This window comes from Lepidochelys kempii, chromosome 4 (genome assembly GCF_965140285.1).
Source record: "Lepidochelys kempii isolate rLepKem1 chromosome 4, rLepKem1.hap1, whole genome shotgun sequence".
NCBI lineage: Eukaryota > Metazoa > Chordata > Testudines > Cheloniidae > Lepidochelys > Lepidochelys kempii.
The window spans coordinates 20111202-20183290 of NC_136383.1; the positions used below are offsets into that span (position 1 = coordinate 20111202).

Genomic DNA, 72089 nt, shown 5'->3' on the forward strand with positions numbered 1-72089 from the left:
ACATGAATTACACTGCACTATGACAAGAGCAGAGCTGTCACCTTGAGTCACCATTGTATTTCGGATAGCAGCCCCGTATTTTGTGGAAAGTACTTGCTACCTTTGAGTTTTGGTATTCAGTTCACTAAGGTCTTGGTTCTGCACTGGTTTGCCACTGCTTATGATGGATGCGGGATCAGGCCACAACAGTGGTATAAATCATACATTCATAAACAGAATGGGAGTTTTGCTTGAACAGGACTGCAGCACTGGGCCCAGTACCAGATTTTAGTTACAGTCTGTTCTACCTTGAACCATAGCAGAGGATGACTAGAAACATTCCTATCTAGTTCCAATAATGCTGCATGCACAGTATATTGTGTCTATATATTAAACTAGACACATCTGTTTGAAAGAAACATGGGGCCAAAGCCTTAGAGGGTGTAAGACTGGCATACATCCATTAACTTGGATGAAGTTATGCCAATTTCCACCTGCTGTGAATCTGGCTCATGAAGATTGGAGCTGAAATAATTCCAAGTGAATACTTTACTCAACTAATTTAGCCTCCAATGGTATGTCTACACTGCAATTAAAAACCTGCAGCTGGCCTGTGCCTGCTGATTCGGTCCCATGGGGCTCGGGCTAAGGAGTTGTTTAATGGCAGTGTAGATGTTTGGGCTTGGGCTGGAGCCCGGGCTCCAGGACTTGGTGAGGTGGGAGGGTCCCAGAGCTTGGCCTGCAGCCTGAGCCCAAACATCGACACTGTCATTAAACAGTCCCTTAGCCCGAGCCAGTTGGTACGGGCCAACCGCAGTTGTCTAAGTGCACTGTAGACATGCAGCAAGTAGATCAGGATTTTCTCAGGTTTATTCCAATTGTTTGAATTTGTTCAGCATATAGTTATCTCTTTACTTTATTAATTGATTGCTAACAGTTGGCTGTGAATATTTATTTGGGGCTGTGATGGCTAATTGGGGCTCTTCTCTCTGACCAGTTGAGCAGCACTTTTAGGATCAAGAGGAAGTGTCTGAAAACGTTACTGAGGCTTTGACTCTCTCAAGGACAGGTAACAGTTTAGGGAGAGGTAACCGGTAAGCGGCAATACCTGGGAAATTTTAGATCAATTTTTTAAACTTTTTTTGTCCTGGATCTCTCAGAGGCCTTTCTGGAGGCATTGTTCCTATACAAGTTAGACCTCTGTAAAATTTACTACCTGGGTGAGGATTTTAAATATATTTTTTTCTCATCGCTACTATAAAAAGTAATGTATGACTTTGCTTGGTCCTACTAGCCAAGGTGCAGCCAGATCTGCATGGCTGGCTGATTTAACTCCTTCCATACCTCGCTTAGTTTTGTCTGGTGGTACCCTCTCCCCTGCAGTGACAAGCCATGTCCAACTGCATATCAAGTTTACTACTTCCGAGTACTCATGCATGTAATTTTAAGATTTGTTACTTACGAGCACTTAGGTGTTCAAGCGTGGAATTCATTTTCCATGAGCATCTGTGTAAAACTCAACTGCATTAATGTTAGTGCAATACAATTAAATTACTTGGAATCTGCAAGTTCATGGCTAAGGGCCCAATGCTGCGAGCCCTCCACAAGAGGCGCTCCCATAGATTCGCAGGACTGGGCAATAATTTATCTGTACATTTGTGGTGAATTCTTCAAGCTCTCCCAGTTTGGAATTCCTACCAACTTGCAGGCTTGAGAGACAATATGGGCTCAAGTCAGTTTTCACATGTTCAGAATCTGAGCCAGTTCTCTCCCCCTGGAGTTTGGAATGAAGATTTACCATCACACAAAAGGTGACTTGCCACCAGATGCAAGTAATTGTAAGTAGAGAATCTCACATGTTTCAGTGGATGCTAGAATGATCTGAGAGCTCGTATTTGATTTGCTCACCACTCTTCTCTTTGGAAAGAATATGCCTGAAAGCTCTTTTCTTTTAAAATAAACAGAATTCTAAAAGGACTACAGAGCATTCCTCATAATTACTTCTCTACTTCTGAATTTTAATGGCTAGCTCTAGTGATTCCCCTCATCAACAGTTACATCTTTTATTAGTTAATGCTGGGATTTCCTAAGAAGCCTAATGGTGCTAGGAAACCAAATGTTGTTATATTTCAAGGGGAGATGAACACTTACCTACTTTGGTGTCTTTTGAAAATTCCCCTTTTCTATGTTACCACTCAAAGCTTTTAACCCCTTATTCCTTTCATGCACTTAACTCAATGCAGATTTTTTTTAAAGGAATTTGTATTTGTTAGTATTGGAGAGTATGTGTGTGTTTACAGCTATTTAAGGTTAGTTTAATTAAAAAGAACAATCACCACCACACCTTATGCTAGTCCTTGTGATACAACAAAAAATGACTTTTTATAAACACTTATACGATTCTTCTCTCTGCCTCATGTCTTGTCAGGAGATCCCATTCTCACTGCAGTCAGTTGGCAATTTAAAATTGTGCTTTTGCAAAGTGCCTCGCTTTTCATTTGACCGTAGACTGGGTGAGGGTCTACTATGGAAACAACAAAGGGGTGATACCTCATCAAGGGACAATGGAGTGACTATTCTGAAAATTTCCGGTAAGAATTTCCACGGTCACTGCATTATAATCCCAGATAATACAACTGAGCAGTGGGGTTTATTTCCACCTTTGGGGAGAGGGGGTTGTACCTGTGGACACACAAACCCCTATCAGTCTAACACAGAAGAAGGAGCAGGTCGGACACAGCAGTTAGGTCGCCTAAAGTTCTGCAACATGGACTGGAACACATTATGCTGCCTCCCTTTAAGTTTCTTATTTGAAGATGTATCCGAGGAAATCGATTTCCGGTTCTGGGTGCTTTGTGCCTTGATCAGTTTCTCATGTTCTCGTATTTGTCTTTGTAAGTGATTTTGGATAGCGATCCCCAGTGACTCTGGGTCTAGCGAAGCACCATATACCTCCCATGTCATGCCTTGTTCATCCCACACAACATCTCTGACGTGCTTGGATTGCTGCACCTGTACTTTGGCCTCCGTGGCCACAGTGGGCTTTTTCTTCTTTTCCCCAAGATGTGGCAGTCGTGGAGCAGAGGCAGGAACAGCTGTTGGTTCCTTCCTGGTTTCACTGGCCTTGCTAATTTGACATGGTGGAGCTGTTGGGGTGCCCAGCCTATGGGTGTCATGGGTAGAATTCATATTCAACTCAGGTGTCAATCCAGCTTGCAGACTCGGGCTGCTGGACTTCTTTGCCTGATTAGTTTTTTCCAACATCTTGTCCGGCTCCGTTTTAACCGTACGTGGTGCATATACCTTCGCAGAGCCAGCAGCAGCTCCAGTGCCCATGTTAACTCCTCCTTTAGCCTCAAGCAACATGAACTTTTCTTCCTTCTTTGGCTTTCTCTCGGTTTTGACATTAACCGGACTGATTTGCATTTCATCAACACGCGGGAACTGCCAAGGCTTCCTACCAGTGCTGCTACCAGCTGCGCTGCACAGGGTCTCTGTCTGCTCAGTTCCATGGAGTACACTACCGTGTCCAGGTGACTGGTTACTTTCTGAATCACTGACTTGGTGCAGAAAGTTGTTGCTTGTTTCAGGGATGGCTGTAAATGGAGATGGGTGGGGTTCACCATCTCCAGACTGCTGAGGTGCTGCAGGTTGATTACTGGTGTTAACCGTAATCTGGTACACAGGTTTTGCCTTCAGTGAGACTGCAGCGTCTGATGGCAGTGGAGGAATGTCCGTGCTGTCTCTGGCCAAGCAGGCTCCTTGGGTTTCTGCCCTATCAGCCGGCGTTCCTTGGGTGTTCCCGGCTCCTTGGGGGCATGGACAGGCAGGTGTTATGCTACCTGCCAGCACTGGACAGATGGTGTCAGGTGGGTCTCCTTGATGCTTTTGCAATTGGGCAGGCTGAGCTTTCACTGGATCCACTGCAGCTGTCAGAGCGTACCCTTCTGGCATGATATCAGGACACCAGGCTGGCTTTTGGAGTGATGCAAAGTTGTCAACAAGTTCTGACTGGTTCTGCCCACCACCACTCTGATAACTGACGTGCAACTGCTCCTTTGCCTCTGAAGGAGGATTCCCCTTGAGGAATGCAGCAAGGATACTTGGGCTGGTGGAAGCGGATTTGCTCTCCATACTGGCCACTGCCTGAACCTCAGCATCACGCCATGTCCTGATTACTGCCTCCCGAGTTAAAGATGTGCTCTCAGGCTGGACTGTCATTGTACCTACTTCTCTGAACCTGGAGAGCTGGGGCAGCACTGGTCCTGTTTTCTCTGCCTCGCACAAGGGCTGTGTCCCCTCAAGGCTGGATTGTGGCAAAGCCTTATTGCTCTGTGCAAGTGCAGTCCTAAAAGTGGGACAGGATTTCACATCACTTGCATCCCTTATCTCTGCTTCTGAATAAACCTGCGGCCTGATCCCCAGAAAAGGAATAGCTTTGAAGTCCCTCACTGCAGTGGCTGCCGGAGAGAAGCCAGGGTCAGTTATTTCCACTGCTTTCTCTTTTTCCATGTCTATTCTTTGCAGGGTATTTGCCTGAGAAGAATGGTGACAGGACTCACTACCCTTGATAGTGTTGTCTAGGGATGGATAATTTAACTCCTGAAGTTCCGCTGGATCATTCATCCCACAGACCTTCACTGCACAGTCATCAACGTGTGCCAGTGACCTTATCCTTGGTAGGTCGCTTTGTATAAGCTGGTTGGAATTGTGGGTAGCTGGCATCATATCTGTTGCATGTCCAGCTGCAGAGGTTTTTGCTACAACCTGTGCTTGCACTGTGGCGTCACGGCTGCCCGTTTGCTCCGAGTTACTGGCCGACTTGGTACATGCAGGAGGCACTTCTTCAGCTTGGCTGAAGGACCCAGGCAAAAACATGTCTTGCTGGCTAGTATCATCCCCGTAGAGGTGCTCATCCCTTTGGATGTTGGAAACTACAGTACAGTTCAGGTCAAACAAGCAAACTCCAGCAGATTCAGCCTTGGTATAAGAAATGCCATTACTGCTCCTCTCTATGCTTGCTTGTTTGTGCTGGTGCTTAGTGGATTGCGGATCTCCCAGGCACTCTCTCTCTTCAGAAGTGGCAACCAACAAAAGTTGGGCAGACCTCAGAGGATCTGGTACCGTCCCCATGGAATTTCTCTGAGCTGTAGCTTGCAGTCAGCTTCTTCCAGCAATACTCTTGCAGAGCAGTGTTTGTATCAAGGGGAATGTGGTCAGGAACAACTTTCCCTTAGAGCCAATCTGTTAAAGAAGGAAACACAGCGTTAACAGCAATCGGATTTAAGCAGGGAAAATACTTTTTAATATTTAAGGGAGATGTTCAAAGGCACAAAGGGCTGACAGGCGCTTGACTCGCACTGAGTCAATGGGAGTTGGGCTCCTAACTCCCCTTTGTGCCTCGGAAAATCTCCCCCTAAGTAATTTTTCACTTGCAGAATAAAAAGTATTTGAATTTCAAATATTTTTCCATACAATTATTTCCAAGGTAGGATCGAGAAGCAGAGGTAGCCGTTAGCTACAAATGCATCAAAATCTGCCCTGGTTGTTGACTATTTTATGGAAAAGAATAAGAATGTTGTGCACTGATTTAGTCATGTGATTGACCTGGCACCTAAAGCTATTAAAAAAAAGGGGGAAGTGGGATCTGGGTGGATGGTTTGTGGAAAATATTCTGCCGTCAGAATTGAATAAATAACGTTAAGTAATGCAAAGCTAGAGATACAAGAACCTGCAGAAAGGAAGTTTGATCCCATGGCGAGGAGACTAGCCTGGGACATGGGAAATCCAGGTTCAAATTCCTGTTATGCGTCACACTTCCCATGTGACCCTGAGCAAGTCATTAAGTCTCTCTGTGTGCCTTGGTTCCCCATCTGTAAAATGGGGTTAATACTTCTCTAACTTCACCGACTTGTGGAGGACCAATACACTAAAGATTGTGAGGTGCTTTATATTGCAATAGAATTATTGAAGATAGACAGGTCTCTGTGTCAAGTTTCTAGTACCTTCAGACATAGGCGCTGGAGCGCCCACGGAGAAAAATTGGTGGGTGCTCTGCACCCACCGGCAGCTCCCTGCCCTGCCCCAGCTCACCTGTGCCTCCACCTCCTCCGTGAGTGTGCCTGCTTTTTTCCCCCTCCCTCCCAGTGCTTGCCGCCGTGGAACAGCTGTTTCGCGTGGCAATTGCTGGGAGGGAGCGGGGAGGAGGGGAAACGCGGCATGCTCAGGGGAGGCGGCAGAGTTTGGGTGGGGATTTTGGGGGAAGGGATTGGAATGGGGGTGGAGCTGGGGGGCACAAGCACCCACCGGCGCCATGAGAAGTTGGCGCCTATGCCTTCAGACTAATACTTGTGAAGTAAAACCTGGTTGCTAAAATGAACTGCTGAATGAAATACTGTGGACTAATGTTAAGAAAAACACCAGAACTGATTCTGGCTGTGCTACTGGAAGTACTATGTATACTTATGTTCATAAAGGAAAACAATTCTGCATTTATAATCTTCTAGAAGCATTCTTGACAAAATGTATTAACTGATTTACGAACTACAGGTAGATCCTGTATACACATCTGTTTGCCCACTGCTGAAGAGTAACCATTTGTCCAGTGAAACATAGCTAAACTCAGTACCACCACGGAACAGGATATCAAGAAGAATACCCTTTCCAGATGAAACAGCAGGGGGGAATTTTAAACAGAGGGAGCAGAATTATCTGAATCTCAGGGTAACTCTCATTTTGAACTCGGAATACATTTTAAAATGTGCTTTTAGAGTGGAATTCTCAAAAGAGCTCAGTGTTGGTCAAAACTTTGCTCTCACTGAATTCACTGGTAACATTCCTATTGACGACAATGGAAGCAGAGCTAGATCAATGGTAGCACTTGGGAAAATCCCTGCCTTGTTCTTTTACGTTGTAGGTTGTCTGTCTCCCCCAGAAGGCTTTCATTTCAAAGCCCCTCCCACATCTCCATTGCCAGTGGAGTGCTAGACTGGGACTCAGGAAACTGGGTTCTGTATTTCCATCTCTGTCACTGGCCTGCTAGGTGACCTTGGGCAAGTCATACCACCACTCTGGGACTCAATTTTGCCATCTGTAAAGTGGGGATACTGATACCAGCAGTGCCCTTTTCAACAAAAGGTCTCATTCTCCCCTCATTGTACACCAGACTTGCGTTAGTGAAACTCTGCCACTGACTTCAGTAAAACTCCCCCTGAGATGCAGTGCATTGAGAGTGAGAGGAGAAGCAGGCCCCAGGGGTTTAATGGAAACAAAATCAAAATGAATACAGCAAACCTAGTTTTGCACACAGGAAAACATGGTGACGCATTACGAATTCATTAACTTGATGTCCTCCAGATATTCATAATTTATCATTTTAACTCTGTATCTCTAATTTGGCGTGCCTTTGGGCTCTACCCAACCAAAAATGTCCAGGGCTAAGCCAGCCCTAAAATACCATGGCTATTGGTCCCACTGGCTATTGAACTTCTTAACAGGAATCTTGCTGCGGTATCCCATACAAATTCACAAACCAAATTGCTCCAAGTACAACTTCTGATGAGCTGAGCAGGAAGTGGGGAGTTTATATAAAATAAGCCAAAAAAAACTCCTTGCGTGAGGCCACAAGTCCTCATTTCTCAGTTGATGTAAAGCCAGTAGCCATCACTGTGCACACAATGAAAGTTATCCCACCTTTAGACACCAGTAATCGTCCTTCGTGGCTGTGCACTGGGGAATGGGCAGGTTTGGTGGCTCCTGTTCCAATTTTCTTGTTTCCCTCCTCCTTCCCCTTCCAAATATGATCAATATCAAGGGAGTCAGTGGCAGATAAAACTGACATCAACATGGTCCCTGATCTCACGATGGTTGCAGGGGATCTCCAAAACCTTTGTAAAAATCTACATCTCATGACAATAAGTTTCAGCATAAATATAGGATGCAGGTCTGTGTGGGCAACATGGAAATTCCAGGTTTATCTGCATGCAATATTCCCTGGCTGACCTCAGGAACAGATCTGTATGAGACGGAAAGAGCACAGCAAAACTACAACCCAGGACCTTTTACAGGTCTTCTCCAGCTGAGCAGGTGAAGAACCTGCCCTCACATTACACTGATGAGGGCTGGGAGAACTCCTTAGTCTTGCTAAAGGGGAGTCCCCCTGGTGGTGTTCAATGCCTTGATTGCTACAGAGTGTATGCGAGTCTGGCTAGGAGAGTTAGAGACTCTGGAGAGCAGGATTGTGCTCCCTAGGTCTATCAATTGATCTATGAAGCAAGCAAATGTACTTGCTAGCTCCTCTCACAGACCCAGTGAAAATTAACGAAGAAATGGCTGGATTTAAGCAGTCCTCCCTCATGATTTGATCATTAGCGCACCAGACAGGCTTCACCCATTGGGCTTGATTCTCCTTTGACACTAGAGTAATGGAGTCACAACAGAGTAAAGCTGGTGGAGTCCGATCAGAATCAGGACCACTCCTTTCTGGTCGTCAGAGATTTTGTTAGGTGACTTGCTGGTGGAAGGAAGGAAAGAGAGAAAACTCTTTTCAGTGACAGGCAATGCTTAGATACAAAACTTTGGGGACATGGCATGTTATCGAAAACTAACCTGCTGAGATTTGGATCCCTACTTTTTAAACCCGCCCACTGGAGGCGCTGGGGTCGGGAGGGCCATTCTTTTAGGAACTGCTTTAACCCACACCTTCTTGGGAAAAACTGAGCAAGTCTCACAGCCTGTAAAGCCAGAAGGGACCATCACGATCATCTAGTCTGACCTCATGTACATTTTGTCTATTCCAAAGGAGTTACACTTGGATGTAATATCTCATTTTTTTGACACAGGGCTTCAAAACGTACCCATCACCTACCAGCTGAAGCAATAAAAGTCTCACTAGTGAGACATGATCCCACAGCCATGGCTTCCAAGAGTCAGGATAAGTTATTTTTTAAAATTGATATAGTATCTAAAAACGGCAACCAGATGTATTACATATACTCCGTTGTTTTCTCTTATCAGGACACGCATTAGGACGCTTGAGTGGAGCACAAGCTCTGAAATAGGAATCCAGAGAAGAGCAGTGGATGATCAGGGATTCACAAGGAGTTCCCTGTCCCCTGTGTTGTGGAGAGAATAATCTGGTCCCTGGTGTGTTCATATGACTGAATTATTCACTTATTTTTCCTAAACAATTTTCTGAGGGTTTGGTCCATCCTGCCAAATGCTACTGGCAATTCACGCTTCTGTTGGTACTGATCGTAAAATGGCCATAGAAACTGCCCCTTAGTTAATGAGGGATGGACCACACATATGCAGATGCGTACTTCTGGACACTGGAAAGTAAACTCTGTAGAATATTACGTAAAATAAAATGTTGGCAGCTTGTATAAATATTTTTGCTTGTTGGGTATACCTCACTTGTAGCTCTTCTGCAGACTTCCACGTGAATTTGAGCTCTTTCTTAACTTGTATAAATATTTCTCATCTCCTAACCCTTATGTATTTGCCTACTGGATGTTCACATACACACACGAGAGGAAACTTGGCAGAAGGATCAGTTTGGTCTACCCCTGTTTTGATGGGTATGTTTGATTCATCCCTGCCAAGAAAGCAGCTTCTAACAAGCTTCTTCATGCCAAGGCAGGTCTATAAGGTTATTTATAATTGGCTTTGTCTGGCCCTCCCACAAGTGTCTTCAGCTACAAACTCCCTTCAAAAAGGTGAGATTCCTTCCTATCTTTGAAAACATCAAAGAAATTGCTTCTGAATGAAGCATATAAGCAAGTTCCCAGGGATCTGCAAAAGTGAAGTGCAAATGCATTAGCATCTATAGAAAATGGCATTGGAAAGTTGTTTTTATTCTATTCATTCAAATGACCTGTCAAGTCGTGATCACTAAAACTATACTCCACTGCCTATCCAAGGGATAGCCACTGCAGAGGGACAAGATCCTGCCCTCAGTTACCCCCAGGACGCCTTGTTGACTTCAGTGGGGTAAGAGAACTTAACACAGATGTTTCACTTAACCTCAGAACATTAAATACATTTAATTAGGCTCAGGTTGTGGAGACTTGATTCATGTTTGTGAGCACTTGTTCATGAGAAGTCAATGACAATACTGCTGTGAGGAAGTGCCCCCCGAAATGAGTGATGGCTCCACAATCTGGCCCTTTTCTAATAGGCAAGGTTGTCGAACAATACCTTACCCCTCAAGTAGCTCTCTAGACATCTGTGGAACTCCTGGAGGAGTAAGTGAGGTACAGAAGCAGAATCTGGCCCTCTGTGATCTGTCCAACAGGCTGCTCTCCACCTATTGTGACAAAGGCTGTACAGGAACACCTACTCTAGTTACAGCGTACCCGGAGTGATGATCACTTCGCTGCTCCAGCTGTATACGGCAGGCAAGGGTATTTCCATCTACAGTACAACACTGTCTTTTCTGTTTCTGGGCACACGAGCAGAATGAAAGATCTTGAAAGGGAGCTACAATCATCTGCTAGAATGACAACAGATATCAATGACCTAATTTATAAGGAATGGCTAATTAAAACAATGGGGAAAAACTGACTCTGCTATCACCAAATGGGAACTATTCTGCTATCTAATTTAGGCAAGGGTCAAATTCTCCACTCAAGGTATGTCTATACTGTGATACATGACACAGCTGCGGCTGGTCCAGGTCAGCGGACTCAGGCTCATGGCTTTATAGCTGCGGGACTATAAAATTGCACTGCAGACATTCGGGCTGGGGCTGGAGCCCAGGCTCCGAGACCCTAACCCTTGTGGCGTCTCAGAGCCCAGGCTCCAGCCTGAACCTGTCTACATTGCAATTTTTAGCCCCGTAGGCCAAGTCCTGCAAGCCCCTGTCATCTGACTTGGGCTCTGAGACTCAGCACCATGGGTTTTTTATTGCAGAGAGTCGACATACTCTCAGTGACTCCGGTGAAACCCCACTGAATCCAATGGGCATGCACAAGTGTAAACGAAAGCAGAACTTGAACCAAGCTATTTATATTGTCAGAGAACAACCAACCAACGGGAACTAGAGTATGACAGTTCAAAATCAGAAGCCAATAGAAACTTTATGTAAAGGAGACCAAATGAACTGACTACAGCATGTGGAAGTTATCTTTGTTACTGCTTGCAAGCACACGTTGATCCTGGGCTCCTTGAATAAACTATGCAAAGACTGTCCGACAGACACTGCAGTGAAAAATGCATAGGAACAAAAAAAACCTATGGCAGGCGAACAGCCACTGGAGGAAATATGAAAATAAAACCCAATATTAGGAAGGAAAACATGCCAAGACAAACCGAAATCTCTGTGGAATTGCTCAGGTGAAATGTGTTCAGTGTTTCACCTGGAGAAATCATCTGAAATTTAATTTTATGAGGAAGAGGTGTTAGTGTCACCATAAAGATGGAAAGCAGTTCCCAGTAATAACCATGGATTTTCAATACCAAAATCATTTGTTTCAAACAAAAATCAATCCACCTGAAAATTTCACGTCATATCTTATTCCAGGGTGGAATTTTCCTGGACATCTTGAGACAAGTAACACAAAAAAGTTTTGAAAGCCTGCCAGAGTCCATACATGACTTGTATAGGCAGACAGAATCCCTGTGTGGTTTGCGCATCTTTTTTAAAATCTAAGGCATTTCCCAGGCAAACAACTTTGTTAACTTCAAGTCAAGGTGGAAAGAATCTACCACTTATTTCAGCATATCCCCCTTTTAAAACAATGTTATAGTTTCCTCTATTGTCAAAAAACAAAAATCCTGCAAATGTTAAAAAAGCCTGAGAATTGCAATCTAAAGCTCTACTTTACAAATAATCTGCAAACATGTGGAAGTATGCCAATGATTAGTTAACATTGTCAATACTGCCAAATCCCAAGGTTCAAAAGTCATGAGTCTGGCCTCCAAAAAATAATGAAATTGACCTAAAAGTCACAAGATTTTTTATTTGCTGTCTGGTTTTTGAGTCTTTAGGGTTCACATTTTCAAGCCTTGCTTTGTAAACATGAGGGTTAGAAACTTTTCAAATGAAAGCTGAGAGTCTGATCTCATCACATGGCTCCAGGAGCTGGGGCTTTAAGAAAAAGCACAAAATATAACAAGAATCACAATGAAACTGCAAGAATTGACAACACTCTGACAACATGTATTCTGCAACAGTAGCAACATCAGCCTTCCCTCTGGGCTTTTAATTTTGGAGAAGACATGGATGTTCTACAATTTGCTGTGGAGTACCGAAAATGTGAATCACAGAGCACCAGTTTTGATATTTAGCTTCATACACACGTCTCTGATACCAAGACTTATTTCCACTTCAGTCTTTCCAGGGGAGTGCTGTAATTTCATGGTCTTAGCATAGGAAGGTTTGTTTTGTTTTCTCCAGGGGCTTCTATTAATAGGTTGTAGTTTATTTTCTCATGGTATCTGAGGGACCTAGATCTGTCATTATGAATGAGAGACAGAGAAGTAGAGACAAATGACAGCTGAGAAAGTAAAGCAGTTTGAAAGGAATTATCTTAACTCAAGACACTCTGGACTTATATCATCCTGCCTGGTTTGGGATACATAGTTGAAAGAAAGGAATTAAGATGCTCAAAGTAAGATACCATCCTATGCTAGCATCATGTGAAGGTGATGGATGATATTATGGGATGCACCTGGATTCCCTGTGTTTCATGTGCGTTGTAGGGAAAGTGGGTATAGCTTTCCAAAAAGCCACATCTCTCACTTAGCAGGCTCCAGTCCAAAAGCAAAGCCAAACTGTAAGCAAGAATTATTTAAAGCTCCATTCCCTTATGCACATGGGAACACAACTGTTATTAGTGCTGATGTGTAGACATTACTCCTTGAAGGGACAATGTGCACTGGCAGGATGGGCTGGTGACACACTCACTGGGACTTATTTGTGATAGGTCATACTGATTTGGTAGCTACAGTACAGGTCTGTTGGAACCCGTACGCATCGAGATGTGTGCCATTTGTCGTTCACGTTTGCTTTCGTGAGTGCAGGGGAATTGTGTCTGAGACAAATTGGTCTCTGAAAGAGTTACAAGTCCATTACAGACATGATCTCTTTCTTTTGCTGTGCTGCTGACATTTCTGATGATAATCAGAGTCTGCATTTCCAAAACCAGGAAGAACACTGTTTCAAAGCTGACAGAGGCATGCACAGATTTGATGTTAGAACACGGCACCAACAATTTCTGTAAGAATTTACATGAAACCCATGTGACTATCTGTTGGTTGCTTCTGATTAACAATGGAAATCGAAGGTTATCCACTAGGCTGCAGTTCAGCAAATTTTACATGTAAACTTAACCAACCCTTGCACAGAATTTATTGGCTCACCCTTGATCATGAGGACTAATACCGAAAAAATTGTTTTACTCAGCCCAGGTGAGAGGATGGGTTGAATATTTCAAGGTTGCTCTTCTGCCGAGGTACATTCCCATTATCCACTCGGCTACGCTCATTCTGTCTGTCTGATTGTCTGCTGTATTATCTCCTGCCTTACCCGAGTCACAACTGTACAATACGGCCGGGAGGGACCACCGGAGCATCTACTCTGACTGCCTGTATATCACAGGCCACCAGCCCCACCCAGTGCCCGCACACTAAATCCAACAACCAAAATTAGATCAAAAAATTACAGCCCAGAAGACACTAGGCCATTCTTTGCCACAGACAGAGAACAGGATGGACCAAGGTGCACCACTGCCTAAAGTTCTCCACAATGGCAGGGAAATGATTCAGTAAGATATCCCCAGAGAATCCAAAACCTTCCAGGGACCACGAGTATGCACTCTGGTTACTAGCCCGTGATGAAGCCTGTGCCATCATGTCTACACTGCTATGGTCATTCATGCTACCTCGATTAAAACAAACACAGGTGTGCCTACCCGTGCTACAATCACCCTTTCACTTTGCAATGTAGACACACCCTTAGGCATAGTCCTAAGCAGGAAGCAATAAGGAGCCATGCTGCCACAGGAGCAGTTTGGGTGACTGTTCTTCATGGAGCTCTCCTATGTGCACGGAGAGAGCAGAGGCTGCACCATCCTTCGCCTGTTTGTACGGATCAGATGATACGGAGCAATACTGAAGCACTTCTTCTCATGAGTGCTTTCCCCACCCCGGAATTTCGATACTACAGATCACGGATCGTTCGTGGATTCTTTTCTAGCCTTTATTATAGACCACGTTATTTTTGCAAACAGGGAAACTTATTTCAGCATCATTTGTTAAATGTATTAAAAGGGCTTGTATGTAGCACAGGACAAAGACAGGCTACACCCTGAACCCTTCTGAGTCTGGAAAAATAATGCTGTTCAGAGTTTAGAGCATGCTTTCTGTGCATCGTGAAAACTTGCTTTTAGCTAGAAGAGGGTTAAATCTGAGATCTATACAATTCTAATGGTCAGGCGATACAGTAACCGTTACAAAAGGAGTGTATTATGATCAGAGGTGAGCACTGCGATCAGAGAAAATGTGAATGTCCTGCCTATTGTTGCTTTCTAGGGACCAGATCCTTATCTGGTGTAAATTGGGATAGCTCCATGGAGGTTAATGGAGCTCTGCCAAGTTACACCGAGAATCTGGCCCAATAATTTGTAGTATATGAAAGAACCATCCTCACCAACCCCCTGCCCACAAACATCCAGCTAAAAACAACAACAAAAACAAAACACGGAGCACCAGTCTAACACTTTAAGTGCCTTTGACATAAATTACAAAAAAAACAACCCCATCAACAGCCCCCCTCACAAAACCTCTCATGCTCCTCCTTCCCCGAAGTCTGAATAAAAAGATGCACTTTGTAGCATCTCACAATTGGCTGATGCCACTGTCATGATAGGATACTCAGACGTGATAAAGGAGAGAAAAGGAATAGGTTATGAACCTGAGAGGAATAACTGGGGAAAATTGCTTCAGAAAAACATCTGCTTGTACTCATGCTTTCTTTGTAATGGTAGTTAGCAGGTGAAAAAATAGGTGAGAAACCAAGGGCAAAATGCTGGGAACAAAGCATGTGATAACACAGTACTCCCATTTTGACTGAAAGGGAGCAGCTACCAATCACTCTGAAGGAATTTTTTCTGGAGTAGCTTTAGCGTAAGTGGAAGAAACATGTTTTTGTGACAGCTGAGTCCTCTCCCTAACTCCCACTGCCCAGGGAGACCTTAATTCTGTAACGTGCTGAGCACTCTAGCCCCAAACCAGCAACGCACTTATGCACATGCTTAACTTTAATGCATGGGAGTAGTCCCTTTGAAGTCTATTCCCCTATTTCCTCAGGCTCTTTCCTGTACCCCACTACACCCCCCTATAGCTATACCCCATTTCCACATGCCTGCTTTTTACATTCATCTGTACCCACATCCCATTCCCTCCCCCCATCGCCCCGGCCATAGCGCTCGCCGCCTTCCTCTGGACCCCTCAACTACGTATATTAAGAATAAGACAGCTGAAACTTGACAGATTTTAGTCAGAAGCCAATTTAAAATATTTTCTATTAAAAATCTATTACACAAAACCGAAACAAAAAAACACCATAAAAAATTCAAACATACAAAAACTAACGTGAAATTTCACATCAAGAAAAAACATGAATTTATGCCCCCACCCCCAAGCCCATTTCAGAACACAACCTGAATTACAGAGCTGCGACCAGTAGCTCCCTAATACACACAAATTATGAAATTGTGTCTATGTGTATAAATATCATGGGAGAAAACTCACTTTATTCTGCCATCCTCAATGCTAAAGAAAGAATGGCTTAAGTGATCCCTGGAAAATAGCACAATATGCTATGGGCCTGATCCAAAGCACAGTGAAATGAACAGAAAGACATTCTTTCAGAGTAACAGTCGTGTTAGTCTGTATTCGCAAAAAGAAAAGGAGTACGGTATGCATCCAATGAAGTGAGCTGTAGCTCACGAAAGCTTATGCTCAAATAAATTGGTTAGTCTCTAAGGTGCCACAAGTACTCCTTTTCTTTTTGAGAAAGACATTCTGTAACTGATTAACCCCAGCGGACCAGACGCAATACAACTTCGTTTATTTCAAATTCCAATTTTTCCACAGTTGTAGCAGTTCCTACAGACCATATGCTGAGTGCTCGGAGTTTGTTTAGGTGTTAGCTACCCTAGCCGCTGTACTATGGCCTCCTGCTGCAAAATGCGTAGTGTTTCCTGTGTGACATTAAGTGCCCTTGATCCCACTGAATTCAATGGGCATTTAAGGTGCTCAGCACCCCACAGGAGCACTCAACAGTTTATGGATTGAGCCCTTGAATGTAGAGCTATTAAATACATGGCACTGAGCGAAAGGGCTGGTCTAGACAGGTTTGTACTGCGATGGCTATATCGGTTTAGAAATCGATACAGTCAAAACAGTACAACCCCTAGTCAGATAACCTGTACAATCAGTACAGATATAAGCACCTTTATATCGGTATAACTGCATTCACATTAGAGGGTTGTACCTCTTTAACTAGATCAGTTCCTAAACTGATATAGTCATAGAAGTTCAAAAACTGTGTGTAAGACAGTGGCCAGTGCCAGATGCTTCAGAAGGAATGAACAGGGCAATTGATTGAGTGATCCATCCACTGTCATCCAGCCTCACCTTCTGGCAGTCAGAGATTGATGGACATCCAGAGCATGGCACTGCATACCTGACCATCTTGGCTAATAGCCATTGTGGACCTATCCTCCATGGATGTATCTAACTCTTTTCTGAACCCAGTTATACTTTAGCTTTCACAACATCCCCTGGCAATGAGTTCCACTGGTTGACTGTACATTGTGTGTAGAAGTACTTCCTTTGGTTTGTCTTAAATCTGTGTATTAATTTCATTGGGTGACCCCTGGTTCTTGTGTTATGAGAAAGGGGTAAATACCACTTCCTTATTCACTTTCTCCACATCATTCATGATTTTATAGACTTTGATCATATCCCCATTAGTGGTCTCTTTTCTAACCTGAACGGTTTCAGTCTTTCAAATCTCTCCTCATATGGAAGCTGTTCCATACCCCTAATCATCTGTTGCCCTTTTATGTACCTTTTCCAATTCTAATATATCATTTTTGATACGGGGTGACCAAAACTGGACGCAGTATTCAGAGTGTGGGTGTTCCAGGACTTTACATAGTGGCATGATGATATTTTCTGTCTTATGATCTCTCTCTTTCCTCACGGTTACTAACATTGTTAGCTTTTTTGACTGCAAATTGAGAGGATATTTTCAGAGAACTATCCACAATGACTCTAAGATCTCTTTCTTGAGTGGCAACAGCTAATTTAGACCCCATCATTTTGTATGTATAGTTGGGATTATATCTTCCAATGTGCATTACTTTGCATTTATCAACACTGAATTTCATCTTCCATTTTGTTGCCTCGTCGCTCTGTTTTGCGAGATCCTTTTGTAACTCTTCACAGTCAGCTTTGGATTCAACTATCTTGAGTAATTTTGTTTCATCTGAAAACTTTCCCACCTATTTACCCCCCTTCCAGAAGGGGTAAATGAAGTCTTCTTAATTGATTGTAATTTAAAAGGAAGTGTAACTTCTGCCTTAATACTGTATCTTCCAGTCTGTTCACTGTGTGCTATACCAATTTTCCTTATGCCAGTGGAATACAAACAACAGTCCCTTGCAGCTCTAGCTCATATTCTCACAGTCCTCCTGAGAACTTGCTTGCTATTCAGCAATTCTCTGATATATACCCTTTGGGTGCAGGTAATTTGGGCCAAAGTTCACTCTTAGGTTGTTTTTTTTTTTTTTTTTACACACTCTGGCAGCCAGTATTATACCATAACAAATAAAATTCTCCAGGGGTTAAAATCAGCTTCTCTTCACTTCGCTGCATCTTCATATATTGCACTTGATTACAGATGACTGTACCAGTTGCACACTCAGGTTTCTGTGTATCAGGCTACAAACTTGTGCTCCATCTTGCAAAACGACCCATCTTTGCAGATCTTTATACCCATGAAGTCTCCCCCATTGAAGTCAAGGGGATTCCATGTGCTGGTGAAGGTCCATGTCAGCAGACTCCTTTGCAGGATTGGGGCCTAGGGCTGTGAAATGTTTGCAATGAAATCTGAAACCTGAAATTAGAGGAGTTTGTATTTCATTTTAAGTTTACAAAAAATGTTCTGATTTTGCGGATGTTTAACGTTTTCCTTTGAAAACATGGTCCATTTTTCACTCAAAACCCCTGCATTCCCTCATCTCTGTTTCACCCCTGTGTGCTCCCATGCTGGCAGGAGGTAATGTCAGAAAATGCAATACCTTGCTAGTAAAGCTCTGCCTATAGTCCCCTAAGTTGGTAAAGCTGTGACTTCTGCCTTTCAGTCAACAGGTCTTGACTGGAAAGCCTCATTCCTGATGCTCTCTGTCCAAGGTTACAGTGCTTGTTAAAACAACAATTCCTTTTGCAAGGTACTTAAAATTCCTTGCCAGAAAACAAGCTCATTACAGAACACTGCTAAAAGCTCAACAGTCATTTTCTTTCAAGGTGAAAGGAAAGGATAAATGGTTTACAAGTATATAGAAATAGCCAAATCAAACAATGACTAGACAAATTGCCAGTCAGCTACAACAGTTATATCAGCTAAGGTTACACTTACATTCGTATCATTGCCAGCCTAGCAGGGACATGATTGGTTGGCAAAACCCTATTTGGTTTCTTTTTATTGCACATTGTTACATTTATCCTACTACTTATCTGCATGTTCTATTCAATTTAATAATTTCACATATGAGATTTCTCAAAGGCAGCATGGGATCATTCTGTTTATGGCTGATTTCTGGGGTAGATACGGTTTTGAAGGAGCGAACATGTGCGCGCACAACAAGCCACCTATTATACAAGCAGTGACTGCACTGCCTCGTCCCCCCCCCCCCCCGCTTTCTTTTAAAGATGAAAATGGTGATGAAATCTAAAAGCACCACCCAACACCTTTTTAAAAAAAAAATGCATTAAATTTGGTGCAGTTGAAAGGTGACGGCACTGAAAACTGACGTTCTATAGCTCCACAGAGCAGCTACAATAATATCAAGTAGCCATACAAGTTTCCCCACACTGCAACGACAATGTGCCTTAATCTGAATGCAGAGTGATCACCTCAGAGGTGAAGTGACTGTACAAATCTTGTTCTCTCTGCTAATGCTGTGCCAATTAGGATGGTGGCTTTTATGATGTGGGCACATGTCTACTGGGTTCTGGACTGAGACCAACACCACATTCCGTATTGATGTGAGAAGATAATTACTCTTGGTCACTACTGATCAGGGCCGGATTTGAACTGATGCCCTAAAAGATAAAAGGTGCCATCCATCTCTAAAACACTTTTCAGTTCTTAAATGTAAATTGCCAACATTTACATTTTTCCAATGGCATTTATTAAAAAAAAAATAAAAAAAATAAAATAAAAAAATCCAATAGCAAGTCACAAGTAAAACACCCAACAAACTGTGGAGAAAGAAAACCAGAAATGATGGTAGCATCCTATTCAATCTGGACTATTTGCTACTGCACCAAGAAAAGTACCATAGCAGCACCTGCCTGCCACTGTGTAACTCTAACCTGTAAGGAGATTCTGCCATTGGAAGAACCTACAGTAGGAGAAAAGCTGCTCATTTTTTATCCTACACTGGACCTAAGACTTGCCTATAGTCTTTTGTTTTGAGGCCTGGTCTACACTACAAAATTAGGTCAATGTAAGCTGCCTTGTGTCGACCCGTCTGTGCATGGGTCTACACTTAAATTTGTCTCCCCTCAATGTACAGTTATGATAATGCAACACCGCCACCTCCCCAAGCGGTGCTCAGCCATGGATGCGTACTGAGGTCGATGCAGCGCGAATATAAACACTTCAGGACTTATGTCGATGCGAACAGTCCTCCAGCAGATGACCCACAACCCCTGACACTGACCACTCCGGTCACAGTTGTGAACTCCACTGCCTAGGGGTCACGGAGACCAGAAGTCCCACCCACTCCCCCTTAAAAACCCTGTGAATTTATGAAATGCCTTTTCCTGATTGCCCAGCTTGGCAAGCACACCTAGCACCTCTCCGTTGTTGTGCGCAACTGCCCAACTGACTGTGCTGGCTACATGCTCCAGCCTGGAGTAGATAAGAGGTATTGGATTTCCTGGGCCCGTGGGGAGAAGAGGCTGGGAAAGCAGAGCTATGAAATACTGACATCTGCAAGCAGACTGCATGGGGAATGCAGGCAAAGGTGTACGACAGGGACCAGCAGCAGTGCTGCGTAAAAGTGAACGAACTGCGACAGGGAGGCCAACAGTCAATCTGGTGCCGAGCCGCAGACTTGCTGCTGTTACAACAAGCTGTATGCCTGGCGGAAACCCCACCAGCACTACACAGACCACGAATGATATATCCAAGGAGCCCAAGACACAGACCCCGGCCATGAACAGGGAGGAGGATGAGGAGGGGGACATGCGACCAGGAGGTCCAGTTATGCCACGAGCCAGGACCTGGTTGAGACTCCACCACAGTGAATCCCGGTGGCTGACCACCAGTGAACCTGATTCAAGGGAAGAAACCTTGGGTAAGCATATGAATGCACCTCCCATTACAATGCGTAAACGTACTGATGGCGCCCAACACCAGTATGAAGCTTTCATGGAGGTACTCTGCTATCCTCTTCTGAAAATTTCTATGGATGGCGGCCTTATTTCCTCCTCCATGGTAGGACACTTTCCCACGCCACTTGGCAATAACTTCAGCAGGCACCACTGCAGTACACGGGCTAGTAGCATGTGGGCCCAAGTGGCTTTGGGATGTCAGCAGCTGCTGTGTGCTCAGTGCCTCTGTTACCCTCAGAATTGAGGTATCAGCTACAATCATCATCGCCTGTAAAAAACGGGGCCAGTATTCAGTGCCATTTCCTTAGACTCATATTGTTTCATGCAACAAAATAAATCTCTCATTTCCCTCCAGCCCCTGACTCTCGTTCCCTGATGGGCCATACTCACCATGGCTAGGCCTGGAGAACAGTGCCATGTGCAGATGCTCTGAAGTGTCAATTACCATGCTTTGTTTAAAACTTCAGGGGAGCAAGGGAAAGGCGCTCTGAATCTTAGCGTCCGCTGTCCATTGCGACTAGACTGACAACGGTACCTCTGTGTGTTTTATCTGTACTGCTGCCATTGCAGGTTTGCGGGGTGTCCCCCCCACACCTGCGGAATGCCTGAGCACGACAAGGAGGAGAGAAAAATGCGACTTGGGACGACATATTCAGTGAGATCCCGCAAGGCGGTGCTGTATCAGACTTGAACAGAGGCCCTGGAGGGTGAATATATCCGACTGTAAGGAGAAGGAAAGAGCAGCTAGGAGTCCCTAGCCCAACAGTCCCTCTCCTTTTCCTGCTGGGAGATACACCAGGACATAGTGGACCTTCTCCGGCGGAAAATACAGATCTTGCCAATTCCTATGGATCTAGAGGTTCAACAAGCATGGACTTGCCTCCCTTTGCAGTCAGTGGAGAACTCTGTTTTAGCATTCCCCCCTCCCCATTCCATGCGGCGTCAGGGGCCGCACCCCTACCCCTCCATGCTGGGGGACAGTATGAACACAGCTTCACATACACTGACCTGAGAGCGCCGCAGTTGCTGTATGTGTAGCCAAAATGGACATGAATGCTCCTTCCGTGTTTAGTGTTGTTCCTTTCATTTATTTCAGAAGTTTTTATTAGATTTGTTTTTTAATTGCACATAGTTTCTATGCACTGATTTTGGTACACAATCAAAATCTATTTTGGGGAACATAATTTATCGTTATTATTTCACAACATATGATCCAGAATACTTAGCACCTCCTGAAAGCACCCATTACGTATTACTGTGCAGGGCAACAGAACTCATTGAAGGTTCGAAACAAAATGAGACAGTGTAAAGTTCTTCCTGTCTGCGAGGCCCCCGACTGTGCCAGTGGAAATGGTATATGTCTGTTGCAATGATAAATGAATGCATAACAGTTACCAAGCTATACGTTCACCAGAGCATCTTTCACCCCAGCATGGCACCAAAGCACTTGGTCCTGAACCAAAGCCAATGGGAGTCTTCTCATTCATTCCAGTGGGCTTTGGGTCAGGGCCTAACAATATACAATGTAGCAGAGCCCTGTCTGAGCCTGAAGGCAACAGCGAATCTACCACTGACTCCCAAAGAGAGAACACTTTAGACAAGGGCACCCAGGAAAATCCCTACCCTTACAAAACGTATCATTGCATCTTCAGTATCCACACATGGCTGACAGGGTTCTGGTTTCAAAGGTCTCCTCTGAAAGACCTTACACTGACTTTGCCCCCATGGCAGCCCTGAGAAAATAAGACTGATTGGATGAAACTAACTGGTCAGATCCCTCTCAAACCAAAAAATAGAAGGGAACTGAGTGCTGTACCGGTAAAAGATGCTGTATTGGCAGCCCTGGGGGCTGGAATCCAGAGAACAATTACCCTATAGGCAGTGGCAATGAAACTTCCCCCACCCTGCCCCACCCATATGCCTCACTGCGTGGCTGGTGGGGCCATCCAGAAGGACCAGACGATAGTTCTTTCTCTGTGCACATTCAATTATTGGCCTCTCTGCTGACGAACACAGGTACTAATGATTGTGCCTGTCTGTGCTGTGAGTGTATGTACACTAGCAACTGGGCCTACAATTCATGACATATACTCCACCCAAAAGGCATCCGATGGTAATGAACTTCAGTCACCGCCTGTAATGGATTTGGACCGGTGACCTAGGGCTAGAAGACTATATGTCCCATTAACAACCTTATGAACCAACCCCTCTCCTTCTGATTACATTCTTCTTCTTCTAATTATCTGTTTATTTCAAAGTAATGTGTTCATTTTTTATACTAAATTTGCCCCCATTTTTTCCATCCTCAGTGAAGCGAGTACGATGATGGCTGACCGGGTCATGCTACAGTTTATTCAGGTCAATTTACTCGTGTATTAGATCAAAGCGATTGTAAATGTGCAAGTGTTTTGGATGCTTCACTTCATAAAATTAATGGAAGGTTACTTGTATTGTTTTAGCTTGTTTATTCCTGTCACAATGTAATAGCAAACATTTACATGGTAAATGCCCTTGCTATTAAAATTATCCATCAAAGAAATTGTGTGAAATGCTAACGAAGGACTTAAGGACTTTAATGAAAAACGCTCATTTCATACCAAAAAGAAAAGGAGTACTTGTGGCACCTTAGAGACTAACCAATTTATTTGAGCATAAGCTTTCGTGAGCTACAGCTCACTTCATCGGATGCATACTGTGGAAAGTATAGAAGATCTTTTTATACACACAAAGCATGAAAAAATGGGCGTTTACCATTACAGAAGATTTTCTCTTCCCCCTACCCCACTCTCCTGCTCGTAATAGCTTATCTAAAGTGACCACTCTCCTTACAATGTGTATGATAATCAAGGTGGGCCATTTCCAGCACAAATCCAGGGTTTAACAAGAACGTCTGGGGTGGGGGTGGGGGGTAGGAAAAAAAAAGGGGAAATAGGTTACCTTGCATAATGACTTAGCCACTCCCAGTCTCTATTCAAGCCTAAGTTGATTGTATCCAATTTGCAAATGAATTCCAATTCAACAGTCTCTCATTGGAGTCTGGTTTTGAAGTTTGTTTGTTGTAATATCGCAACTTTCATGTCTGGAATCATGTGACCAGAGAGATTGAAGTGTTCTCCGACTGGTTTATGAATGTTATAATTCTTGACATCTGATTTGTGTCCATTTATTCTTTTACGTAGAGACTGTCCAGTTTGACCAATGTACATGGCAGAGGGGCATTGCTGGCACATGATGGCATATATCACACTGGTGGATGTGCAGGTGAACGAGCCTCTGACAGTGTGGCTAATGTTATTAGGCCCTGTGATGGTGTCCCCTGAATAGATATGTGGGCACAGTTGGCAACGGGCTTTGTTGCAAGGATAGGTTCCTGGGTTAGTGGTTCTGTTGTGTGGTATGTGGTTGCTGGTGAGTATTTGCTTCAGGTTGGGGGGCTGTCTGTAGACAAGGACTGGCCTGTCTTTTTGTGAGATTTATTTTAGATGTTCAGTTACATTATTTGGCCATCATTACCCTGGATTGCATTTCAAACTGGTGACCTACAGATGAAAAGCTGTATACTATCATCAGTCCACTGAGGCAGCAACACAACTAGCCCATCTCCAGATGGATTCTCAAACTACCATGCAATTCTTTCATCCTCTGAGGGCCAAATGAGCCCCAAAATGTCCAAAAAGCGAGACTAATATGGCCTTAAAGTTGTATTTAGTTTGTCAGCTAACATCCAACAATTGCTTGTCAATCTAGATGACCCTGTCTTCCCCCCGCCCCCGCTTTCAAGTAGTTTTAGCTATCCCCACTCAAATAGCTCTTCCACTTAGTCTGTAAATCTTAAGAGTGACCTGAGGTCATGCTGCATCTTGCTAGAGAACAGCTGCGAATAAGCAAGGTTGTGTGAAATTTCTTTTCCTTGTTTCCAAGTCTGCTGGAACAGAACCTAGCAGAGAGTGAAAGCAGACCATTCACAGCTTAGAGCTCAATTACTGGCCTCAAATGAAAAGCAGATGACATACAGACAAATGCTTACCTGAGGCAGTGAGAAAAATATATGGCAACTATACAGCCATTATGAATAGCCAGATACTGTGATTTATTTTCATAGAGTAACGTCCTTGCAGACTATCACCAAATGCTTCACACGTCCCTTGCCAGTTACAGAGAAAAGGAAGAGTTTAAAATGAGGTTTAGAGAGGAGAACACTCAAGGGCCCAAAGAGAGAAGGGCAGCACCGAGTGACCGAATGATCCCTCACTCGGTCAGGATCAGGAAGAGGTTGGTAACACCAGTAAAAAGAAATGGTGTGCTTTTTAAAATGGGCAACTTTTTATTACCACAAAAGTCTGTCTGTTCCTAGAAAAGGGCAACAAAGGTGTGACAAGATTATGACTGTCAACAGATGGTTTAGGCAGTGGTGCTATAAGGAGGGCTTTGGGATGTATGGCCACTGGGAGGCATTCATGGAGAGAGGACAGTTCTCTCGGGATGGACTTCATCTGAGTAGGGAAGGAAATAGACTTCTAGGATGGAGGCTGGCACAACGGATTAAGAGAGCTTTAAACTAGGAATTTGAGGGAGATGGTTGGGAGATGTCCAGGTAATCTCTAAGCCGGATTTTAGCATTGAGAGGGAAGAAAACGAAGAAAGAAAGGATACAGCCGTGGGTAAGAAAATGGACATAAGGAGGAAGGGCAGTGTGGATACCAGTCTAATAGGGTATACTGGCTGTAGAATGACCGTGCCTAATCGGGTACAGAATGTGAGCGAGGCCAAACAGCAAAAATTAAGATGTTTGTACACCAGTGCGAGGAGCCCAGGTAACAAAATGGAGGAACTAGAGCTACTGGTGCAGGAAGTGAAACCAGATATTCTAGGGATACAGAAACATGGTGGAATAGTCGTCATGACTGGGCTACAGGTATTGACGGGCATGTGCTGTTTAGGAAAGACAGAAATAAAGGTAAAGGTGGTGGAGTTGCTTTGTATATCAATGATGAGGTAGAATGTAAAGAAATAAGAAGCAATGGAATGGATAAGACAGTCTGTCTGGGCAAAAATTACACTGGGCAAGAAAACTACTAGAGCCTGCGTGGGGTGTGCTATAGACCGCCGGGATCTAAAATCTGGATATGGATAGAGCCCTCTTTAAATGTTTCTAATGAAGTAAATACCAATGGAAACTGCGTGATCATGGGAGACTAACTTCGAGCGCTAGTAATAATAATAGGGCTCAGATTTTCCTAGATGCGATACCTGATGGATCCCTTCATCAAGTAGTTCCTGAACCGACTAGAGGGGATGCCATTTTAGATTTGGTTTTGGTGAGTAGTGAGGACCTCACAGAAGAAATGGTTGTAGGGGACAATCTTGGTTCAAGTGATCATGAGCTAATTCAGGTCAAACTGAATGGAAGGATTAACAAAAATAAATCTGCAACTAGGGTTTTTGATTTCAAAAGGGCTGACTTTCAAAAATTAAGGAAGTTAGTTAGGGAAGTGGATTGGACTGAAGAACTTATGGATCTAAAGGCAGAGGAGGCCTGGGATTACTTTAAATCAAAGCTGCAGAAGCTATCGGAAGCCTGCATCCCAAGAAAGGGGAAAAAATTCATAGGCAGGAGTTGTAGACCAAGCTGGATAAGCAAGCCTCTCAGAGCGGTGATTAAGGAAAAGCAGAAAGCATACAGGGAGTGGACGATGGGAGGGATCAGCAAGGAAAGCTACCTTATTGAGGTCAGAACATGTCGGGATAAAGTGAGACAGGCTAAAAGTCAAGTAGAGTTGGACCTTGCAAAGGGAATTAAAACCAATAGCAAAAGGTTCTACAGCCATATAAAGAAGAAAACAAAGAAAGAAGTGGGACTGCTAAACACTGAGGATGGAGTGGAGGTCAAGGATAATCTAGGCATGGCCCAATATCTAAACAAATACTTTGCCTCAGTCTTTAATGAGTATCTGAGGGATAATGGTAGCATAACAAATGGGAATGAGGATATGGAGGTAGATATTACCACATCTGAGGTAGAAGCGAAACTCAAACAGCTTAATGGGACTAAATCGGGGGGCCCAGATAACCTTCATCCAAGAATATTAAAGGAATTGGCACATGAAATTGCAAGCCCGTTAGCAAGAATTTTTAATGAATCTGTAAACTCAGGGGTTGTACCGTATGACTCGAGAATTGCTAACATAGTTCCTATTTTTAAGAAAGGAAAAAAAAAAAGTGATCTGGGTAACTACTGGCTTGTTAGTTTGACATCTGTAGTACGCAAGATCTTGGAAAAAATTCTGAAGGAGAAAGTAGTTCAGGACATTGAGGTCAATGGTAAATGGGACAAAATACAACATGGTTTTACAAAAGGTAGATCGTGCCAAACCAACCTGATCTCCTTCTCTGAGAAAGTAACAGATTTTTTAGACAAAGGAAACGCAGTGGATCTAATTTACCTATATTTCAGTGAGGCATTTGATACCATGTCACATGGGGAATTATTAAATTGGAAAAGATGGGGATCAATAGGAAAATTGAAAGGTGGATAAGGAAATGGTTAACAGTGAGACTACAGCGAGTCATACTGAAAGGTGAACAGTCAGCCTGGAGGGAGGTTACCAGTGGAGTTCCTCAGGGATCGGTTTTGGGACCAATCTTATTTAATCTTTTTATTACTGACCTTGGCACAAAAAGTGGGAGTGTGCTAATGAAGTTTGCAGATGATACAAAGCTGGGAGGTATTGCCAATTTAGAGAGAGACTGGGATATCATACGGGAAGATCTGGATGACCTTGTAAACTGGAGTAATAGTAATAGGATGAAATTTAATAGTGAGAAGTGTAAGGTCATGCATTTAAGGATTAATATCAAGAATTTTAGTTATAAGCTGGGGACGCATCAATTAGAAGTAACGGAGGAGAAGGACCTTGAAGTATTGGTTGATCATAGGATGACTATGAGCTGCCAATGTGATATGGCAGTGAAAAAAGCTAATGCGGTCTTGAGATGCATCAGGCGAGGTATTTCCAGTAGAGATAAGGAGGTGTTAGTACCATTATACAAGGCACTGGTGAGACCTCATCTGGAATACTGTGTGCAGTTCTGGTCTCCCATGTTTAAGAAGGGCCAAGATCAGGGCCCTATTGTGCTGAGAACCACACACACAAACACAGTTGCTGCTCACAGTCTAAACATGCAAAGAGTGGGCAGTATTATGAAGCCTACTCTACAGACAGGGAACCGAGACCCAGAGAGACCCAGTGACTTGCCCAGTGTCACATAGGAAGTCTGAAAAACAACCTGGAATTGAACTCAGATCTCCTGAGTCCCAGTCCAGTACCTTAATAAGGCCAACCTTCCTCTCATTTATGCCACTTTCTTAAGTGCCTAAATGTGGACATAGGAATCTGCATTTACGTATTCATTTTTTAAAACATTTCCAATTTATGAAGCTCTAGAGGGGTTTCCTGCAGCTGGATTGCTGCCGTAAGGAATGACTTGGATCAGTGCTGGGCCAGTCAACCAGCTGCCTTTGCAATGCTTCAGGGTGGGTTGAAGCTGAAGCTGAGAAAACAAATGGGTAGCTTACAGAGAAAGCTGCCACAGAGGGACTTGCTGACCTGCTATTGACTCTCTTAAGAATGGCAGTGCACGAAAGAAGCTACCCTAGTAACCGCACAAGCACTAGATGCCATTGACCAAGAACAATAGTTGGCCTGGGGGAAGTGCTTGCTGCTATTGCGGCTCTATAACGGGTCCCAACGGGGTGCAAGAATTAAGCAGGCAGTCTTGAGAATGGCCCTATTTATGCTGCTGCACAACACTATCACCTCTTGGCTGCCGGATATAGGGAGGCAGGGGATCAAGAATGACAGTGTAACTGGAGAGATGATATCCAATGTTAACTAAACATCGGGTGTCATGACACTGAGTTAGTGACCAGCCATGTGTATTTTTGGTATAGACACTATTTAGTTTTTACAAGGTACGGACAGCCCAATGATTGTGTTTGGTTTCTAAATGGACTGTTTGTACATTCACAGACAGCTGGCAGGAGTGGAGGGGACAAAAAGGAGACCAAGAATGGATGAAGGACGTGAGCAGACACAGGGATAAGTGGCTCAGAAAGTTGTGGCCCAGTAATCCCAGGCTGGAGACCTAGAAAAAGCGAGGAGAAACTTATTTATTATTTGTATTGCTGTAACACCCAGCAGCCCTAGCCATGGATCAGCACCCTATAGCACTAGGTGCCGTACAAACAGAACAAAAAGATGGTCCTGTCCCAAAGCGGTTAGTTGTCACTAAGCTCAAGAGCCTCATTTGCGCTATCCCCAGGGTTCTTATCTACCCATTAATCAATAAAGATAATTTCTCTAACCCGACTCAGACTGGTCCCACAGAATCACTCTGCTCCCTGGTTTTCTAAAAATTGCAGATGTCAAGCTTTGGCAGCTGTGGGAAAACTCCTAGATTTACTGTACATCAAGTTACTGGGAAAACAAACATCTCTGTGAATACAGACAGGCTACGGAGGTGGCTAGAAAGAGTCAGCGTTTAGCTAGCGTTGCAGATGGACAGGAATATCCCATGGCCCCATTTCAACCCTCTCACCCATTTCTCTTTCCCAGCAGAACATGTAGCTGATTCTTTCCCCTGATAATTGTGGGGAATTTGCTCTCTAGTTTAAGGATCAGGTTGAGGCTGATAGAAATTCATTAGCTCTAATGTCTGCTCCGTGGGGACTCACAGCCAAGCAAGGCATCTAGCTAAGTTCCATGGTTATCCGATAGTCATCCTATTTCACCAAGTCAGAGCAGGAAACTTGTCCTGAAATGTTTGTTCCATTGATCTCTGGAACACTATAATTCTCCAGTACTGGGCCGCTGAACTCCGCCCCATTTATATTGTATATTTTGTACAAATTGTGAATGAATTTGTGGTTGGTAAGCAGGCAGGAGGGCAGCATGAAAACAAAGACAGCTGAAAGAGAAAGAGGGAGCAAAGAGGAAGAATGTAAACTATCCCCTTTGACACAAAAATGTGTTGGCCTTCTGGCCCTGGGCTTGAGTGCTCTTTCCGCATTTATTCCTTATCTGTCATTTATTCCATTTCCCTTGCCAGACTATTCTACAGCTTAATATATCTCAAGGCCAACAGGCTATTCATGATGTTCAGTATAAATGGACAATTTTTTGTAGTTTCAGCTCATTATTTTTTAATTATCCCATCTTGTACCCTCCAATCTTAGTCTTAACGCCCTTCAAATATTTGCCACTGTTACCACCTCTGCAGTTGCGCGTCACACAGACAAGCGCTACATATTTTGCTCTTCAAACCTTTCTAGCATGACTCGGTCCTTCTGAGACCCATATCATCATTGTTTTTTTCCTTCTCTGAACTCACTCTAATCTATCAGTATCTGTTTGGTAACATGGTACCAGAACTGAACGCAATAATCCAGATGCAGCTGTACTCCTGCCATATGGAAAGTGATTCTCTGTTCTGGGACATGGAAGACAAAAAGAAAAAGGAAGGAGATGTAACAGATAGAGAGAAAAGCAGGGAGAAAAAACGGAAGGAAGAGGAATCCCATCTCTGCAAAGCCTGCTCTCTGGTCAATCACAGACAGGAAATACTTTCTCAATAAGGACAGATTCAGTCATTGGCACCTGACAGGAGAAACTGATTAATTTGGCTTAAGGTAGGGAAGTCAAATTGAAAAAGGGGAGAATAAATAAATAAATAAAATAAATAACATCAGTACTGATAATGTATGTGGAGGACATGAAGATTGGCCAAAAGATAAACCATCATGAGGCCAGGGCAGTCACACAGAACTGTCTGGATGGCTTGAATAGGCTGGACTCATGCAAACAAAACGCAGTTTAATTACAGCCAAATAAAAATGTGTATACACACTTAGAAACAGAGAGTGCAGGCCAGACCTACAGAACGGGGGATTGTTGCCTGCAAAGCAGTGACTCTGAAAAAAAGATTTAGGGCTCATAGTAGATAAACAACTCAACACAAGCTCCCAGTATGATGTTGCTGCAAAAAGAGCTAATGTGATGTACAGACAGGGGAGCAGTGAGGAGATTTCACCTGTGTACCTGCCAGTGGTGAGACTTGTGCTGGAATACAATTATGGTGTCCAAATGTTTAAAAGGACATGGATAAAAGTGAACAGAAAAAAGTCTTGACAATTATTTGGGGGGGGGGGGGGGGAAGAGTCTTGTAGAGCTCAGAGCTCAACCTGTTTAGTTTATCACAGAGAAGGTGACTTGACAACAGCATATACATACCCTCCCAGGGAGAAAATACCAGGTGCTGAAGGGTTCTTTAATCTAGAGGAGAAAGGTGTAAGAAGAACCAGTGGCTGGAATCTGAAGCCACACAAATTCAAATTATAAATATGCAAACATTAATAGTGAGGGTGACTAATCACTGGAACAAACTACCAAGAGAAGTGATGGATTCAAATCAAGACCACATGTTTTTCTGAAAGATGTACTTCAGTCAAGCACAAATCGTGGGGCTCCGTATGGGGTAACTGGTGAAATTCTACGGCTTACATATACGGGAGGCCAGACCAGATGATCTAATGCTCCCTTCTGGCCTTAGAATCTGTGAAAAGGGGGAACAAGAGAGGGAACAGTAGCAAATTAATAGGACATTAAAATGTTTTCCCATTTTTTCCAAAGTTTTCCAAAGGGAAACCAAAAGATCCCCACAAACCGGATACAGCCTCCATCAAATTGAGCTCCCCCCATCCCCCCCCCCCCTTTTTTTTTTTTTCAAGTTCTCTTCTGTAGCCTTGCCTGAGCAGAGTCAGCCAGGAAAACAAAAGAAAGGACTTTTCACTAACTGGTTTTAATTCAAGATGTGGGCAAGAGAAGCTCATTCAATAACTGGCCAGAAAAAAAAATCCAGTGAGCTGACAGGAAAACTGCTCCCTGCAGCCAAATCAAGAGTGAGAAGAGGGCTAAAAGCCCACTCAACTTTCCTTCTCAAAGCCTTTTTCTTTGGTGGTGCTGTCTACACTTCGTGAGACGATGTTGAGACAAACCATTGTTTGGAATACTTTGAGCTTGGAGTGTCCATGCAACACAACTACCATGCTTTACAAACATTGGCCATACCATTTTGTTGCAAAACATGGGATGAAGTCTTTAGCGCAGGTTCCACTAAACCAGTGCAGTCTACAATGTTTTCTCTGCAGTGTGGACAGAAGACAAAAGCAGCATAGCTACACTTATTCAGCTAGTCTTCTTAACGCAACCCCATAATATAGTGCTTGGCATTTGGAAGGTCTCAAAAATTTCTCTCAGTGGTAATGGGATGGATTCTTCAGGACACCCAGAATACACTGGTACAACCAAAGCTCTAGGCTGTGCTAGATGTGAGCACCCCAAAAAGGTTCTATCAAAATCAGCATTTGTGCATGAACTCACTAAGGCCCTGATCCTGGAAGCTGTTCTGGGTGGGCAGATCCTTATGTACTTGGGGAGCCCAAAAAAGTCAATGAAGTCTGCCCCTGTGGAGTGAGTTGCAGGATCAGGGCATAAATTGTTGCAAAGTGTGATGGGATGTGTCAAGGCTGAATCCCCACTCTGTCACTCCGAGCGCAGAAGTGGGGGCCCGCAAGGGTTTTAAAAATTAATACTTGCCACTCTGAGCTAGTATTACACTCCCAAGGTTACAGCGTCTCTCGGACCTTGGCTTGGTAAATGCTGCCACCACCCAAATGCAAAAAAAAACCCAACCCTTTGAACCCAGGAAGGAGCACTTGGGAATTCGTTCCTGTGGGGGACCCTCAAGCCCTTTCACCCACTCCCCGGGAAGAGCTGAGGGGAAAAAAGAAAAAAGGAAAGTAGGTGTGGTTACCAGCTAATCAAACGACATGCACAAACCCCTTAGGACACCAAAAATCCAATCCCACTCTTAAAAAAAAAAAGATAAATTTTATTAAAAACAAAAAGGAAAAAAATTACATCTGGAACTTTCGCTTTTTGCTAGATCTTAAAAGAAACAATTACAGAAATTAAGCACCCAAAATAGCTTTTTGGGGGGTTCAGCTTAAAGGTTACAAGCAAACAAAAGCATCAGGGGTTAGCACAGAGCAGATTCACAAGCCAAAATTAAAAATAAACCTGATTGTGTCGAACTAAACATTTCCTATCCAGATAATTTCTTTAGGTATGGAAGATGAATTTTCATACCTGGTTCAAGCCTTACACAGCATTGCTGCTCCGTCCCTGCAGCCCAGAGAACAACAGACAAAGGGAAAGTTTCTTTTTCCATTTTAAAAAGTTCTGCCTTCCCATTGGCTCTTTTGGTCAGGTGCCCACTCTTTCTATTACCTGTGGGCCTGTTAATCCATTACAGGTAAAGCAAGCAGAGAACAGACCAAGACGGATTTTACAGCTAACTGGCTGGCTGTCCATCGGAGGGAGCTACTTCCCCCTGCTTCATGTATCACAGGATGTCTACCCAACACAGGTCGCAGAAGGTGGGCAAGGACTAGTTAGAAGCAAAGCCCAGCTGGGGGAGAGCAAGTTTTCTCCAAGAAGAGTTGGGTGAGTCTGGTTGGGGAGGAGACTCAGAGGACAGAAGGTTGGAAGTGCCCGGATATGCGCAGTCTCCCTCTCTCTCCACTGCCTGAAGAGAAGGCTGAGAGGAAGACAGACCAGACAGACTTCTCCAGAGGCAAGGTGGAAGCCTGACTAAGATGGGGACACAGAAGAGCTGGAGCCCACCAAAAACTCTGAGTAAGGGAAGAGGTGCGCTAGCCTCTAGACTGGGGGACAGAGGTATGCCTCTGCCGAGGACTGCCCGATGAGCCCAGGCTGAAGGTTTGTTTTGTATACATTTTTTTTGGTGGACTTTGCCAAAGGACTTTGGGCCCAGGGAGAGGCTGGACTCTGTGAAGTGGTCAGTCAAGGGCCAGGAAACCCCTGCACCATAGTAGGCCAAAAGAAGGTGGGGAAGGCAAGTCAAAAAGTGTTGCAATACCACATCCAGCCAGGAGGGGGCATGGGAGGGTCCAGCAACTTGTCCACACAAGGACAAATGGTACAACAAGCTATATATCCAGTCTATGTCCCTACTACTGTTTACACCATTATTGGGCCTAATCACATCAGCCACACTATCAGAGGCTCGTTCACCTGCACATCTACCAATGTGATATATGCCATCATGTGCCAGCTACATTGGCCACACCGGACAGCCTCTAGGTAAAAGAATAAATGGACACAAATCAGACGTCAAGAATTATAACATTCAAAAACCAGCTGGAGAACACTTCCATCTCTCTGGTCACTCGATTACAGACCTAAAAGTGGAAATTCTTCAACAGAAAAACTTCAAAAACAGACTCCAATGAGAGACTGCTGAATTGGAATTAATTTTCAAACTGGACACCATTAAGTTAGGCTTGAAATAAAGACTGGGAGTGGATATGTCATTACACAAAGTAAAACTATTTCCCCATGTTTATTCCCCTCCACCCCGTTTCCTCACACGTTCTTGTCAACAGTTGAAAATGGCCCACCTTGATTATCACTACAAAAGGTTTTTCTTCTCTCCTGCTGGTAATAGCTCACCTTACCTCTCATTAGAGTGTGTATGGTAACACCCATTGTTTCATGTTCTCTGTGTATATAAAATCTCCCCACTGTATTTTCCACGGCATGCATCTGATGAAGTGAGCTGTATTTCATGAAAGCTTATGCTCAAATAAATTTGTTAAACTCTAAGGTGCCACAAGTCCTCCTTTTCTTTTTACACTCTTCAGTGTTCACCTAGAACTTAGGCCTTGCAACTGCACTATCTGCAGCTATATGGAGACATCTGTGTCTCCCTGTAAATTCCAGGAACCTTTTTAGGATCACTTGGCTGTAGAATAAGAGGATAAGGATTTAAAATGACATCCTACACACTAGATACAGTGTAGAGTCCAGCCATCCCATCAAATCATCTCTACCTCATCTGCCCTCCCTTCATTCTGAATCACTTACCTACATACAGCTGACTGCCAGGACATTTCTGGTTGACTTCCTGTGTCAGGATTGTAGGAACCTACAGTGCTTTGGATACATATGTTAATATTTCTGTCTCTACACCTACGTTAACAGGCCAAATTTAACTATGAGCTAGTGCAACTCCACTGATCTCAAGAGGATTGCACCCTTTTATAACAGGCCAGTTTCACTCACTGAATTTATGCTAAGCAGTGTCTTGCTTGCTAGTTACTTTACTCAGCATAACCTGCTTTAAAGTAATTGGGGTTGCCTTGGTTGCCAGCTAATTGAACTCCTGTGGTCAAAACTGGTGGCTAGAGGCTAGTCTGATTGTTAAACAAAGCTCAGACCACTCACAATGACCACAACTAAGTTTAAAGACAATTACAGGAAATGTAGGGTAAAATGCTAAGTATGTGAGATTCACTACTCACTAGAAGGTGGCAGATGGTCTTAGTGGGGAGCACGTGATAAGTGGGTTATCTTGGCATGTGAGTCCAGGATGCAGTTAATTACTGAAGGTAACTGACTCTTGTTATATGCTTGATTGTTAAAAATATGACGAGAAATGCAATAGAAGATAATTGAATTGCCATTGCCTTGCTTGTTAGCTACTTAAAAATATTACTACCTCTGTCCCCCTTTCAGCTTTTTTTCCTCCTGGGCAATACTGTTGTGTGGCTACAGTAGTCATGGTTTGGATTCTTTCCTTTCATCTGCCTATTTGGGTTGACTCTCAGCGGTAACTTCTGCTCTCATTCTCACAAGCCTGATGTTACGGATCATGCGAATACCCACAAATACATGGTGTACAGGAACCCTGCTGAGGAAACCTTGCGTGCTACATCAAGACATCCAGTATATTTGTCTTGTTTTTGGGGACAAAGTGTGGGTATACTTAATGCCAATTGCTTTGGCAAGGCGGCCTTCCTGCCCAGCTGGGAAGAGTACAGTTCTAAAATGAACCAATTTATAATAAAAATACATTTTCCAGAGGATATTCCCCGGAGCCCACTTGAGTCGGATGCATATTACTCAGCAATTTCCCAGTATCATGCCAATGTGTATTTCTGATATTACCAGGCATTTTCTGTTTGGAATTTACTTCCAAAAGGAACCATTTTACACAGGAATTTTTCAAGGGAAGGCTTTGCAGGCCTCTTTTCTTATGGCCTGGTTGTACAATTTGACATCCTGATGACTACAGATGATGCAAAGCTGTACCACCACAATGGCTAGGATTGTGCCTCACCTCCTCCTTGTCCCCTTCAGAGTGATTTGCTCCCATGGAGGGGATGGGGGAAGGGGGAAGAGGCGGGAACAGTTCCTATCCTCACCAGAACAGAGACGATTATGTGTCTGGGATGCTCAAGGAGGAGGGGGAGAAGACTGCTTTTTGCCCTCCCCTTCTTGTGCATCTGCTAGGCCAGACACAATCTGGCCCTTACTGTTTAATTCCTGTGTGGAAAAGGGCATGGATGGCTAAACCAATCAGATCAATCCCACTGAACCCCCTATTTATGAAACCTTTCCATGGTCACCACCGATCCAACTTGTCCAACCTTCCTACAGACTAAGGACCAGGTTTTGTTCTCACCCCCAGCACAGTAACCTCACTGCCTAGAGATGAATGAACCAGCATGGGTGAAACTAAAGGCTGAATTTAGTCCTAAAAACCGTCTGTGCACAGAACAGGTACAATAGGAGCAGTGCAAATGCCTAAAAACTATCTCGCTGATGGGCCTCAAATCTGACCTGAAGCATTCAGCTCCAGAGGGTGGGACTCTTTCTGCCCATTCAATCCTTGGCTGAAACTGCTGATAACAAGAGTGCCAATTAGTGCCAGTTGTACAAATGTGAGAGGCAGCATGGTCCAACAGACTGGGAGCCAGAAGACCTGGATTATGCTATTCCCTGCTCTGCCACTGACTTCTTTGATGACCTCAGGAAAGTCACACTCTCTCTGTGCCTTGATTTCACGATCTGTAAGAATGCTTTGAGATCTGTAGATTAGAAGTGCTAATTCTTCAGAGTCCAAGGCCAGAAGGGACCATTGTGATTATCTAGTCTGACCTGTAAAACACAGAGCATAGAACTTCCCCATAATAATTCCTAGAGCACATCCTCTAGAAAAATACCCAGTTTTGATTTAAAAACGGTCAGAGATGGACAATCCACCACAACTGACAGTAAATTGTTCCAATGGTTAATTACTCTCACCATTAAAAATTTACACCATATTTCCAGTCTGAGTTTGTCTAGCTGCAGCTTCCAGCCATTTGATCATGTGTTATCTTTTTCTGCTAGACTGAAGAGACCATTATTAAATATTTGTTCCCCATGCAGATACTTACAGACTATAATCTAAGTCACCCCTTAACCTGCTCTTTGTTAAGACAAATAGATTGAGCTCCTGAAGTCTATCACTATAAGGCAGGTTTTCTAATCCTTTAATCACTGTCATGGCTTTTCTTTGAAGCTTCTCCAATTTATAAACATCCTTCTTGAATTGTAGGCATCAGAACTGGAAATGGTATTCCAGCAGCAGGTGCACCAGTCCCAAATATAAAGGTAAAATCATCTCTCTGCTCATACTAGTGAGTACCCTGTTGATGCCTTCCAGGATCATATTCACCTTTTTCAGTCAGTTTCACACGGGGAGCTCATGTACAGCTGATTTTCTATCCCTTACCCCTCAGTATCTTTTTCACAGTCACTGCTTCCCAGGTTAGAGTGCCTCATCCTCCAAGTATTCTTTGTTCTTGGATGTATACACTTACATTTATCTGCATTAAAAACAAAAACACACACACACACACAGTGTTTGCTTGTGCCCATTTTACCAAGCAATCCAAATCACTCTGTAGCAGTGATCTGGCATCTTCGTTATTTATTTACCACTACCCCAATGTGTGTGTCATCTGCAAACTTTATCAGTGGTAATTTCATGTCTTCTTCTAAGTCACCCATAAAAAGCTGAACTAGCGTAGGGCCAAGAACTGATCCCTGCAGGAACCCACGGAAAACAGACCTGCTGAATGACGATTCCCCAATTACATTTACTTTTTGAGACCGATTAGCCAGCCAGTTTTTAATCCATTTAGTGAGCACCATATTAATTTTATAATATTCTAGGTTTTTAGTCAAAATGACGCATGATATCAAATCAAATGCTTTACAGAAGTCGAGGAATATTACGTCAACTATTACCTTTATCAAGCAAATTTATAATCTCAACAACAACAAAAAAGACATCAAGTTATTTTGACAGGATCTATTTTCCATAATCCCATGATTTGCATTAATTACATTACCCTCCTGTAATTCTTTACTACTTGAGTCCCATATCAGCAGCTCCATTATCTTGCCCAGGATCAATGTCAGGGTGACAGGGCTATAATTACCTGGGTCATCCTGTTTAACATCTTTAAAAACTGGCATAATTTTAGCTTTCTTCCAGTCTTCTGGAACAAGACTTATTGAAAAATCAGCATAAACAGTCCAGGGAGCTCCTCAGCCAGCTCTTTTAAAAAACTCTTGAGTGCAAGTTATCTGGACCTGCCGATTTGAAAATGTGTAACTTTCGGACCTTCTGTTTCAAATCCTCCAGAGCTACTAATGGAATGGAAAGAGTGTTATCGCCATATGATACTATTTCATCTTCCCACCACATCAAAACAGTAATAGTCATTGAACACTTCTGCATTTTTTTCTTGTAATCCTCAGGAACGAGATGGAGATCAGTAACTCAGTGAAGTGTAGTGACCGACCAGGATTACTCAGGGGAGCTTTAAAAATGGCGGCATTAGGGGGTAAAGCCTGGATGAAAACGTGGGTTTCTCATAATCCTGTGCTGAATTTAAGCCCGTTCACTAATTATCAACCCTGCGGGATGAATTAGCATTTTGTTTTAACAATACTCAGATGACTCAGCATGACACACTGCTATAAAACTTAACTACTGTTGTAAGATACTAGATTTCCAGGGTGGTATAATTCTGTCATCATGTTTCCATACAATTTTGCTGAGTATCCTCTTCCAGATAAATGTTTTATCACACTTGTTCTGCCTCCTCCAGTGCCACCCTGCATATACTTATGTTTTATCCTTTTCCGAATGACTCATCTTTGAGGCTGAACCTAGTATCAGCCAGGACATTCCTTGTGAAACTGGTGCTTAAAAGTGACAAAAATTAACAGTAACGAGAGTGGCATTTGAATGGAGTAAGGTTAAGATGTTAAATACTAAAGGCCAATTTCCCCCCCCCCCCCCGATTCAGGGCCAGATCCTCAATTGTACCAGTATGGTTTCTAGCACCGCTGGGAGGGGACAACTCATTTACCCAATCTTTAAGCCCTGGACATTCTGACAGCGGGATTGGCTGTGGTCCAATTTGTTCCCCCAGTACAATTTAGAGTAGCTCTGACGGCAGCTCTAAACTGTGGTCAGATACAATGCTCCCCCGCACAAGGAGCTGTTCTGACAGCCAGGGATTACCAGAATGCAGCAGCACCTTGACTATACCATCTTTCTCTTTGTCACATGCCCTTACACTAAAGGAATCCCCACATAGCCAGGTACATTGGATTTGCAGAGGATGTAGCCCCTCTGGTTCTTATATTCACCCTAAAAGGAGAGAGAGAAGAAATAAGTCTGAATACACAAGAGAGGAGACACAGAGTGGAGAATTTCATCCATCTAGCTCCAACCCTCTATTGTCTGACTTGAGTAACTAATTTTAAATATAGGTCTCTGGAGTAGGATCAGCCAGATATCTGACACTGTACACTTTTCCCTTGCAAAGGAATGGACTCAGTGATTTTAAACAGGTCTTTCTCTATCTGCAACTTCTAGGATCATACCAAACAATATTCTAGTATCCATTCCAAGAGCTCTTATAATGGTGGTTTCTCCTTCATACCAGAACATTCCTTAATTCATGCCAAATTGCTGCTGGGTTGTATTATAATATAACTTGGCAAAACCTGCCAGTGAATAGAGGAGTTCCCAACAACATGTAAAGACTGAACACTTACTGTTTTCCTCTCATATTGACCTGAGTGAGTTTTCCTATGGCCTAATGATAATTCTATTAAAGCAGTCACAAAAGTTATAGGGGTGCATGGATTTGGAAGCTGGGGTTATCCTTATGAACAAACAGAAAACAGAAGTTTTTGCCTCCTTAGGAAAATATTCATGTGCCAGATCCTGAGCTAATATAAACCAGTGTAGCAGCATAAACCTGGCTTTTGGAAACATACCATGGTCCAGATCTTACAGCTCTAAAGCAGAAAGGCTCTATTATTGGCTTATTTGGACTCAGATCACCCTGGTTTGAATCTGGCAGAGTAAGTGTAGAGTGGGTGTAACACACAAGCCTTCTGAGTTGGGAGTGTTTTATAATCACCTTATGAAGGTGTAAATGACCACACAAGATGAAAAAGCACTGGGAAATCAGGCTCAGTGAGTTTAGTCATGGGTTTAATTGGTTAATTCTTGCTCCACTGTTCAAATGCCAGAGCCAGCGTTCCCCAAACCCCACAAAACTACAGTTCGGCTCTATCCCTCTCTGATGTAAGCTAAACCCTTTGGCTGAAACACCTCTCACCCCTTCCTCCAGGCACTCGTGTATTGGATTGTGAAATCAGATCAGTGTCCTAGGCAGTCTGGGTCGAAACAATACTTTCACACAGCATTTTTTCCCCCTCTCCTCTGCTCACCCCCAAGAAAAATTTGGTCTTAATTCCCCTCTCATTTAATTTTTTTTTTTTACATGTTGTCTTCAATGTAGCTACTCCTGAATTACACAAGTATCAGAGAATAGTCAGACCCTTTGAGTATCCCCTTTACAGGAAATTCCAGTAGATTCTATTATAATCCTTCACTTAGTCTCTATGTCTCTGTTGGCTTCTGATGGACAACTAGTAGTCTCAGGGAGCGACTGATCACTGGGCTTTGTTGCTGTGTTCCAAAACCTACTAGATTAGATGGAATTTAGTGCAACTAGCTGAAAATTTCCAACTAGAATCTTTACTAGGGACCTGTCTTCTCACTTCTTGCACCTCCTTGTCACTCGGGGAGAAGACCCACTGGATTGATCTCTTACATCACAGAACTCCAGAATGGAGCCGGACTTTCAGTCAACACCTCACACATCTGCATTTTAAGAGGGATTATTAACACCACACTAGCCCTGGAGGAGTTAATGTAGGCAAGAGAGGCCAAATTAGCCATAGGCTGTACCTGGAGGAGAGCCAAGATGCAATGAGGCTTAATAGGGGATGAAACTCACCTGGGCAGAAACAGGCAGGGCTTCTTTAAAGCCAAGGAACTGGCAACAGGGAGGGGGGACTTCTGTGAGGAAGCCTGCAGGTCACAGTCCCTCATACAAGGGGGGAAAGTAGGGAGCAGTCCAGGGAAGGAGAAGTAAGGGCCTGGAGAATTAAAACCTAAACTTCAGTTTTGAAGCTGCTGTAGAGAGTGGACCCAGGTTCCCCTACAAGCCACTGCGGGAGTGGCATTCTAGAGGCAACCTATTTGGGGACTGCTGAGGATAATACCCTGGAACGGGGGGGAGGGAAGAGAGGAGGAGACACATCAATGTGACTTGGCGTAAGGCTAAGCCACGAAGAGGAAAGTGCTGGAGCTCCAGGGGCACAAGAGAGGCCGTAGAGCAGTGGTCTCCAACCTTTTAAAGCACAGGATCACTTTTTGAATCTAAGGGCAACCCAGGATCTACCCTACCTCTTCCCCAAGGCCCCGCCCCACTGACTCCATCCCCGCTCGCTCTCCCTCACTTTCACCGGGCTGGGGTGCGGGCTCTGGACTGGGGCCGAGGGGTTCGGAGTGTGGGAGGGAGCTCTGGGCTGAGCCTAGGGCTGGCGGTTGGAGTACAGGAGGGGGTAAGGGCTTCAGGAGGGAGTACGGGGTGCTGGCTCCAGGAGGGGACTCAGGGTTGGGGGAGGAGGGCAGGACGGGGTATGAGGTGCTGGCTCCGGGAGGGAGCTCAGGGCTGGGGTGCGGGCTCCCGCTGGGCGGTGCTTGCCTCGGGCGGTGGCGCAGCAGGGCTAAATCAGGCTCCCTGCCTGCCCCAGCCCCGTGCCACTCCCGCAAGCTGCCAACATGTCCTTGCGCCATGGCCCCAAGGGGTGGGGGGAATATGGCTCCGTGCGCTACCTATCCCTGCAGGCACCCATTGGCCGCAGTTCCCCGTTCCCAGCCAATGGGAGCTGTGGGGGCGGTGCTTGCAGGCAGGAACGGCACACAGAGATCAGCTGGCCACCCTCCCCACACAGGGACGTGCCCAGGGCCATCCCTATCCATTTTGGTGCGCTATGCAGCCCCCTGCAGGGGGGGGCGGGATTTGTGGTTTGGGGAGCAGGGGGAACCGCCCCTCAGCACGAGCCGAGTTGGGGTTGGGTCGCTCCACTTCCTGCTGCCCGGTGAGTGCAGGGTGGGCCCGACCCCACACTCATGGGGTGGCTGGAAGTGGAGTGATCTGGCCCCAGCCCGCTCCGCCCAGCACTCACCTGCGATGCAGCTGGGAGCCAGGGGAGCAGAACAGGCTGGGGCCAGGTCGCGCCACTTACTGCTGCCGGTGACTGCAGGCCCGACCCCTGCTGCAGTCCTCAGGGAAGTGGGGGCAGGGCTGGGGCAGGAAGAGGCGGGGCTGGGGCGGAGCAGGGGCTGGAGAAGCACACAGCTGTGTAGGGCACCAGGAAATTTGGTGCCCTACACAGCTGCATACTTTGCATATGGGTAGGGATGGCCCTGGACGTGCCGGCTGCTTCCGGGCATGGCGTGGGGCCAGGGCAGGCAGGGAGCCTGCCTGAGCCCTGCTGCATGATCAGACTTTTGGTGGCTGGACATTGTGATAGACTGGCAGAGGTTCTTTGATTGACCAGTCGATCGCCATCTACCGGATGGTGACCACTGCCATAGAGCAAGTAAGTGGGACAACAGGCTGAGCTACCCCAGGAAAGGGCGCCAGACTATTTGGTGAACTAATCCCCAGATGGGCCACTAGGAGGCGCCAGAGTCAGAAGCCAGCAGCCGCCCCATTATACATTCCAAGAAAGGACTTAAATACAATTCCTTGCCAATACAATCAAACAAAACCTACAGGGTCTGATTTCCCACTCCCTTACTCCTTGAGTAGCTATTTACAACAGTGCAAGATAGGAATCAAACGCTACCAAATCATAGTGGTTTATACCCAGTTTGCACAAGTGTAAATGACCACAGAAGATTCAAGAAGTTGGGCCCCATAGCCTGTAAGCAACTCCGACTAAAATTAATTATATGTAATCTATTCCTGCCACGTCTCCATTTTTTAACTGCTTCACCTTCTGAGGGTAATTCAGTGAGGATATCCATTTTACCTTGCAAGGTGCCTTGGTCATCTCACATGCCTAGAATATTTGCATCTGGAAGAACAGCAGAGTTCAGCAATTTGCCAAGATGATCCTTCCATACTTCCAACACTTCTTGTCATTTGTTGTCAGTTCATTTGTTGCCTCTCTGGTCTGACTGTGTTTCCATACAACTTAATCTTTTCGTATATCATTTTCATACGGTTTGACTTTACCTGAATCGTAATGTTTCCCATTAGTTCATGATCACTGCCACACTCAGCATTTCTGTAGACTCCAAAAGCTGGTGGGACACGTGCTCTCAAAGCATTGAAAGAATAGGAGCAAGAAGAGGTAGCAGAAGACTGGCTAATGGCTATAGTTGTACCAAACCTGAAGAAAGGAGCGTCTCCTGATCTGAATAATTATGAAAGTATAAGTTTATCATCAGTACTGGGAAAAATCATGACGGAAGTACTGCAATTTGTCAACAGATTAAGGCCAGTTTTAGAAGAAATAGTAGGCAAGAAACTGTGGCGTCAGACGAGGCTGAAGTTGGCGTAGGGTGATCGAGAGTTAAGCTCTCTAGCTTGTGCTGATGACCTCATACAATTTACAGACACATCTGAATTAACGAAGATACTCTTCGTTACCTCAGATAATTGTTTAGTCCACTTGGGTTTAAAATAAATGCCAAGAAGATGAAGTGTTTGCTTTTTGGAAAAGGGACCATAGATCAAAGGTTGAAATGCAGCAGTTAAGTGGTACAACAAGGAAAATCTTAGCTATACCAAGAAAGCTTGATCAGTGCTGATGGTTACATTGACAAGGAGTTACAAGAAGATACGCTTTAGCTACAAGTGCTGCACACAAGTTGATGAAATTATCGACGGATACAAACGTTAAATTTGGTACCAATGTGAAATCTTATCAAACCAGTGCACTAACAGTATTACTCTATGGTTTGGAACCAACTGAGTTAAATGAAACAGACATCAGAAGGCTAGAGGCAGTAGGAATGAATTCCTTGGAAGATGGCATGTATAAAGTTGAATGATTTTTAAGGCAAAAGAAGAAGTTGGGAAGGTAGGATGTGAAATCAGGGTATGGGACTGGCTGCAACTGAAAAAATTATGATCACGGGGACACAGCAGAAGACAAACAGATGATAGGATCCAAAAAAAGGAAATCTAACCAGTCTGTCAGAACTAGAAACTGACCACAGACTATATGGTGGGGTGTCATCTGCAGGTATATAACCAGGCTGGGCTTAATGGAAGAACAAGCCATGGACAGGAATAAAGGGTGATGCTATACCACTCTCTGTGTCTCTAAAGATCCTTTGGGATGAGAAGGTGGTGATGTAAGTAACATCGATCAGAAGCAAGATAATTCACTGGGCCAGATCCCCAGCCCTGATAAGTCTCCTTTGTGTTGTTCTAATAGAGCTGTCCTACTTGTGCAACAGAGGATACTCCCCCCCCCCACCCATCCTTTTCTCAGTCCACCCCAGTGTTCTTTTTTTGTATCCTTTGGCTGTTTATGGTTCGTTATTTTTATGGGCCTCGAAGAGCATATCAGATTCTAGCAACTAAACAAGGTCTCTACCCCCTGGCATTTGAAGGGCCCACTCCTTCAAACACACTCATGTGAGCAGCCCTTACTTGGGCAAGTTCTCCCAGTGAGTCTTACCCTGGTGAGCATGAATTCATAGGGCCAGGACTCAATCCTGATAAACAGGATACAAATCAAATAACTGGGGTGAATAATGGGTGGAGGCAGAACTAGCGATCAGGTTCATGTGTGAATGTTAAGTGCAAGTAGTGGGTTTTAAGGGGGAATTGCAGGAAAACTTGTCAGCCAAGGCAAGAGACCCAGTCATAGTTCCAAATGCCTGCATCTTCCATTGACCATGTGTGCTCAGCACCTCTGAACCTCAAGCCACTTACTTAGGTGTCTAAATATAAATTTAGTTGCCTAATTTTAGGCACACTAAATTGAAGATTATGACTTGACTTTCTCTGCCTTGTTTTCCTTCTGGGGGGTAGTTGTGAGAGTTCAGGTTTGTAAAATGCTCTGAACTGTATTACATGGGGCTACTGCAAACCCCACTGACCTCAATGGATGCTAGATCAAGCCCTACAAATGTTTGCTATCATAATTTGAGAGGAAGCTATTTTCTTTTACAACCCCTTTTAAAGTTAGTCATCTTCTCTAGCTGTACCTGTTTACCGCATGCAGTCCCCAGCAGCGGTTAGTATTAGTGTTCCCTACCCGAACCAGCAGTCCTTCTGCACAAAGGAAAGCTTAGCAGCAAAACTGACTGCGTAACACCTTGTACAGGTTGTTTGTTTTATTTTTTGGCTTCTCTTTGTTTGCTGTCACATTCACGTCACTGGAAATGATGAACCAAAAGATCTTCGTCACTAGAAGGCAATCTGGGATCCTGATCACGCTAACTAATATTTGTCTGTCATGTTCTCTTAAGAAACCCCCCGCACACATACATACAAAAATAGCCTATTTGTTTTCTGGATCACAACAACAGCTAATGTTATAGCATGACCTTGATGCCACGCCAAGAGACGGCCGTGACATTTATTAACTTGGGTCAGTTATAGCAGGATATAATTTAATTCATATCATTATCTATATCTATATATTCAAGCGAAGGTTTATCACTTTCATAGAGAATTAAATTCCAGGAAATGCCTGCTCCCTTTAGCAGAGAGAAAACCTGCTCCCTTTTTGGTGCTTTTTGCCTGTCATATGCTCAGGGTTTTGGGTTTTTTTCTGACCACAGGGATGCAGTACTGCTTATCTGAGCCTTCATTTCAAGCAGGTCACTATAAACTATTTGCTTCTCTCTCTCCACCTACATTTGAAAGAACAGGTACCTAACTGTAGTTAACAATAATCCTGAAATATGGCTCTTCCAGCCTTTCAACTAGGCAGACTGCTACTCCTTTAAAGAAATGCAAGCCTTCCCACTGTAGATTACATACACAGAGACTTCATCCTTCACTACCTATTTGGAGGCCTCTAATAATAAACCTGCTCTGATTTACGGGAGGACATAAAAAAAAAGATCAATATGGTGTGTAATGGTGTTAATAGCCAATGATCTATGGGCATAGTTCATTAGAAATTTGTTCTCTGTAGCTGCTGACTGCTCTACAGGCTTCTGCTGCTTGGACACGCTGGCTGTCAAATCATGATGCATGAGTTCTACATCATTGACCTTGCAGACGATTTACACAAAGAAATGAAATATATTGGGGCAGATTGGCCTGAATTAATTTACTTTGAAAGATCACTGCTCGCAGGCAACTAGGCATTCAGAAAACGAAACCCAAACTCTAAAACCAAGGCACTTAAAACATGTATGTCATCTGTTAACTAGCAGGTAAGAAGGGGGCTCTGCACCAGAACTGGATGGTGTGTTGTACTGCAAGAGCTGGACTGACACTTGAGATCTGGATCTATATGCCTGGCTTTCCAGTATCCTTATTATATGAACTTGATTTTTTCTCTCTCTCTCTCCTGCCTCAGTTCTAATACCTTTACCTCCACCTTCTGTCTTGTCTACAGAGGCCCCAATCCTGCCCACAGTTGTGTGCATGTGCACCCCTGTGACTAAGTGCAGTCAGTTACATGACTGAGACCATAGATTTGGGGCAATCTCACATTAAAAAACCAACCAACCAACCAATCTTGTTGAACTCTGAGACAGGAACTGAACATACAGATAGCAATAAACAACTATGTACAATTCCGAGCACAATGGGGCCCTATCTTGATTGAAACCTCTAGGTGCTATCATAGATTATCATAATGTGTAGTATCTTCTTAGCTAGGAAGTTAGATCACAATATTACAAAGCTTTTGGGTTGAAGCAGCTCTACCGAGGAAGCGGAGATGGAATCCTCCTTCCAGGATAGCACAACTGGCAGAGGGTATTGTGAGCTGGGTTTTGTCTTGCTCTTAAGTATCCCTCACTGGCACCTCTAGGAGCAGGATATTAGTTCAGATGGACCCTGTTGTCTCATCCACCATGAGTAACTCTATGCTAATGGTCTTATTTACCTGGGGCTGAGGAAGCTGTTAAATTAGATGTCCATAAAATACCATCCTGTCAGGCTTTCCTCGACTCAGACCTGAGCAATAGCTAAAAATATCCCATGTTTCTCTCCGCTCAGCACGTCAGCCAGGTCGAGAGGCAAAACATAGTGGAAAAGCTGCCAATGTTTTTGGACTAATTCCAACTGTTAAAACACTGCAAGAAACTGCTCTATCATTACCTACATAAACTCTCTGAAAAAAGCAGTGATAAAATAGATACAAATCACATTACTGTATGTGGCACTTAATTGCAGTAAATTTCAGTTGGTGAACACTAGTACTAGTAAGTAATGGTGTTACTATGCATAAAATCAGTCAACAATCTATGAATCTATAATGGGTTCTATCTTGTCCAATGCACCAAGTCTCCAACGCCACCCTTTCAGCCTGTGTTGATTAGCTCTGCTGTACAAGAAAATTCATCTCTTATAGGATAGGATGAGTGGAAGTGGAAAAAGAGAGCCAAGTTTCAAGAGGGAAGCAGACTGGTTAGGAACCAGATTCTGAAGAATTCAAGGGTGGGGATGGCTGTTCTGAGAAATAAATAGCAGAGCATGTAAAATGACCTATTTTATAAAGCTCTGTTTCTGACAGCTCTGCTTGCTTGCTGTGCCACTCAGCGCTAATTAAACAATTAGCCCTGTCAAAAATTGTGGCGACATGAGGTGGTTAAAAGAAGATAGAGCAGGGGCCATGGGTTTCTGCAGATAAGTGTATGCTCAGCGTGGATGCTGGCAAACCTTTTACCAAACATGCTGAACAGACCAGTGCTTGGGGATGTGAAGAGAATGAGAAAAAATAATACCAGGAAGGAGACAGTGAAATAAAACAGAATAAAATGAAGCCAGGGCAGGATTCCAGTCACCTTAATTTTTTAAGATCAGTGAAGGGAAACCCTGTTTGGTTTGTGTCTGACACTCGAGAATCTTGGCCTGAACCAAAGGGAAAAAGTAAAACTGGAAAAATCTGTTTCCCTCTGAAAGTAGTGTGCTATATAGCATGACCGCAAGAAAGGAGGGTTGGGATCTCTCACTAAGAGGGAACTGCTGAGCTGTCACTTTTGACTGAAAGAAGATTTGAAACCTGGTCTCTGGGATAGAAGGCTAGTCCATTAACCAACCTGCACCACCTCCTCTTTAGACTCCCACCTCAACTCCAGTCTAAAATTATCCTCCACTTCTACGAGAGCAGCCGTATCGTCCTCTCTCCTCCTCACCCCCTTTTTTAGCTTCTATCTTCCACCTTCAAGACAGTGCTGCCACTTCCAGTTTTCCTCTTACATTCTTCCTCATGCCGCCCTCAATCCTCTCTCCTTAGTGCTCCCTAGTTCTCCTCCTATCAAAAAACTACTATTTTCTGAATATACATTCTTAAGACAAGATGGTTGAGTGTATTATAATCTTGGTATCCACATGCCTTTATCCAATAGGTAGCCCTCTGAATGCAGCCACCTCTACTTACAGCAGCACTGCCAAAAAGAATTTATGAAAATAAAACCACCACCCATGTGTGTTCTTTGCCAGCTTTTCCAACCAGCAACTTGGTAGGTTGCAAACTACTATGTGCTCCTTAGAGCTTCAACTAAGGCTATATCTACACTAGCGTGGTAAGTCGACCTACACTACGCAATTCCAGCTACGTGAATAACGTAGCTGGAGTCAACATACCTTAGGTCAAGTTACTGCACAGTCTACACCGTGGGAGAAAAGTCTCCCGTCAACTTACCTTACTCTTCTCGTTGGGGGTAGAGTAAAGGGGTCAACTGGAGAGCGATCTGCAGTCGATTTGGCAGGTCTTTACGAGACCCGCTAAGTTGACCACCGGTGGATTGATCCCAGAGCGTCCATCCCTGCCGTAGTGTAGACCTGCCCTGAGTCCTTCAACACGGAAGCAAGGAAAGAGCTAGAGCAGAACCTCAGGGTTATGAACACCTCGGGAATGGAGATTGTCCGTAACTCTGAAATGTTTATAACGCTGAACAAAACGTTATGGTTATTCTTTCAAAAGTTTACCACTGAACATTGACTTAATACAGCTTTAAAACTTCACTAAGCAGAAGGAAAATGCTTTTAACCATCTTTAATTTAAATGAAACGAGCAGAAAAACAGTTTCATTATTTTGTCAACTCTTCCCCTTAATTTTTACCACAGTACTGTACTGTATTTGCTTTTTTTTTTTTTTTTTTGGGGGGGGGGGGGTCTCTGCTGTTGCCTGGCTGCATACTTCTGGTTCCAAATGAGTTGTATGGTTGACCGGTCGGTTCATAACTCTGGTGTTCGTAACTCTGAAGTTCTACTGTATCTCTGTAAATTCTCCACTACACTAATTTACCAAAAGCAAGGGCTAACAAATGCTGTCTCTTACGTGAGCATGCAGTGTTGTATTTCATCCTTTGAAGGAGTTGCCATGTACACTGGCCAAATCGGACAATCTCTACACAAAAGAATAAATGGGCACCTGACATCAAGAATTATAACGTTCAAAAACTAGTAAGAGAACACTTCAAATCTCCCTGGTCACTCAACAACAGACTTAAAAGTGGCCATTCTTCAACAAAAAAACATCAAAAACAGACTCCAATGAGAAACTGCAGAACTGGAATTCATTTGAAAACTGGACACCATCAAATTAGGCCTGAATAAAGACTGGGAGTGGATGGGTCACTCCAAAAACTAAATCAATTTGTTATGCTCTAAGGTGCCACAAATACTCTGCGTTGTTTTTACAAAAACTAATTTCCCCTTGCTAAATACTCACACCTTCTTGTCGACTGTTTGAAATGGGCCACCTTGTTTACATTGGCCTCATTAACACTACAAAAGTGATTTCCACTCCTTCTTGTCAACTGTTGAGAACAGCCTACTTCCAACTTAATTGAATTGGCTCGTTAGCACTGACCCCCCCCCCCCCACTTGGTAAGTCTACTCCCATCTTTTCATATGCTGTGTATTTATACCTCCCTACTGTATGTTCCACTCCATGAATCTGATGAAGTGGGTTTTAGCCTATAAAAGCTTATGCCCAAACAAATGTTAGTCTCTAAAGTACCACAAGGACTCCTCGTTGTTTCTGAAGGGTTGAACTCTCATGATCTTGTCATCAGAATGACATGAAATCTTTCAGCACCCTTAAGAAGCTTCTTTACGTTGTGGTAAGAGAGATCACCTTGGGAAAGCAAAAGCAAAATCAAATAAATGGAACTAAACATCCCATGATGCTACTATTAGTGTATAGTAAAGTGAATAGAGAAAGCAACTACTGGAGCTACTACTATCTACAGTCCAGACAGACATCATGTTGGAAAAAATGTGACCTGCAGCTGGATCCTTCTTAAAACAGTAGAATCTTTGTCTTTTTGAATGTGAACTACACCTTGTACTTGGAAAACTTGGTAACAGCAACATATCAGATTTCTTTTTTACACCATTTACTTTTTATATCATATTAGTCCGGGGTGGAAAAGACTTATGAAAGCACAAAGTTGGTCTCTCCAAGAGGACAGGCTATAGTACCCGGGCAGGGGGACTATAACTGGTGAAATAATTGATTGTGAGCAATATTTGTTGTGCATTTTGGCATTTCCCTCTCCTCCACCTCAATTAAATAGTTGTACCCAAGTAAATGTGTCCATTCTTCAGCAGCGGACAGATGAGAGTGTGAAGCAGTACTAAACTGCCTCTTAGCCACAAAGCTCACTCTCTCTCTCAAACTAATAGATTGAATGGGGTCGTGAGTGTTGTCGATTACACTTTTTCCATGTTTACACAGCAGGGTACCGACATCTCTGCTCTTTCATATTTGCCACAAATGTGCAAACTCAAACATTTGGCCACTGACTCTAAACAAGAAGTGAGTTGCTCCCCTTTAATAAGTAACTGAATCGCTACGATTCAAATATCAATCAGTGCATGTCTTTGTTGCTATAGAACAGTTTCCGAGTTCAAAGTCCACGTGTACAACACAATGGAAAACACACACATACACCTCGTTTTAATTTGTTAGAAATGAATGTAAAACATTTATTCAGAGACACTATCTAAAGCATTCTCTTTGTGGGGGGAGGGGGAAATCAATTTTCTTTGACTCAGAAAGTACCAGGAATGATTGTATTCCAGTTAAACATCTTTTACTGCCATTGTTTTGCACCTCATCCTGTCATAAAGTCTCTTGTAAGACGGTGGGGTGTAATCCAGGAAGCAACTGAGGAGCCTCGGCGCTGCTGTCCTGGGGCGTGGCACCACTGCGATCCACAAACTCCCACTCAGCTGCTGCCTCATCCTGCAGGTGCCTAAACTCACTCGGTGCCTAACTTTCTGCTGTAAAAGTTCCCTATGTGCCTAGGTTTTATACCCTGGGATATGCGCACTGCTGCTCACTATAGGCATCAGGACTCCTACCTCCTGCCTAAGCCTCAGGGCAATTCATGAATTGAGGGAAGATGTGCATGCCATGCTCTAAGTCATGGGTAGCCTCTGAGCATGCCTATAGGAACATATCCCATTCAAAAATCCAGCTGGAAGAGGAGATAGTAATGGTGCCCACCTTATAGCTTTTAGCTCAGTGGTTACAGCATTTGCCTGGGATATGGAAGACCAAAGTTCAATTCTCTCTGCCAGAGTGGGAAATAGGATTTGAACTCTCAGGACAGTGCTCAAACTAATAGGCTATATTGATGTGTGGCTCCCTTTGTCTCCTGCTGAAGCTGTTCCACTGTGGATCAATAATTAGAGAGATTGGAATTGGGGACTGGATCAAGCGTCTCCCACCTCCCACGTAGAGACCCTAACCACTGGGCTACAGAGCTACTGCCATTCTCTCTCCCTCTTTCAATGATTATTTATGTATTTATCCACAGTGGAACACTCACTGGGCCAGAGAGAGCACCTGGTCATAAAACAAAGAAATAAAATGAAACCAAGAACACAGTGCAATGCGTTAAAAGACTGTTTTCAATGTTTTGCAAGTCACCAGTAAAAATTCACTCTAGGTTCCTATCTATTTTATGCTATCTAGTTTCACTCTCCATATATATCTGTAATTCTGAAAGTAGCAGGTTGCTTTTGCCTTTTGCACCAGAGAGGAAACCAACAAGTAGCATTTGGCCCTTAATATTAACGATCTGTTGCATGCCTCAGCTTCAATTTTTATGTGTGGTGTTTTGTTGGTTAAATAGTAAAATAAAAAACATAAGAATAGCAAGGTTTTTACGCCTCAAATTTGACCTACTTTACCATTCCCAGAATGTACTAATATAATCCACCTGCTTCTACGCCATCCCCAGAGGGAAGACTTGCAGGAGTAAGTTCATGTCTGGGCCTTTAATGTTTGCAAATGAAGCAATCTTTTGTAGTTTGAAAGAGAAAGAGAAGATGGTTAGCCCAGTCATGTTTTTTTACTCTTATAACTTAAAAATAGTAACTGATAGTCTTTAAATTGTTCTGTAATGTCCCTCATGCTTGAAGGCATCTGCCCTCAGATTGTTAATAAAGTCCAAAGCATTTCAGTCCTGTTACACTGCTAAATGTCACTGGTTGCTCAAAAAGCCAGTGTCAAAAATACCCACTTCCCTCTGCCAGAAAGTTGAACCCCATCACATCAGACTCAGTGTTGTTCACATTGATCCACATACATGTGACCTCCAAGCGTGCAACTCATAATACATAAGAATGAGGCCACACATCCTGAATAAAGCTCCAATGGGTACAAAACAGGAGCCCAACCACTTAGCAACACAGGTCATTGTGAATGCATCATCTGGGCTCCATCCTTGGCCCTGGCTTCCCATTGAACGGAGTCCTCTTAAAAGTCTCTGCCCTGGTATGGAAACCACACATGGGATTGCACTTAAATGCCCGAGAGAACATTTCTCTGACCATGATCATGGCAGACATGATCCACTGGAACGATGAAAGTGTCAGCCAGTGATGCTGGAACAATTTTTATAGTGGGGGTGCTGAAGGTGGAAACCATCTATTTGGGTTATTAGTACTTCAAGCCAGCGACAGCACCCCCTGCACCTCTAGTTCCAGCACGTATGCCTTCAGACAATACGGGGAGGCTCAAGAGTGAAAGAGAAAGAATTTTGCCAGTAGCTGGATATGGACCATAGAACTCACTCCTGCAAGAGAGAAGACTAACGGAACCAACTAAAAGGAAAAATTCACTGCCCCCTCACCAGCTTTGCTTCCTTGCAGAAAGAAGCTCTTCATGGGCACAGGCATGCACACAAAACTAAACGTCAATCAAGCCATTGCTCTTACAGGATATAAAAAGGAGGTTATTTCCTTTAAAAAATTCACATATTTAATAAATTGTCAAAGAAACATTGCTGTAGTACTAACTTTATAATTCCACCAAGAATAGATTTGACATATATCATTTCCTATTTTTAAATACTTGGGAGGCATGCAGTCACTGTGGTGATGAGGGACTGATAGATAGATATAGTGAATATCTGTGCTCACACACTTGCTGTTTAAGAGGTAACCCAAAGCAGGTGCCGCAGTGATCTCAGACATCACTACATACACATTGGACTTGTAAATTTATGAGAGAGAACAAAGCAAATTCCTTTTTCTAAAGGCCAGCAAAATAAGCAGTATCCTTTTAACAGAGCTGCATGTCCTTATGTTTGAATTAGTTCATTATAAATGTAGAAAGTTATAGATACTCACACATAATTTAGTTACCATGCCCATGCTCTACCTTTCTTTAATTAAAAAAACAACAAAAAATAAAATAAAATAAAAATAAAAAAAATCTACTCCTTGGTGTGATCTTTATTTGAGAAGCAAGAAAATGTAGACCTTTATTAATTTCTAGTTAGCTTTAAAGAGCATGAAACAGTGGACTTTTATCTATTTCTTCTATGGACTGCTTTATGCACCACCATTAAAAGAACCTGCCATCCTAAAGTAACGTACCTGGTAGGGACAAGCATTTATTATAATGAATTGCCCAATTAATGACAATCTGAAAGGCTAAACTCTTTACATAATAATACAACACTTCAGCGAGAGGTAAATTGTTCATTCTTAGCTTGGCCAACAATATGGACTACCATTCACACTGGTTCAAGAGGCAAAGCTTTGAAATGTCAGACAGAGCAGCATAAAAAGAGATACAAGAGCAAAATGTATAATACTGCACTGGCAGGGGATATGACTAAATTGCTTGTTAAGTCTTTTCCCTCTCTGACTTCTATGATCCCACGATCCACAACAACACATGACAGGACAAGGAAGGCTTGCATCTTCCACATGGAAAGGACAAGAATCTCAACCATTCAACAAAAGTGTCTGAAGAAGGAAAAGGAGAAAAAAGAAAAAGTAGTGGTAGCAGATCAAAGTTCTTAACCTCTTCTGCTCACATCTAGTTCTTTACCCCCAAAAACTAGAAAGCGTGGAGAAGCACCATTCATGTTTCACTGAACTAGCAACAAAACACAATGCTGCTCATAATCCATCTTTCCTCAGGTTCACAGAACCACTGTAGAGACAGTCCGCCCCTACAGCTCACTTCATTGGAAGTGTGAAGAACTTCATGTGAAGAACTGTGATTCCCCCATTGTAATACATCAGTCTCTGATTTTGAGGTCAACTGGAGTTTTCCCATTGACTTCAGTGGGAGCAGGAACAGGATTTTGGAAGATTTATGAACCCTGAGGTATGGAATGGCAGTAATGCTCAAAGCCAGGGATCTCAACGTTTTTTACAGCGTGGCCCACATCTCAGAGTGATTGTCGTTTGCACACCCCCACTCCTATTCCTGCACGGACAAATGTCATCTCCCTCAGGCAACCGCTTTACTACAGCGTGGCAACTACAGCACTGGTTTACAGGAAAAAGTAACATTTGGAAAGTATTTAATGGAATGTTAATTTCTTTTAATTCACTTTAGCAACTGGAAACAAAGAGAACTAACATCATGTGACCAGTCAGCTCTCAGCAGACTTCCACTGAATGCACAGGTTGGAAAACTCTGGTTTAGGAAATACAAGGGGAAGGATAGGGTAACATGTATTTTCATTCCTCGAAAAAGTACATTCCAAGGACAGAGATTGGGAAGGGGATACAAAGTATTGCTCACAGGCTTTTCTCTAGTCTCTTTTAGGATGCCTGCTGTGAAGCCTCATTCTGTCATCCACCTCACTCTTATTCCACCCAACCCTTCCTTTAAAAACAAAAATCTGTGCAAAAAAAATCAAAGGTTTTGAAACAAATGACACCGCAAAAAGATATGGAGTGTTTTGTTTTTCGTCACTTGTGTCTGGGCAAGTAGTTGTACTGTGCAACAGTGCTGTTGCTAGGGCAATTACTCTCCCCTGTTGAATAGCAAAGCAACATTGCAGCAAAACTCATTTTTGCCACTCAAACCCATCTTTTACAGATGGAAATACAGCACCTTGTTTCCCTCCTCTCTTCCTTTAACATCCGACTATTCTGTTTATTTCATTTTGAAAACCAAAAACCATACCAGCTTCCCAGAGACAAACCACAGAAATAAAAGCAAACAAAATAATTCTGAAACCAACAAACAACTGAGCAATTATCTTTTCAAGACTCATCTGGGTCTCTCTGCCCAGATCTACAATGGAGAGGTGACCATTACACTCATGAGAAGAAGCTAAAAAAACAACATGCAGCACTTGTGACTGGAAAAAAATAAATGGGTTGGACCCACTGCTGCACTCCTTACTCAGGCAAAACTCCCACTGAAGCCATTGAGAAGACAATTCTGCTTTCTTACACGGTCTGCGTAATTAAAAGGCAGAATTAGGCCCTCTTTGACTTCAGTGGAGGGTTTGCCTAATTATTTTGTTATTATTTTTATGGCAGTATTGCCTAGCAGCCCTATACTAGACAGTGTACAGACATATAGTAAGACACACTCCCTGTAAAGACTTCAGGATTTGACCCTGAGCTGGTATCTGGTAAAATGCCTGCAATGTATTTTCAGAGTCAAATATTCAACAGCAATTCCCTCCACCTGCTATAAATGGGGTGTAAATACGTTATGAATCTGGGCCTGCATCCCAACCGTTCTGTTTATCTTCCTGCTGTAGTAAACATTTCTTCCAGCCCCAGCCACGACCCAGACTCCTTGGAGGGGGGGATAATCCCAAAGGCACACCAGCTTTTAGCAAACAACGTCCAAGTGTTTTGGATGGGAACGGGTTCTTCCCCAGTGCTGCACTAGGACAGAGAAGAGGACCCAGACTGCGGTCCCCCATCCAACTGCAAGGGTCACCCTCCTCCTGTCCACGCTTCAGCCTCTTAAGAATTCACAGCGACAACCTTGGGCTGCAGACATGCAGGGCACAGACGCATCCCCCACGCCGGCCCCGCCACGCTCCCTTTACCCAGACCGGTTTTGCTGCTTATTCCTCGCGCATGCAGCAAAGCATTTGGGTGGGTGGGCGGGCGGGGGCGTTTTGTATTCACCCCATTTGCCAGCCCCGATTTCCACTGTCAGGCAAGGCATCCCCTGCTGTGCCTCGCTGGTATTATGCCCGTCCCCAGCCCTCTGCAAATGGCAATGCCTTGGGGTTGCTTTGCCCTGATCAAACTTGCAGGCAGAGTTCGCCTCCAGGTGCAAGGCGGTTTCTTTCCCTCCGTGGCAAAGCAAGCCAGGTTGCACTGAAGCGACGGGGGGAGCAGGACCGGCCCCGATGACCGCGTGACACCCACACCACCCCAAGCACCGGCCACGTACAATCAACATACACCCGCAAGCCACCGGCCCTGGGCTCCCTCCCTTACCTTCAACGCCGCCGGGCAGCCGCCGCCGCCGCTGCAGCTCAGCCGAAGGCACGGATGACCTTGCAGAGAAATCCATCCTCTGTGCAGCAAAGGAAGCGCTTCCTCCCTGGGGGGCGGCCGCAGAGATCCCGCGGGCGAGCCCCCGCTGCGCTCCCGCAAGGCAAACCGATCCAGGGAGCGGCGAGCCCGCCCAGGCAACACGCGCGGGGAAGCGCGAGCCCCGCCAGTGACCGCGCAGCCCGCGGGCGGGGCGGGGCGGGGGCTGCAGGGGCGGGGCGGGGCGGGGCGGGGCGGGAGCTCCGCGGCCGGCCGCGCAGATGGGCGCCGCTGGCGCTGCCGGGCGGCCAGGGACTGGGCAGCGGCGCGCGCGACGGAGCCGCCCGGGTGGGATCCGCCGCTGCCAGCCCGCGCCCTGGCCGCCATTGCCCGGGCGGGGATGGTCAGGCTCGCCCCCCCAGGAGAGAGCTGGCCCTTTACATTCAAGGGGGGGGAGCTCTTCCCCCTGCTGCACGTGCACCCCCCCCCCGCCCGCCCGCCCCTGTCTGGGGAAGCAAACTGAGTCCCCTGCGCCCCCCACCTCTGCCATCTGCCCCGTGGGGGGGGGGGACCGAGCCCCTCTGCTCCCCACCTCTGCCATCTGGCCCCAGGGAAGCAGGGGACTGAGCCCCTCTGCCATCTGTCTCCGGGGGAGGGGCAAGCTCCTCTGCCCCCCACCTCTGCCATCTGCCCGCAGGGGAGTGGGGACCGAGCCCCTCTGCCCACTAGCTGGGATGGTGGGTGAGCCCTTTTGCTCTGTCTTGCTACCTCCTATCGCTTCCCCTGTCCTTTGGGCAGGCGGGTAATGCCAGGGATGTGTTTGGAGGTGCTGCCTCCCCAAGGCCGCCTGGTTTCTGCCACTCAGCGAGCTTGCCCCCAGCACGTACCAGCCCCACTTCTGCTCCCCAGAGCTCTCCCTGCTGCCAGCGGACACTGTTGCTTCTCCCAGCCATGGGAAAGGAGGCTGCAAAGCGCCCCAGTGGTGGTGGGGAAGGGATTAGTGACTTTCCCCTCACTGGCAAGAAATGTCAGAGATAGAGCTGCATACAGCAGCAGATAGGCTGGGGTTGCTGAGGGTGCTCATGCAGGGTTGCTTTGCATCATTTATTAGGCCTGAGCAGTATCTTTTCTCTCTAGCTCCTAAAGTGAAGCTCTTTCTCTGTATTCTAGACACAGGTGGACATAGCAGGCCATCATTTTTATATGGGAAGAGGGAGACCCGTGCATATTAAATCCATTAAATCCATAAGCATTTACTAGGGCTACTTGTGCAAATTAAGAAAGTTTGTTTGCAAACAGCTGTTTATTTAGGTATCTAACTAGAAACTTGCTTGCACAGCTATACAATTTACTTCTAGAATTGTGGCAAATGTGTATGTGAAGAAAGGTAAAACTTTTGCTGTGACTTTTTCCATACACAAATCTGGTCTCTGCTTTGAAAATTCTGCCCAACTTGCCCGTCGTGAACCAGAAAAAACAGGTATGCTCTCTGCAGTAGTGGCAAGCATATCTGTAGATTTTCTGCATTCAAAAGTTGCTCTAAAAATTGTAGATAGAATTTCATACTACTAGGAAGAAGGAAATACTATCTATATCTATTTACTGCAAACTGGAGACAATGATTCTACGCTGCCAGGGAACAAAATAAATGATGGGTTCTCAACAAAGGGGTTCTTAACCATCCTCCCTTTCTTTATGGCTAAATGAGGGTAGGGTCCCAAATGCTTTATGGTTAAAAGCAGGAAGGATTCTGTTATAAGATGGGGTTACAGTATGGAAAAGTTTAAACAACACTGGAGTAGGTGATCTGGCCAGTCTTTTCTATCTCTGATGTGAACAATAAATCACATTTCCCTGATCCATATTAATGCAAGTGTTTGTATTGGACACACACAACAAAAGCTTCCGCCCACAGTTCTGCAGAAAACCCCTTAGGGCTTGGTATTGATTCTCTCCCTCTCATGAGTTAAGTAGGCATCTGTGAGTCAGAAAAAATGGAACACTTATTACACCCCCTCCAATTGCATGTTCTATTTATATCCCACCAGTGGCCATAAACATCAGCACATATTTATGTAGTAGGATTTATTCCAGACTATGGCTTTCTGGGTTTATACAACAGTGTGAAATCCAAGATATATTTTTGAAGATTACTATCAATTCTTTACACTTGTGCCAAAAGCCAACAGCCATTATTTTAACCGTCCAATCTTCCAACTACTAAAACTCATTCCCTGGAGGCAGGGGAAAGTGTACAACAATAACCGAGGGGGACACTTTTAAAGAGCAAGGCGTAAAATTTCTAATGTAATTTAGGAGCCTGTGTCTCATGGAAAGTCAATGAAACACAGGCTCCTAAGTCATATAGGCCAAGATTTTATAGGTGTTTGGGGGTCACTGTGCTGAGCACAGCAATACCTAATATATTTATATTTTCAAAAGGAATTTAGGCATTTAGGAGCCAATGGGTATTTAGGCTCCAGTGCCTAAATCATCTTTGAAAACGTGATTTAGATGTTGCAACGCTGAGTGTATTGGAGTAATGTGTCCAGTCCTGGGCGCCACATTTCAGGAAAGATGTGGACAAATTGGAGACAGTACAGAAAAGAGCAACAAAAATGATTAAAGGTCTAGAAAACAAGACCTATGAGGGAAGATCGAAAGAATTGGGTTTGTTTAGTCTAGAAAAGAGATGACAGAGGGGACAGAACAGTTTTCAAGTACATAAAAGGTGGTTACAAGGAGGAGGGAGAACAGAAGAATTGTTTTTCTTAACTTCTGAGGGTAGGACAGAAGCAATGGGCTTGAATTGCAGCAAGGGAGGTTTAGGTTGGACATTAGGAAAAATTTCCTAACTGTCAGAGTGATTAAGCACTGGAATAAATCGCCAACGGAGGTTGTGGAATCTCTGTCATTGGAGATTTTTAAGAGCAGGTTAGACAAATGCCTGTCAGGAATGGTCTAGATAATACTTAGTCCTGTCATGAGTGCAAGGCACTGGATTAGAAGACCTCTTGAAGTCCTTTCCAGTTCTATGATTCCTTTTTCCTGACTGGGCTTTTCTCTCCCACCCATCTTGAACTCAAATTTAAAATCTTAGTTAATTCCCTCCTACAGCTATGTTCAGTGCACAGCAGGAAATCACACGCCATGTAAAGATGTAAGAGCAGTCCTTATCCCAACTCTGGCATTTTTTGGAAACTGAAATTTTTCATCTCTGTATTTATAGCTGACGCTTACCTCGTTTTTGGAATCCAACCTTAAGTCTGATTGAAAAAGAAATGTGAACAAAATTATATGGAAGCTAAACATACAAGGAGATGTACAACACTTTTTAAATGTTCTCTGTGCCTTCCAAATTATGGGTTTGATCCAAAGCCTACTAAAGACAATGGAAAGGCTCACACTGACTTCAGTGGGCTTGGATCAGGCCCCATCGGACTTCAATCTGCCTTTCTTTGAAATGGGCTAAGTATAATTTTGAAAAGAAAAAACTAATATACAGGGATAGCCTACAAGTAGCATACATACAATGCAGGAAGACTCCTTTAGGAAGTCTTGAGCTACCTATCCTTGGTGTCATTGAAGTCCCAATATTCTTGAAGTGCTTTTTCTCACTACATCCATCCTAATACATCAGAGAAAAGGGAGACTGAGGGATACTATATAATCCAAATTATCATGGGGCACTCAAAGGGGGGGGGGGAAGAGCATTCCTTGCTCCCTCCCTTGGCGCACACACACACACGCACGCTCAAGTGCTTCTCACAGTCCAGCCCATGTGTTTTCTCGAGTTCTAATACCCCTTAACTTTAAGCACATGCTTAAGAGCTGTCCAGTATAGGAATGGACTTAAGGACATGTTTACAAGCTTACTCTGCATTGGGATCTTAAGACGGAAAGTTTTTGTGGTCAGGGACTGTCTTCTAATATGTATTTTCACAGTGCAATAGGGACCTAATAGTAGAGTCATAAAAGTTTAAGGCCAGAAGGGAACACGAAATCATCTAGGCAGACCTCCTGCATAGCACAAGCCAACACCACCCAGCACCCACCCACTAAACCCAATAATCGAAACAAGACCACAGAAGACCAGGCGATTACATGCCACAGGCAGAGAATAGGAGGAACTGAGGTGCACCAGTGCTCCAGGCCTCTGCAATGGAAGGGGAATGATTAAGTGAGATATACACAGTTAATCCTGGCACATGACCTGCACCCACATTCTGTAGAAGAAGGCTAAACCCCCTAAGATCAGTGTCAATCTGACCCAGGGGAAAAATTCCTTCCTGATCCCACATATGGCAACCAGTTAGACTCTGAGCATCTGAGTGAGAAATCCTGATTGGTCTTCTACAAACTACTATAATACATATAATAATGCACTGTCACAACAGAGCGTCTATAGTGTTTTGAAGGCTAGTATAGGATATTGAACAAGGAAGGTATCACAGTTCAGGACTCCTGCACCTGCGATTCCCCCGGTCCACCCAGGGCACCCACTTTTAGGCTTCTGGTTCCTGAGTCATCACCTGTCTTGGCTGCAGACTCACCTCTCTCTCCTTCCTTACCGGGGTTTTTCCCGGCCGGATGGTTCCCTGCCTGCACTGTGAGTTCCTAGGCAAGTCAGACTGCCCAAACAGACCTGCTTTGCTTCCTCCTCTGAGACTATAAACAGTGTAATTGCCACAGTTAGAAGTTACCCCATATTGCTGACAAGAGGGGAGGAAAGGGCGGATAACAGTATCTGTAATGTCAGTGTAAGTTAAGTGAAATGGGGGGGTTGTGGCCTCGGTGAACATGATGTATTGTGGCTCAAAATTTCTCTCAACAGGCCTGCGCACAGCCACTTCTAAGCCAGTACATTTATTCTTAAGGTGAAAGCATTACAGAGAAAACTTATTAAAAACAATAAAATATTACATGCCTGCTAATAAACTTACCAGAGATCAACCCAACTCCAACAGGGGCTCTGGCAGGTGGTCAAACCTTAAACCTCAATAAGAGGTTTTTCTGTGGTTACAAGTTCATAACACCTTTGGCTCAGAACAGGAACCCCCATGAATTGGAAAGTCACTACTTTATAGTTTGGGCCTTTGATCCTGGGAGCCTAGGAACAGGTAATCAGCTGACAATGGGTTTCTTTCCTCCTTCCAAGTATTTCCTAGGAAACCCACTCAAGTAAAAGTTCATTCTTGTTTGGCACATTATTTAAGAGAGTCCTTTGTAGCTCATAACAGTTCCTAGGGTTTACATTAGTCATGTCTCCCCACTAGAGATGTTACATACTGTCCCACAATGAACTCCTAAGATATTTACACTTAATTCAAGAAGGCTTGTCTAGGCTACTGCAGGAAATTGCCATATCCGTCATAGAAGGGTACCAGAAATATGAGGTAAAAAGTTTATCACCAAGCTGCTGAAAGAAATGAAAGGAATTTATTGTCACTGAAAAAATAGGATATGATATAATTGAGAATTTTTCTAATTTAAAAGTATAACATTGTTGGTAATGAAACTATACCAGTTTACACCAGCTGAAGATCTGGTCCATTGTTTGTAATAGTGTTTATATAATAGTGCTTTGTACAGCTTTTCCTGAGGTACCTAACAATGAATACTGTCTTATAATTATATCCAAGTATGTTTTAGACAGCACATTGTGTGTTCAAGAAAATGAATACAAATATTTTGAAAAGTATATGAAAGGAGCCCAAAGGCACACACTGCGTGCCTGATCCTGCACTCCTTAGTCAGGCAAAACTCCCATTGAGGATTGTGCTGAAAAGCACCATAAACAAAATGTTAGCAATAGTAAAGTTTAATGATCTTATGTAGGTTCTCATCCCCTTCCTAAAAACAATGCATACATGAACAAAGAAATGTATTCTCTTTACAGTGGGAAGATGGTAGTGTTCCCTGATATGAAACAGCTGTATTGTGCTATGTAATAACCGTACCATTAGAGCCAAGTGCATCAAGAAAGAAAATACGTGAAGTGGTATGGTATGTGTACCTTCTCTGATCATGCACTCTCCACACAACCCAGAGAGTGCAGTAAATATTCATTCCACGTGTTTCACAGCATCTCACGCTCCTTTCCCCTCTAACATACTTAATGGTCTGTACCAGACATCTCACAAATGGATGCACAGTTCAGCCACAATAACAGCACTCTTATACCATTAGACAGGGAGAGAGAATGCAGCTTACAGCGGGGGAGTGTGGGTACTGCTGACAACATTTTCCTCACAATTTTCTGAATTTCTCCCCTTAAACCTTCTGGGTTAAAAAAAAAAATATCACATGAAATGAGCAGTTAACATGAGCACAGTCTACAATTATTCAACTCCACTGTGTTATATTAACTCTGCAAATCCTTACACCAATGTCACATTTCACTTTGAAATACTTGAAGAAACAAAGGGCCACAGTGGACCCTCAGCATAAGTCTCCTGACAACTTCAGATTCTGGTTGAGCTGCAGTTTCTCTGGTATGATGGGAATCTTCTGGTCACTCTGTCATGACACTTATGGGGTCACTGTAGCTGGTTGTGTAGTGTATTTACATATGATTGATTCTACATTCTGCTATTTTCTTTTCACACATATTTTGCATATTCAATATTGTTAAATGTGAAACATGCCATACAAAACAATCCCCCATCTCATGAATGGCTTAAAACAATCATGTGATGAGTCAGTAATTTATACTGTTAACTTCTGATTGTGTCAACAAAATTGAGTTCCATTATGCAGTGATTTCTTATGCACCCATCACATGGTATGTTGGTACATATGCAGCAGTACCAAGGTCAAACAATAGGGCCACAATACCTACCTGCTTATGCAACCACCTTGCTGCATGAACCCAGAAAGAACTGGGATAGATAACAAGTGTATTTCCACAGATCACAACTGTAAATCTCTTTCCTGATGTTCTCATTAAAGTGGAATAACAATTTTTTTCCAGAGCTATAAATTCACCTTCCCTTTAAAATGTTAGTTTTAAAACAAAAACCTGTCATACTTTAAAAATTCATGGCCGTAATGGGGAGATGTCCAGATATTTCTGATGAAGTCATTCAGCGTATATGTAACAATGCATACACTGACTTCCTGCTTTGTCAAAGACTGAGATTTTGTTTTCATCCCGCAAGTCAACCGAGTACAACATTTATTTGAACAGAAGTCACTCTTGGCATATCATCACTGAAAACCTTTTAGACCGATTGCCCAGCTAGACAGTAACCACCACGTCTATCTTTAGAATTCCTTGCGGTTGAATTATTGCCATCACTGCACAGGAATCAGCTGGTATTGATTGGAATCTGATGACATAGTGCTGCCATCTATATAAAAATCTGACTGATTGATTGATGCATGCCTCTTGTACACTTCCATTCTGCTTCTCTCCTGAATGGAAATGAAAAAGGAGATAGCTTGGTTTTTTAGAGAAAAAAATCAGAGCATGATAAAGAACCATAATTATAGCGAACATTTCACTTTTAGGCCAACACTGTATATGCCTTCCTGATGTGTCATCTTGTACTACACCCCTGCAATATAAAAACCATAGTGTCCAGGTCTAATTTTACTCTCAGTAGTTATACTGGTTTTACAGCAGTGTAACTCAGGGTATGTCTACACTGCAAGAACTGGAGGTGTGGTTGCAGCTCATATAGGCATAGTGGCTCCAGCTTTAATTTACCAAGCGTGGCTAAAAATAGCAGTGAAGACACAGCGGCATGGGCTTCGGCACAGGTTGTATAAGCCTGCTTGGAACCCTGGGTATGTACTAACCGGGCTAGCCTGTGCTGCCATGTCTTGACTGCTAAATTTAGCCACGTTAGATTATAGCTAGCGTTTGTAGGCCTACCTACCCACTCTGCAATCGCACCTTCAATTGTAGCATAGACACACCCTATCTTGGCCTCAAAGGAGTCAGCCTGTGCAAGGCCAGGGCCTTTATTGCTATATACTGTTGGGAATAATCTTGCATTGGCAGGAAGATACCTAGATTGCCTAACAGATCTCTCTCATTACACAATGTAGGTTGTACATGACTGAAAACCTCTTGATATTTTGATGGGTTTAGGCAACAGGAAGATTAGCTAGGGACTCTTTTAAGGGGCAGTTGGGAGTGATGTAGGGAGCTGTAAACTAAAAATACATACGCTTCTAAATATAAATTTGGGTAGTTAAAAAAATCCATGATATGGTGGCACTATAAATCTCACGTCTACCGTGTGCATTAAAGTTCAGGTCATGAATCCATTAATTAGAAGCGTTAGTATAGCTCTGCATATGAATACACCTCCTCAGAGCTGGTCCATGCGCTATGCGGGTACAGCTTCCGACACAAGTTGTTACCAGAGGGTGAGGCCTATGTTTGCTGCTACTGCCTGCGATGTGTCTCCCAGACAGTAGCAGCTACCTCCTGCCCTTCCAGCTCAGCTACCATTGAGCTGTACAGAGAGAGGAGGATAGGGATTCCCCTCGCACTGCGCCCAACAGCATCACTGGCTGGACCACCAGGAAGGGTGATCTTGAATCATCATTGCCTGCCCTGTCCAGGCCTCACTGCATGGTTCTTAGGCCAGTTGCACCCTGCGAGGAAAGGAGCCAGAGCAGATGCTGAAGGGTGAACATATAGGTGAAAATACTGTAGGGGAAGCATAGAGGACAAAAATCCATGAGTAGTAGGGAGAGGGGACCTGAAAGGGGGAATGAGAATGAAAGATCTGAACAGGCGCAGAGGCTCTTGGTGAGGCCAGGGAGAAGACTGCATGTGCAGGTTACTAGAAGCCACCCCCTCCCCCAAGGAAATGCTCACACATCAACCTTGATTTGTAAATACCAGTGATAATTGTTGCAGCAAAAAACCCCTTGAGTTTGAGCTAAACTATATCCTACAATCAAAAAACATATCTGGCATGAGGAAGGAGGAGCTAAGCACAGAAATATAGCAACTGGCGTAACAGATCAAAGCAATGACCCATTCAGTCTAGTATCTCATCTCAGATACCAGAACCATCTGCTTCAAAGGAAGATGAAACACCAGTGAATGAAATAAATTGTCCAGATGGGAGGCTTCTTCCTAACCCCATCAATTAGTGCCCTGAAGTATAAAGCTTTACATTCTTCAGAACACTTTATCCTATCTGTTGTAATTATGAGTGTTCTTATTCACCATATAAATGTCTAATCCTCATTTGAATCCTACTAAGCTATGGGCTCAGTGGTGTCTGTGGCAAGGTTTCACAGGATAATTCTGCACTGTGTAACACAGTATTTCTTTTTAATTTTTCAGATTGCCAATTCTCAGGATGTTCCCTTGTTCCTGTATTCTGAGAATGTGCCTCATTTACCTTCTTTAAACCATTCTTTATTCTGTATACCTCATCTGTCCCCTCTTATTCATCTCCTCTCCAAACAAGCAAACCCAAACTTTTCAATTTCTTCTGGTAGGTAAGTCTTTCCATGCCTCTAATTATGTCCAGTCCCAAAATATTATTGTCATCAGACAATGCTATTGGTGTTTGTCATGTTAGCTCTATTTATCTGAGTGAATAGGAGTTAGATCTTGGATAAATGCTTGTTGTCAGCTGTGATGCAGTTATTTTTACAAACTGTGCATATAAGCAGTAAAGTCCGTTCTGCCTGAGTCTATCTCATGAAGAACAATTTATTTAGATGTAGCTGCTGCTTACAAGTTATCCGCAACAAGCAACCAAACAAACGTGCCACAATATTAAAAACCCTTTCTGTTTCTGCTATACCTTTATTTATAGGTGAGGGAACCAAAATATAAGAACATAAGAACAGCCATACTGGGTCAGACCAATGGTCCACCTAGACCAGTATCCGGTCTTCTGACAATGGCCAACGCTAGGTGCCCAAGAGGGAATGAACAGAACAGGTAATCATCAAGTGATCCATCCCCTGTTGCTCACTCCCAGCTTCTGGCAAACAGAGGCTAGGGACACCATTCTGGCCAAAGTAGAATTATAATACATATTTTCTCTCTTTATACATCCTAACAATTTAAGAGCTGTTATGGTGAATCAAGCAGATGCTTTCATTGAGTGGTCCACAGTGATGCCTAGGACATTTTGCAGGGTAGTTAGGTAATTTAGAACCCAGAAATCTTTAGGAGTACTTCAAATTATTCCTTCCAACGTGCATTACTTTGCATTAATCAGCAATTTTATCTACCACGCATCTAGCTTTGTTTAGCCACCTCCGGTGTTCTTTGCAGTTCATTCTACTTTGAACAAAACTTTATCATTTCATGTCATCTGCAAACACTGTTATGTATACCCCTTTTCTAGAATGTTAACACTTATGAAAACACTGATGAAACAGACACTGATTACATTAAATGTGTTGCAGTAGTCAACATATCTGCTATTTTATCTGTATTTTGGTTCAACTGAATAAAAGTACATATTTTCTAATTGTCTAGTTTTTAAACTTTACAGTGGGCCAAGTACTATTTTTGGGGTAGCTATCAAAATTCTACTTTCTTTAGAGTTTTATACCACACCAATCGCTGCAGTTTGAGTATCTGACATACAGGGTGATCTATAGGTATGCTAAATCCTATAAGGAAGCATGGCAAGTTAATATAATATAGTACAAGAAAAATGGTCATGTCTTAGGTTAGATTCTGGCTGTGCATTGAGTGGGGAGGGAATAAGGAGCCTGAACACCTTTCCGTGGTTTACTCAAGGCAGACCTGAATTGCACCCTTTCCTTTCGGGGGACTGCAGAGCTGTTTCCAAAGGGTAGTGGGGTTTGTGCAATCTCTCACACACTAGGGAGCTGTGGGAAGTATTTTGCCCTACTGAGATGGCACATCTGTGGTGCATCTCTGCACCATCCCCAATGCAGGGCTGTGCCAAACAAGATCAATTTAGCCCTGCATTCAAAAATGACACAATCATCATCATCTATATTGCTGGCTTTTCTTTAGAATGCTGTTTTTGTGAGATGCAGGACATCCCTGCAGAGTAGGCTCACTGAGCTTGTGATAGGCTTGCTAGATGGTTCACAGCCACAACGCTTTCCCCCTTTTTAAGCAGGGTAGGAGCACGGATCACTTTCTGTGAGCCCAATCCAACTCCCATTCATATCAATAGGAGTCTTTCTGCTGACTTCACTGGAAGCTAGATCAAGTAAGATATCAAAGCAAACACATTCTATTTCCATTTTAGTAGCTCAGATGCCAGGTGAACAGAACTGTGTGTTCAGAGCAGGACACTTTTGGGAATATTTGAAGCTAGAGTCCCTTACAATAATGTTAGTACAGTTTAATCTCATCTCTGAGCTAAAAAGTAGATAGACTCTAGTTGACCAGACAAAGGGAGATTTGGGATTAGGTTCAGTGACTTTCACCAATCTTTTATTCTCTTATATACGGATAAGAGTTTGAATGCATCACAGCTCAGGAAAGATAACTCATTTCCTCCTGTACCTTCAATGGGAGTTTACTGTCCCAGGCTTTAAGGGAGTCAAATAGTCAATTAACTCAGCATCTCTTCCTTTGGCCCAGTGCTAAGAGACTGTTTGTTTTGAAGTGATTGAACCTTTGTGATGTTTCTTGTTCTTTTTAATGCTCTCCTTGAGAATCTAAAATCAAGAGGAGGCTCACTGGAATAAGTTACATGAGCCACACTCTGCAGGTCACCTACATCTACTAAATTTTAGGATGCTACAGTGAGTGAAGGTGGATTTGAAACTGAAATCATCACTATTAACTTACATTTCTACCATTTTTGGGACCTGCAGTTGGAAGGAGTAAAGGAACCTAGACAAATGGTAAAATGAAGAGCAAACAGACGTTTGATTAAGTCAGCTTCCCGCCCCGCAAGCTAAGTCACACTCCCGTAGTACATCTTCACACATACAGAAAGCCTTCACAGGAGATAAGATGCTGGAAGATAACACATTGCTGTTCTGGTGCAAAGGTATTTGCATGCCGAGTTTGTTTGAAAATTTTGGCCTTACTGCCTAGATGCCGTGGTGATGAAATAAAGAAAATCTTCTTAATGATCCCTGAAAAGCATGGTGTAAAGTCAGCCAGCACATAAGCTGACAGTCTCCTGAGCCAGATCTTCAGCTGCTGTAAATGAGTACAGTTCTGGTGGCCTCAAGAGACTCCTCAGAAACTTAATGGCATGGTCTCTCTCTCTAGTTCAATCATATTTTTTCCTCAATTAGGGGAAAATCCGTGGCAGCTGTGCTGTCTCTAACTCTCTAGAGAACCTGCAGGTTCAATATGAATAACGGAAACCATTTGAGACCTGTTTCATGCGCAAAAGGGCATCTTCCTTCTCGTAAATGGGATGACACCACTAGAAGTTCCAATTAATCAGATTCGTCCGGCCTCTAACACGGCTGTGCGTTGGAGACATTTTGAAGCATATCACCCACTGGTCAATAATTTATTCCTTTTCTCTTAATGTGTTGGTGTTAGAGAAAGAATTGGGAAAACTACTCTGGTTAATTAACTCTCCTTAGGTTACAAGGAGTTCCCAGCTCACTGAGAAGCCAGGGATCATTCTTCAGGGCTGATGTGTCGAAGCTCAGGAGCAAGACAGTGAGGAGTAAAATGTTCCAACTTAAAACCTTTAGTGAATATTTTGTTATAGTGAATGTCGAGGAAAACAAACCAAACAAATGCCACTTTCCAGTGTAGGGAAAAGCACAGAGACGGAATCACTGTCTACATGACCAGTTGTGTGCATGAAATTACTTGCACCTCCATCATTAATTCTTACCTACCTAGGCACGTGCTGAGTTTGTGGCTACACGGGGTCAGAAAAGCAGCCGACCCCAGTTCACTTGCAGAGGGAGGAGGCTGGCTTGCCATGGACATCAGGCTGTGATCACCCCTCTTCACCATGAACATCCTGATGAGGGGGATGTTTCAGATTAATTGTGATCAACTTAATGAAAAGCTGGCTAATAACCACCCATGTGGCACTCCCCTTTCTTCTTCCGCTCCCTCCGTGTAAAGCCCTGGTGCTCCGATTTCCACTCTCCCCATTGGAGACTACATTTCTGGGACTGTTTGTTTTGTTTTTGTGCAGCATCTCCGATCCTCTTGCAAGCTGTCATGCCCACAGACAGGCTGTACCCTGGGCTCTACAAAGGGGATATGACGCAGCAAGGAGTGGGGAGTATTGACCTGGGAATGCTGCAGGGGAGTTTTACTGGAACTGTCTGCATTGGGGATGGGAGACTTTCCTTGAGGGAAGATACCCGAGCGTGTAACATGAGAGCCCAGGAGGGGGGTTGGGACCAGGTGACACTGTCTGCCCAGGAAACTGGACAAACGCTGGAGGAGGAACTAGAGGGAGGCTAGGTGAGACGGCTGGAGGGGGTTTCAATTTGGAGCTGGCTGGGGAAATGGAGGGAGCCGTAGGGCTGGGGTCTAAGCTCTCTGCCCCACAGAAGAACTTGACTGAAGGGTCCTGGTTGTACCTACAGGCTCTGTTTGGGACTGTGTTCCTGTCGTCCAATAAACCTTCCATTTTACTGGCTGGCTGAGAGTCACAGTGAATCGCAGGAAGTGGGGGTGTAGGGCCCTGACTCCCCCTCACTCGGTGACAGGGAAGATTTCAAATTCATGCATAAAGGAGATGAGAGCTCTTCCCCTTTGATGCAGTGGAAGAAGAGACTAGATTGCTCGGGGGTACAAACTGGCACCTTCTACCCAAGTGGCCCAAACTAGGACCCCAGCTTACAGAGCCCTCTGGGGCAGCTACAGGGACACACTCCCAGCCCAGCTCCCCTTGGTGCCAAATTCTTGGGGCCTCCCACCCCACCTCCTGGAGCTACAAAACCTGCCCTGTGCTCTGATCCCTCCAGTTACCAAAACCTTCCCCACCCCAGAAGTACACTGACCCTCTAGCTGGCTCCATTTTCCCCAAGCTTCTAGTGAGAATTCTCTCAACTCCACCCTCACCTGATGAAATCCTCACTTCCCTCACCTTTGCCCCAGCCGTGAAAAGTTCCCCAAGCTCTCTTGCTGTCAGATCTTCCCTCCCATCCTGGTGAGAGCAAGCTGAAAAAATCTGGGGATGGCTTTGCTTCTCTTTTCATCACACACGATGCAAGGTCTTGCACATTGTCACAAGATAGGATTAACAATGTCCACTTAACGAAACTAGAGGCAACCAGACAAAATAAAACCCTCCGTGCTTTACAACTTCCTTATGGTGTAAGAAGAAATAACAACACCATCCATCAAATTGTGTAAGGATTTGCATGAGGGGTGACAGCAATATTAAATTCTTACTGGCCTTGCGGCCATCGGCAGGCTGGCCCGGCCCCCTCCTCTGGATTCCTAAGATAGATGTGGCTGAAAGTTACAGATGTCTGTAATAGCGAGCTCTGTTCTACGCTGGTGTTCCTGTTGACAAATAGACCTTCTCTTTTACCGGCTGGCTAAGAGTCACCTCTGACTGCGGAGTTGGGGTGCAGGGCCCTCTGGCTTCCCCAGCAGCCCTGCCTGTGTGGACTCACTGTGGGAAGCGCACGGTGTGAAAAGGGGATGCTGAATGCTCCAAGGTCAGACCCAGGAAGGTCAAAGCTGTGGAAGCTTTTTGCCCTGGAGACAGTTTGCTCAAAGAGCAGAAGCTGCTACAGAACTTTTCCTGGCCCAGGATCTTTGATACCCTCCAGCAGTACTGCAGGTCCTGCAACCACTGCCAGAGGGTGGGGAAGGCCCGGGACAAGGGGAAAGCAACTTTGAGGCCCTTGCCCATCATAGAGGAACCTTTCAGAAGGTGGCTGTGGACGCAGTGGGATCCGTCAGCAAGGCAACTCGGACAGGGAAAAAAAATACATTCTGATGGTGGTAGATTTTGCTACTCCCTATCCCAAGGAGATGGCCATGTCCTCTGTCGAGGCAGATGCACTGCTGACCGTTTTCAGCAGAGTGGGGTTCCCCAAGGAGGTCCTTACAGACCAGGGGTACAACTTCATGCCAGCTCTGCTCTGGTGCTTGTAGGAGAAGTGTGGGGTGCGACACACCTGGGCCTCAGCGTATAACCTTCAGTCCAACGGGCTGGTGAAGAGGTTCAATGGGACCCTAAAGACAATACTGAAAACCTTTATGAACCAGCACCTACAGGACTGGTTCACATACTGGGAAGTGCCCAGGAATCAATTGTGTTCTGTCCT

At 44.0% G+C, this 72089-nt stretch overlaps 1 protein-coding gene across 1 annotated transcript; it reads right to left on the reverse strand.

The window, feature by feature from the left end:
• Nucleotides 1–710: 710 nt before the first annotated feature.
• GPRIN3 (GPRIN family member 3) lies at nucleotides 711–56943 on the reverse strand. The gene is made up of 2 exons (XM_073340685.2): nucleotides 56859–56943; nucleotides 711–5223 (listed from the first exon to the last, which is right to left on the reverse strand). Exon 2 carries the CDS (start codon nucleotides 5110–5112, stop codon nucleotides 2683–2685), a length of 2430 nt encoding a protein of 809 aa, XP_073196786.2. The 5' UTR covers nucleotides 5113–5223; nucleotides 56859–56943; the 3' UTR covers nucleotides 711–2682.
• Between the last annotated feature and the right edge of the window lie 15146 nt (nucleotides 56944–72089).

What these genes read in the sequence shown, in the direction of transcription:
- GPRIN3 (XM_073340685.2), bottom strand. Translation starts at nt 5,112, where the DNA reads ATGGGGACGGTACCAGATCCTCTGAGGTCTGCCCAACTTTTGTTGGTT.